The sequence below is a fragment of the Salvelinus fontinalis genome, unplaced genomic scaffold (genome assembly GCF_029448725.1).
Source record: "Salvelinus fontinalis isolate EN_2023a unplaced genomic scaffold, ASM2944872v1 scaffold_1165, whole genome shotgun sequence".
NCBI classification, from domain to species: Eukaryota; Metazoa; Chordata; class Actinopteri; order Salmoniformes; family Salmonidae; genus Salvelinus; species Salvelinus fontinalis.
Window position 1 is genome coordinate 1 of NW_026601374.1, and position 55,131 is coordinate 55,131.

Consider the following 55,131-nt stretch of genomic DNA (forward strand, 5'->3'; position numbering starts at 1 on the left):
CTATAAAATAATATAAAATAATGACATGGAATTTAAAGCAAATCTTGTCTGCTAAATGAACTAGTGTAGCCCACAGCCATTTGGCATAGCCAGATCAAGACCTAACATAAGGACAGCTCAGAGTATGTTATTCTGTTCTTCTGAAATAGTCTACATTTTCTTCATGTCATGCTTCTTTAGACCTGTCTAAAATAAATCATGGATTTATTGTGAATGAAAAAGTCAAGGGGTCTGAATACTTTCTGAATGTACTGTAAATATTGACTACTTTCCTAAAAAAGTATAAAGCAATAAATGTCTGCTCACGGTTTGCTACAGATGGACAGCAAACATTGAGTGGACAGAGGATATTCACTTATTTTCCATTGCTATAATATTTTGACCAGCTCTTGCGATAAGTAAAATTTGGATACATGTAAAGTAAATAAACAAATGCACTTTATACATTTGTGGAACATTCTTATCAGAATTTAGAACGTACTAGGAATATAAACTAAAAGTCCTGGGAAAGTTCCCAGACGGCTAGCTGGGTACTCTCTTTTCAATCTCCATTACAGGCCGACCATAAGGGCCTAAGCATGGCCAGTGTTGGCCAGTGAATGGGGTGTCTATGGGTGCCTCTTGAAGCAAATCCTTTCTATTCGTTTGGCTTGTTGCTGTGAGTCTGCGCCCTGCTTGAGCCGGTGCCAGCGATGAACAGAGTCCAGAGAGAAACAAATGTTCTCATTATTCCCTTTGGAGTGGAGGACTAGACCCCCTCATCCTCCTATTCACCCCCCCCCCCCCCTCCCTGTGTTCCCCCCAGGGTGCCTGGTGAACCATGAAAGGGGCTGAGCCAGCTAGAGGAGAACAATGGCCAGCTCACAGTTCTGGGAACATATCACTCCATATCATTGTGACACATGTGATCCAAACATTAGTTCTATTTTTATTATATCTCACTGAGAGAAGTATTATGAGATGAGAGTAGGGATAGCACAGACCAACACACAGACCAAAACACACACCAACATTTTTTTTTTAAACCAGGCTATACTTTTTTTTAAATAAAAAAAATTAAACCAGACAAATGAGAGGAGGAGAAAGAGGATGAGAGATGATGAGCACTACTGACAAGGGCAGAAGCAATCACAGCCTAAAAGCCCTTTCTATGTGATCAAAGCTAACAAAGCTTCTCCATTAATCAGCCAACTCCTAAATGACACATTCCTCCAATGCCAACCGATGCCAACGCTTCACTGTGTGGTCAGAAGGGCTCTGTTTTGCTGTGCCCATGAGCTTGGTGGCACTGCCAGTTCTGGTCAGGCATGGCTCGCTCTCTATGCCCAGACCTGCAATTAGTGCTCCGACTGAGACAGACTCATGACGACCCAAGAGTGTGTTTCCATGTCAAAAGAGAGAGAGAGAGACATTGCTCAACAGAGAGGCTGAGTCTATAACATTCACTGACAGGGAAAAAGTAGACAAATAGTGTATGAATACTTGAGTGTGTGTGTGTGTGTGTGTGTGTGTGTGTGTGTGTGTGTGTGTGTGTGTGTGTGTGTGTGTGTGTGTGTGTGTGTGTGTGTGTGTGTGTGTGTGTGTGTGTGTGTGTGTGTGTGTGTGTGAGTGAGTGAGTGAGTGAGTGAGTGAGTGAGTGAGTGAGTGAGTGAGTGAGTGAGTGAGTGTGTGAGTGCCTCCTCTTCCCTGCTTCAGGCTCTATTTTTGTCAGGCAGTGGTTATACAGTGCTGTCTAGAGCTGTCCTTGTGTATAATGTGTGTGTGGGTGAGTAGCCACTGGCGGTTAGGACGTGGGAAGATAGGGTACACAAACACACACTGGACACACACTCACTCACTCACATGCTCTGCAAACACAGCACACAGATCTCACAGGACGCACAGGCGCGCGCACAGTGACACGCACACACACTCTCTGGATCCCTCTCTCTCCACGTCAAGAGGATTGCTGTAACGTCAATGCCTCAGTCATAAACAGGTACATTAGATAGTGTCAAGGCAACCTTTACTAGTAGGGAGACTGACACACACCCACACACAATAAAAGGTGATTTACCTCAGTAACACGGCAGTGAGGCTCAGCTAGGTGCATCTCCTCTGTCTGAATAAGGACAGTGAGGTGTGAAACCAGAACTATCCCAGGGCAGCAACATCTATACCCTGAACTTTAGAATAACATACCCACTGGCCAGAAACTGGTCACATCAACGTTGTTTCCACGTCATTTCAACGACAACAAAAATGATCTGATGATGTTCAATAAACGTGGGAGAAATGATTGGATTTTCAAAAAGACATCACCGTAAGGAAATGTCATCTTTTTCTTCACCCAACTTATATTTTTTTTCAGAGAGGAGTCACAGACACAAAGATAACCCTGACCCATCCCCCCTCAGTACCCATTTACCCGCCCAAATCCTACCTCCTGATCCGGAAACCATGTTTCCCATGCCGCCTAGCCCCTCTCCCCACCTCCCCGAAGAAAGCATGGCTCCCACCCCTTGCCATCCCACCTAGCAACCGAGGTTGCTTACCAGTCCCCCTCCCACCCACCCATCCCCTGAGTCTCCCCTTACATTCCTCCCAATCCCCCACAACGACCAGAGACCCCACCCCCCGTACCACCAACTTTTAGTCTAAATCAAATGACATGTTTGTTGACTTGAGAGAGGAGGGGGCGAGAGAGCAAGAGAGAGAGAGAGAGAGAGAGAGAGAGAGAGAGAGAGAGAGAGAGAGAGAGAGAGAGAGAGAGGAGGGGGCGAGAGAGCGAGTTAGAGAGAGAGAGGGGGTTGAGGAAGAGAAGGGGAGATGAAGAACATTAGGGTGTGAGAGACAAAGAGAGAGATTTTTTTTAAAGATGGCATATCTGAGCGAATGAGAGAAGAGTGGGAGCAAGAGAGGGATAGAGCGAGGAACAAAAGAGAACGCAAGTAACTCTGACTGTAACCCTCTGACTGTATCCCTTTTTAGGGAACTGAAAACATTGTAGAAGGAATTCAAAACATCTTCACAGTGTAGCCTATATGGTAACATTTGTAACCCAATATGTATTAACGAACTTTGTGTTTGAGTTGATTCCCTACTTCCTCTCCTCTTTTGTCTGTGGACTTGGTGTAGATAACGAACCATGACCTTATGGCACAAATTACACACACACTTCACCTCCCCCATCTCCGACACACTGTCTAAACATGCCACTTTTACACTTTTATAAAAAAAGGTGATATCTAGAACCTAAAAGGGTTACGCATCTGTCCCCATAGGAGAAACCTTTGAAGAACCCATTTTTGGTTCCATTTGGGTAGAACCATTTGGAACCCTCCGCAGATGGTTCTACATGGAACCAGAAAGGGTTCTACCTGGAACCAAAAAGGGTTCTCCCATGGGGACTTCTGAAGAACCCTTTTGGAACCCTTTTCTCTTAGAGTGTAGCATTGAGTCACATGAATGTACAGTATGTATATGTGTAATGAATGAATATCCTAGGCTGTAGATTGTTGTTTTTCTGGAAATGTCTTTTTGGTTACGTAGCTAAAATGCTGCCGTTTCTCTCTCTCTCCCTCTGCAGTGGAATTGTTTTCTCCCTATTCCTCCTCATCTTCTCCCACTCAAAATACAGCACACACGCATACAATCACACAAGACACACACCACACACACATCCAGACACTTGCTTTAACCTACACACACACACACACGCACACGCACACACATACACACACACCTAAACCCCCCTCTACAGATACACACACACTGTCACTACCTAGAATAACAACAACAGTTGTCTTGTCACACTAGTGTTTTCTCAGCGCTAGGTAGTAGTGGGCGAGCAGGCCACGCATCAACAGTCCTGGGGGCTGAGACTCACAGCAGCTGTTTCCATCTCTCCTTGAAACCATTAACACCTGCAACAGGGGGGTTCATACTGCATGTTCTGCTCTGAGCAACAAGGGATGGTCTGTTGTTAGTAACCAGAGAGACAGATACAAATGAAAGAGAAAGAGTCCAACATTTCTTTCATTATTACTCTCAATGTTCTGCTTAGAACACGCACGCACACACACACACACACACACACACACACACACACACACACACACACACACACACACACACACACACACACCACACACACACCACACACACACACCACACACACACACACACACACACACACACACACACACACACACACACACACACCACCTGGCAGAAAACATGTAGGCCTCTACAGACTAATGGATATATCTGATGAGTGCCACAATTTGACAACCCATCTGTGTTTTTCCCCACATTTTGAGGACTGAATATCTCCGGTTATCTGATCCAATCTCCAATGAGGGTTTTCACATCCTCCTTTATGTCCTCTCTGTCATGATAAAGTGGGATCCATCTCAAATCCCACAGCTTGCATTCAGGGTGTCATATTCCCATGTTCCCCGGGGCTCGTGACCTATGACAAATAATTTCCCAACAGCAGAATCTGTTCCCTTTTTTAGTCTCTAGGTGGATGACGCGTCTTTAAGTTCCCTATATCCTTCTGAGTAATTTAGGGGGTATCTCAATCATCTAAAGTAGATTCCTCTACCGTGTCTCCTCTCCTTCAACTAAACAGATTTTCACCTCTCCACTCTTTTCAGACCAGTGCAGACTGAAGGAGAGGAGACAAGGAGGAAACCACAGACTATTGACATTCCCCCTTACTGGTTTACTGTTACATTAGGTTGATGACCTTGAATAAGGCCTGTGTGTCTATGTACGCTGATGACTCAACAGTATACACGTCGGCTATGACAGTAAAATAAAAAACGGACACCCATAGAGCTCCAGTCAGTTTTACAATGGGTTAACTAGCGATATGCCGGTGATCAATATCTCAAAAACTAAAAGCATCGTTTTTCGGACAAATCACTCGCTCAACCGTAAACATCATCTAGATCTATTGAGCAAGTTTGAGGAGACTAAACTGCTGGATGTAACCCTAGATAGCAAGCTGTCACGGTCAAGTTGAGGAGACTAAACTGCTGGATGTAACCCTAGATAGCAAGCTGTCACGGTCAAGTTGAGGAGACTAAACTGCTGGATGTAACCCTAGATAGCAAGCTGTCACGGTCAAGTTGAGGAGACTAAACTGCTGGATGTAACCCTAGATAGCAAGCTGTCACGGTCAAGTTGAGGAGACTAAACTGCTGGATGTAACCCTAGATAGCAAGCTGTCACGGTCAAGTTGAGGAGACTAAACTGCTGGATGTAACCCTAGATAGCAAGCTGTCACGGTCAAGTTGAGGAGACTAAACTGCTGGATGTAACCCTAGATAGCAAGCTGTCACGGTCAAGTTGAGGAGACTAAACTGCTGGATGTAACCCTAGACAGCAAGCTGTCACGGTCAAGTTGAGGAGACTAAACTGCTGGATGTAACCCTAGATAGCAAGCTGTCACGGTCAAGTTGAGGAGACTAAACTGCTGGATGTAACCCTAGATAGCAAGCTGTCACGGTCAAGTTGAGGAGACTAAACTGCTGGATGTAACCCTAGATAGCAAGCTGTCACGGTCAAGTTGAGGAGACTAAACTGCTGGATGTAACCCTAGACAGCAAGCTGTCACGGTCAAGTTGAGGAGACTAAACTGCTGGATGTAACCCTAGACAGCAAGCTGTCACGGTCAAGTTGAGGAGACTAAACTGCTGGATGTAACCCTAGATAGCAAGCTGTCACGGTCAAGTTGAGGAGACTAAACTGCTAGATGTAACCCTAGATAGCAAGCTGTCACGGTCAAGTTGAGGAGACTAAACTGCTGGATGTAACCCTAGATAGCAAGCTGTCACGGTCAAGTTGAGGAGACTAAACTGCTGGATGTAAACCCTAGATAGCAAGCTGTCACGGTCAAAGCATATATACTGAGTGGTTGCTAAAATAGAAGAGGTCTGTCGGTGAAACGGCGTGGCTCTGCTTTCTTGATTTCTCAGTCGACCAGACAGGTCCTACAGGCCCTAGTTTTGTCGCATCTGGACTCATTTTTATTGATTTATTTTTGTTGAACCTTTATTTAACTAGGCAAGTCAAATAAGAACAAATTCTTATTTACAATGGCAAAAGGCCTGCTGCGGTGACTACTGCCCAGTTATGTGGTCATGTGCGGCGAAGAGGGACATAAGTAAATTGCAGTTGGTCCAGAACAAAGCAGCAGCACGTATCGCACTTAGATGTACACAGAGAGTGAATGTCAGTAACATGCACGTCATGGCTCAGAGTTGAGGAGAGATGGACTGCATCACTATTGGTCTTTGTGTGAGGTGTTGATGTGTTTGTCGGTACCACACTGTCTGTTCAAGCAGTTGTCACACAGTTCGGACATTCATCGGTACAACACAAGACATGCAATGTGAGGTCTTCACAGTCCCCAGGTCCAGAACAGAGGCTGGGAAACACAGTGTTAAATATAGACATGACTACATGGAACTCTCTGCCACCCCAGGTAACTCAAGCTAGCAATAAAAACATATAAAAGAACACCTTACGGAACATCGAGGAGTGTGAAGAGACACAGGCATTTTTATATATTTTGTATTGTATTATGTAGGAACGGCTTATAGGGCAGGAGCCATCTCCTGTTTCTGAAGCGTGAGGCAGAGGCAGGAGATGATGTAGTATTATGTAGTGTTATGTAGTATTATGTAGTGTTATGTAGTATTATCTAGTTTTATGTAGTATTATGTATATTATGTTATCATATTATGCATTTTATTTGCTGTGTTTTGTTTGGACCCAATGATGAGTTATTTATTTAATGTATTTATTGTGACTTGCAGGTCTGACGTGGCCCATGAGCCAGGATTTTCAGACCACAACGTGGAGGATAACTAGGCCATAACTAAAGGCTGAGGATAACTTCCTTCTGAAATGTATGGTATGTGGTCATAAAGGGTTTACTTTTAATTATGATTTATTTTATTTATTAGGATCCCCAATTAAAAAGTCTAAATAAATAAATAAAATACAAGAAATAATAATAATAATAGGCGATCCTAATATATAAATAAATAATAATTAAAAGTAAACCCTTTAAGACCACATACTATACATGTCATAAGACCTTCAGTTATGGCCTAGTTCTCCTCAGCCTTCAGTTATGGCCTAGTTCTCCTCAGCCTTCAGTTATGGCCTAGTTCTCCTCAGCCTTCAGTTATGGCCTAGTTCTCCTCAGCCTTCAGTTATGGCCTAGTTCTCCTCAGCCTTCAGTTATGGCCTAGTTCTCCTCAGCCTTCAGTTATTGTCTAGTTCTCCTCAGCCTTCAGTTATGGCCTAGTTCTCCTCAGCCTTCAGTTATGGCCTATATCTCCTCAGCCTTCAGTTATGGCCTAGTTCTCCTCAGCCTTCAGTTATGGCCTAGTTCTCCTCAGCCTTCAGTTATGGTCTAGTTCTCCTCAGCCTTCAGTTTTGGCCTAGTTCTCCTCAGCCTTCAGTTATGGCCTAGTTCTCCTCAGCCTTCAGTTATTGTCTAGTTCTCCTCAGCCTTCAGTTATGGCCTAGTTCTCCTCAGCCTTCAGTTATGGCCTAGTTCTCCTCAGCCTTCAGTTATGGCCTAGTTCTCCTCAGCCTTCAGCTATGGCCTAGTTCTCCTCAGCCTTCAGTTATGGCCTAGTTCTCCTCAGCCTTCAGTTATGGCCTAGTTCTCCTCAGCCTTCAGTTATGGCCTAGTTCTCCTCAGCCTTCAGTTTTTGCTTAGTTCTCCTCAGCCTTCAGTTATGGCCTAGTTCTCCTCAGCCTTCAGTTTTTGCTTAGTTCTCCTCAGCCTTCAGTTATGGCCTAGTTCTCCTCAGCCTTCAGTTATGGCCTAGTGCTCCTCAGCCTTCAGTTATGGCTTAGTTCTCCTCAGCCTTCAGTTATGGCCTAGTTGGGTTATTGGGTAAGCATTAAAATAAGCCGCCTCAACATTTGCAGCCATAGGTGGTAATATCTCTGTAGGAGCTGATCTGTCATCAGTATTGTGAAAGAATTGTAATGTTAAAGAAAGATTTGAATGGAGAAAGCTGATCCGAGAGCAGCGCTCCCTTTATTTATATCTTATCAGTATCGATCGACACATGCTCCAACGACGCACTTAGCGACCGTTCTCTGAGTGGTGTTTTAGGAAACGCATGTTACATCTTCGGCCGTTGTAGGAAAGATGCATCGTTAAACCACTCGTAAGCCATCACTATCGGGAAACAGGGCCCTTTTCAGTTGTGCTGAAATGTAGGTAAGGTGACAGACATTACTAACACTGATCTGAATAAAAGGCATTGAAAGTCACATCAATTTCTAAGGACGAGAAGCACTCCAAACAGGACGATGGGAAAGTAAATGCTAGTGGTTCGAATGTGAACACGTAGCAGATATAGGTGTTCTCCTGGTTGGACACGAACTGGAAACAGCTGACTGCCATGTTTAACGTTGCATTCTAAACCCCTGTGTTTAAGATGAGAACATTTATTGGCAAATCTAAATGCCTATTGGTTTTAAACACTGACAGTTAGGTTATCGACGTGTCATGTGTTTTATGGTTTTACAGTGTATGTTGCAGAGGTTAGACTCACTTCTCAGTTTAAAGTGTCTATCGTTCACTATGTGTTTTAGTGAGATGGTAATGATGTTCTTATCTTGGAGACCTGTGAAAGGGGTGATAGCGTGGGGATTTCACAGTTGAGCTTGGGTGAAAGGGAAGGTGGTGAGAAACTGATTAAGTTGTTACATATATTTATGGCCATCATTGTGAAGCAAGTTACTGTAGAGAACCTGCCCTTGTTAAAAATCTTAAAAGAGTGTTAACCATTAACACAGACTATGGCTGGTGTGTTTTCATTGGGGTCAAGGGGTTTGGAGTTCAATTCCACACATGGACAACCCCCAAATTCTCTACACTACCATCATTGACCATGCAAGTGTGATCACAGACACAAACACATACAAACACACAGAATTATATGATTGGGTTTTAGGTGTGTTAGAGTTGGGCTGGAACAAAAGCCTGCTCACTGCTGGCCTCCAGGACCAGAGTAGAGGCCTACCTGCACAAAGAGAGAGTAGGTCTCATTGTTGACTGTGTGTGAGTGGTAAAACTCTCCGTCGTACCACAGGACCTTCCCCATAGGTGAATTCTGCTTGGTCACCGCAAACATTCTCCTTGGGTCACAGCACTCTGAAAGCAGCTTCCTGTAACGAGAGAGGGAGTAGGATGACGTTGTATCTCGACACTGATCTAATGTCAGTTTAGGGTGTCATCACTTATGTGTGAGTTTAGGATTTGGGAAGGGTAAGCTGATCCTAGATCTGTGGTAAATGGGAAACCTTTACCCCTGAGCTATAAATAGACAGTCAGAATAAGAAGAGAATTTGTTATTGAGTGACACTCAGACAGTGTATAAATTGAGACGGTCTCTTGATCTGAATTATAGTTACCAGTCTGGGACTCTGGGCCACATGTAATTTGAGCATTCTCTATTGATTAAATAAAAACTCATTGCAGAGTGGGCACTGTCAACTATAATTCAGATCATGAGACAACTGTTTCAATTGATACAGTGTCCAAGTGTCATGCATGCTATTTTAACACAATGACACATTCATACATGCTCCATAAATCCTGTCTGCGTCGACAGTAGGCCTAGTGTGGGGAAGCCTGAGTAGTGTAAATGCATTTGGAATCCATTAGGAGTCGGCGCGGATATGATAAAAAATATAATCTTCAATCCAATTTTGGGCGTCAATTGGCAAATGGAAAAAGGCTGGTTGTTGATGGTTACTTTGTCCTAGATTCAGCACCACCAGTACAGTTGCATTTCTGTCGTTTCCATGGACACACACACAGCTTCGGCTGCGAGACAACCTTTTCAACTCCAAACGTGCTGAACCATAGAGATCCTATTCAATTATTCTAATTCCTTCTTGCACCATCATAAAACGCGTCTCTGTGCCTTTCCGTGCAGGTGCCACGTTCTGCGCATTTCCCTAATCTGCTTTCCTCAGTGCATTAGCCTACGACTCCCGTCATATTCTGGTGAGAATGCGACTAGATACAACAAATGGGCCTACCATACCGTGACTGTTGTGCCCTGGAGATTCAGCTTGATAGTGATAGATTTTCTTTTCACCATTTGCATTCCTCTTTTTCCATTTAATAAACATTATTATTATAATTAGCCTATGTATTGTCTTGCTATGTGCGTAAATAGACTGTAGGAGATGTTAGGCTACTTGGACACAATCATGTAATAATGTTTTGCTATATTGTTGAATATTAATATTGCTATGAATTATTTATGAGGGCCAAATCGCATAGGCCTAATGTTTTGAGATGAGTGAAAACCCACCTGAACAGATCCATGTCCGTCTGGTTCCTCTGCCAGACTTGTCCCTGCCGCAGCACTTCATCAACTATCTCCTTGTCGCTCCGGAGTCTGTACACTGGGAAAATGTAGAGCCAGCATAACACGAGCACACACAGAACGGCCCACACCGACAGCTTGCTCCGGTGGCATCTCACCAACATCGTTACAGCTTGTGGTTCACGAATCACAACCGGCCTACTCAAACAAATCTAGTATGGTGAGAAAAAGGCAAGCTGGCCCTCCCCGTTAGCTATGTATGATAGGTTTTATGGAGATGGCATCCTTTCTCATCCAGAAGGCTCGGAGTCTCAATGGAAATGCGCGTTGCTATTCTTCCTGCTAGTGCAAGCATCGAATTCCTTAGTTTAGCTCCCAAACTGCCGGTTTTGTTATAAATGCTTGGTGATGTTTTGCAGCATGAAGGGATCCGCTATCCATGCGCCATCTCGGCCGGCGGTAAGCTAGTGGGCTTCGCTCTCTGCAGCGGCGGGTTGCTGGAATCCACCACACTCGTCTTGGTGCATCACTGACCCCGCATGCATCACCTAGATGTCCGCCGCTCTCTCCCTATACAACAGCGGTCTTGTGTGAAATCCCTGCCCGGTTCCCTAGAGCCACATCGCCCTTTGTGGTCACTTATTTTGGTACATCCAACCCGAATGGACCATGCTACCCCTTCCTCATCTCCTCTCTCTACTTGTCCTGCTGGATCTTCTTGGAAACCTTGCAAGTGTACTGGGCAAAATCCATTGAATCTCTTTCTTTCTCTCCCCCCCTTTAACTACCATGGGTCTACGTCCCTCCAACCTAGACTCAGGGGTAGACGTAATATAGTAAACGTAAATCCAGGACACTCCAGGATACAGTGGGTTACATTTCTTATGGTGCTTATAGAAAGTCTACACCCCTTGACTTTTTTCAAAAATGTCTGCTTTAAAGTTAAATCTAAAGGGATTCATTTAGATTGTTTTACTACAATGAAAGAAAGTTAAAGCACATTTTAAAAAATTAAGGGAAAAAACGAAGTATCAAAATTGGATAAGTCTCCACCCCTAAGTTACAGTTCTTCTCGATTGCTAACACACTTTTAATGAAACTGGGGTCCACTTGATCTCCATCATAACCTAATGAGCAAAAAAATATTACTTGAAACTCCAGTTTCAACTGTTCTGCCTGCGGTTATGGAACCCCTACCTGTCCCAGACCTGCTGTTTTCAACTCTTAATGATCGGCTATGAAAAGCCAACAGATTTATTCCTGATTATTATTTGACCATGCTTGTCATTTATGAACATTTTGAAAATCTTGGCTTTCTCTAATTTTCTCCTTCTCTCTTTCTTTCTCTCGGAGGACCTGGGCCCTAGGACCATGCGTCGGGACTGCCGCCCGTGGTGACTCCTTGCTGTCCCCACTCTGCCTGGCCTTGCTGCTATTCCAGTTTCAGCTGTTCTGCCTGCGGTTATGGAACCGCCACCTGTCCCAGACCTGTTGTTTTTCAACTCTTAATGATCAGCTATGAAAAGCCAACTGAAAATTATTCATGATTATTATTTGACCATGCTTGTCACTTATGAACATTTTTGAACATCTTGGCATAGTTCTGTTATAATCTCCACCTGGCACAGCCAGAAGAGGACTGGCCACCCCTCATAGCCTGGTTCCTCTCTAGGTTTCTTCCTAGGTTTTGGCCTTTCTAGGGAGTTTTTCCTAGCCACCGTGCTTCTACACCTGCATTACTAGCTGTTAGGGGTTTTAGGCTGGGTTTCTGTACAGCACTTCGAGATATTAGCTGATGTACGAAGGGCTATATAAAATAAAATTGATTGATTGATTGATTGATACTTTGTACAAAACTAAGTCATTTCTCATTGCTTTAAAACACAACACAAATGGTAAGCACGTTTTTGCAAAACAGTGAACACTATTCTCTATGAAAGATGCAAAACTCAATTGAGTAAATCATAACAAACTAAATCAAAACATTTGGTCACAGCTGATACAAATGACTCACGATTGTGAACCTCTTCTGCACAAAACTTCTTTGTACAATTGTTCAATCAGCAATCAAGTCTTATTCATGCATAAGAGAGGTCACTTCTGAGTTGCTGTTTGCAAGAATGGACCAAGGACAAGGACAAAGGAGAGGTAGCGAGGCCCATAGAGGAAAATACACTGCTCAAAAAAATAAAGGGAACACTTAAACAACACAATGTAACTCCAAGTCAATCACACTTCTGTGAAATCAAACTGTCCACTTAGGAAGCAACACTGATTGACAATAAATTTCACATGCTGTTGTGCAAATGGAATAGACAAAAGGTGGAAATTATAGGCAATTAGCAAGACACCCCCAATAAAGGAATGGTTCTGCAGGTGGTGACCACAGACCATTTCTCAGTTCCTATGCTTCCTGGCTGATGTTTTGGTCACTTTTGAATGCTGGCGGATCTTTCACTCTAGTATTAGCGTGAGACGGAGTCTACAACCCACACAAGTGGCTCAGGTAGTGCAGTTCATCCAGGATGGCACATCAATGCGAGCTGTGGCAAAAAGGTTTGCTGTGTCTGTCAGCGTAGTGTCCAGAGCATGGAGGCGCAACCAGGAGACAGGCCAGTACATCAAGAGATGTGGAGGAGGCCGTAGGAGGGCAACAACCCAGCAGCAGGACCGCTACCTCCGCCTTTGTGCAAGGAGGTGCACTGCCAGAGCCCTGCAAAATGACCTCCAGCAGGCCACAAATGTGCATGTGTCAGCATATGGTCTCACAATGGGTCTAAAGATCTCATCTCGGTACCTAATGGCAGTCAGGCTACCTCTGGCGAGCACATGGAGGGCTGTGCGGCGCCACAAAGAAATGCCACCCCACACCATGACTGACCCATCGCCAAACCGGTCATGCTGGAGGATGTTGCAGGCAGCAGAACGTTCTCCACGGCGTCTCCAGACTCTGTCACGTCTGTCACATGTGCTCATGTGCTCAGTGTGAACCTGCTTTCATCTGTGAAGAGCACAGGGCGCCAGTGGCGAATTTGCCAATCTTAGTGTTCTCTGGCAAATGCCAAACGTCCTGCACGGTGTTTGGCTGTAAGCACAACCCCCACCTGTGGACGTCGGACCCTCATACCACCCTCATGGAGTCTGTTTCTGACCGTTTGAGCAGACACATGCACATTTGTGGCCTGCTGGAGGTCATTTTGCAGGGCTCTGGCAGTGCACCTCCTTGCACAAAGGCGGAGGTAGCGGTCCTGCTGCTGGGTTGTTGCCCTCCTACGGCCTCCTCCACATCTCTTGATGTACTGGCCTGTCTCCTGGTTGCGCCTCCATGCTCTGGACACTACGCTGACAGACACAGCAAACCTTTTTGCCACAGCTCGCATTGATGTGCCATCCTGGATGAACTGCACTACCTGAGCCACTTGTGTGGGTTGTAGACTCCGTCTCATGCTACCACTAGAGTGAGAGCACCGCCAGCATTCAAAAGTGACTAAACATCAGCCAGGAAGCATAGGAACTGAGAAGTGGTCTGTGGTCACCACCTGCAGAACCATTCCTTTATTGGGGGTGTCTTGCTAATTGCCTATAATTTCCACCTTTTGTCTATTCCATTTGCACAACAGCATGTGAAATTTATTGTCAATCAGTGTTGCTTCCTAAGTGGACAGTTTGATTTCACAGAAGTGTGATTGACTTGGAGTTACATTGTGTTGTTTAAGTGTTCCCTTTATTTTTTTGAGCAGTGTAGTTCAGCTCTCAGGTCAAAAGGGAAACAGGTCAAATAAAGCCTTTTGTTTCTGGATATTCATGCTCTTGATTGACATTCTTTCTGTATGGGACATCTTTGGTACAATAATCTTAAGAAAAAAATAACACAACCCATGCTGTGCTAATATGTTTACTTGCCTTTATGGTGCATACTATAATTATAGTATCAACAAATGGCACAGACATATAAAAGAGGGTTGACCATGTTAGGTATATTGATAGTTGTAGTTAGTATTTATTGGGCCATCGTGTAATGATTGATTGAAATTACTTTTAATTAACAAGTTTTATGTTTTAATGGAGGTAGTTGATTTAGTCATATTTAATGTTTTGAGAGTCTTAATGCATTTTGCAAATTAAATGTGTCATTTTGGCCAACGTGTTTCAATTTGGGGCTGCGTGTTATTCATTGTTTTAAAAGAGGGAATTCTGTTTGGACAGATGTGTTCAAGCATCCAAGGAAAAACAGTAATACTTGAAGGAAGCACCTTTGGCAGCCATTACAGCTGTGAATCATTTGGAATAAGATTCTACCAACTTTGCATAACTCTTAGGGCAACATCTTTTTGGAAAAACATTGCTCAAGCTACATTTGGAAGGGAATATTTGATTGACAGCAATATTCAGACCCTGTCTCTGAGTTTCAAGTCAATACTGAATCTAGACCACTCAGGAACACTTCATTTCTTTAAATTTAGCTAGGCAAGTCAGTTTAGAATAAATTCTTCTTTACAATGATGGCCTAGCAGGGAACAGTGTTTTTTTAAACCTTATTAGCTATTAAAGTTTTACCTCATTAGCTCAGGGATTCGATCCAGCAACCTTTCGGTTATTGGTCCAACGCTCTAACCACTAGGCTACCTGCGGCCACTTAACACCTCTTGGGAAGCCATTCTGGTGTGTCTTTGGCAAAAACATTTAAGATTTTTTTTTAAATATAACAAATAATTAAGGAGCAACAATAAAAAAACTGTCAATATGCGGGGGCATCGGTTAGTCGAGGTAATTGAGTTAATAGAGGTAGAGGTAAAGTGACTATGCATGGATAATAAACAGAGAGTAGCAGCAGCGTAAAAAATGGGGAGTGGGGTAGGGACAATGCAAATAGTCCGGGTAGCCATTTGATTAACAATTACACACATTTTTATGCAAAATATACACCAGAATGGTGCTAAGTGTTCCTGAGTGGTCTAATCTCAGTCATGACTTAAATCTGCTTAAGAAATCTGAGACAAGGTTTAAATAATCGCTGTCCATCAACGATCCCCAACCAAATTTACTGAGCCTGAGAAATGTTTTTTTAAATTATGGATATATGTTGCCCTAAGAGTTGTGCAAAGTTGGTAGAATCTTAATGAAAATGATTCACAGCTGTAATGGCTGTCAAAGGTGCTTCCACAAATATTAACTCAGGGGGGTGGAAACTTATCCAATTATGATATTTCAGTTGTTTTATTTAGTCTTAATTTGGAAATGTTCTAGAAGGTTGTCTAATTTAATCCCTTTTTAGATTTAATTTTAAGGCAGCAAAATGTGAAAACAAATATGATATGTTATGAATTGCAATTCATACAATATGTTACGGCTTTGCTAAATGTATGATATGTTACAAATTCCAATTTCCAATTTGTTGTGGCTAATTGGATAAGTCTCCACCCCCCTGAGTTAATACTTGTGGAAGCATCTTTGACAGCCATTACAGCTGTGAATTATTTTAATTAAGATTCTACCAACTTTGCACACCTTTTAGAGCAACATATATTAATGAATCAAATGGCCACCGGACTATTTACATTGCCCCCCCCCCCCCCCCCCCCCCCCGCCCCCTCCATTTGTTTTGTACAATGCTGCTACTTGCTGTTTATTATCTATGCATAATCACTTCACCCCTACCTAAATTACCTAAAAAGTAGTAATAGTTGCAAAGTTGCTAATGATCTAAAATGCAAGCTTTGGGTAGCTAGACGTTCGCGTTATATGCCAACCTATCAACCCCGACCAACCACCCTACTCTTGTTCTTGCCTTAAGTAACCTTCTGTCTTATGTAACCATACCAAACATAGCATATCATACCCATTTGAGTGTACCGGATGTAAATTTACTATGTTACGTCTAGTCTATGAGACCAGGCTGATCCCTCCTCTTCCCTCTCCCCTTGCAACCCACCCTATCTCCGGAACAAAGTGCTTCTTGTGCTGCTGAGAATGCGCTTCGCTCCCTGCTGTGAACTGGTGCCATTAGCACAGTCTTGTGCTGCCCCCTGTGGAATATTCTATTTAATGACAGCAGGTTGGCTTGCCTCATCTTTTTCTTTGATTGATTGGGATACTAATGGTGATGATGCCTTCTGCCACACCCCTCTTGGTACAAACAAAGGCCGATTTTTCTGATTGCCTGGACAATCTAACTAACTGAAGTGTCCAATTTACAGTAGTTATTACAGTGAAAAAAGACCATCCTATTGTTGGAGGAGAGTGCACAACAACAAAACTTTTATCACAGTAAATAATGTACTTGCATTCAGTAATCTTGCTCTGATTTGTCATCTTGAGGGTCCCAGAAGATACAATGTAGCTTAGTTTTGCTTGAGAAAATCATTTTTTATATTCAAATGTAGGATCTGTGTCCTACAGTTTGAACCCCTGTTGTGTCTGGCCCCACAGGTTAGCGTCTTTTCTGTAGGGAAGCTAATTATCCATCATTTATGACATTCCTGGGAGTGTGAAAACTCAACATTTGTATTACCATATAATTTTTGTAAGTTGTCTATACTTATGTCCTTGAAAATGTATCAATTGACCAATTCGGCACATTTGGCTAGACTTGATACAAAATTCTGTGCAATAATGCAATGCTTCCTTGGATAAGTCTGAAGCGTTGCACATACACTGCTGCAATCTGGTGGCCAAAATCTAAATTGCGCCTAAACTCCTATGTGATTTAATGGCCTTTCTCTTGCATTTCAAAGATGATGAAAAAAATAATAATATAGAAATCGCATGTTTTTTGTTTGTATTATCTTTGACCAGATCTAGTGTGTTATATCTCCTACATTGATTTCACATTTTCACAAACTTCAAAGTGTTTCCTTTCAAATGGTATCAAGAATATGAATATCCTTGCTACAGGTCCTGAGGTACAGGCAGGTAGATTTGGGTTGTCATTTTAGGCAAACATTTAAAAAAAGGGTCAGTTCCTTTAAGGCCTACATATGGTGAAATCACATTTTTAACCAAAGAAAAGCTAGACAATTTTTCTCTTTCAGACAAAGTACAATTTCATAGTCTGGACTGAAGTAACATGATTAGGTAGAGTAAATATTGATTGAACATGATCTCATGCATTTGCATCCAGTGTTTAAAGACATGAGCTTTTAATCACTCTAATCTGATGTTGCCAAATGCATGACATTATGTTGAATGTACATCGTGACAGCATTCTAAATCAAATCAAATCAAATCAAATCAAATTTTATTAGTCACATACACATGGTTAGCAGATGTTAATGCGAGTGTAGCGAAATGCTTGTGCTTCTAGTTCCGACAATGCAGTAATAACCAACAAGTAATCTAACCTGTGTTCTGTGTACTGCTATCATGTTGAATGGATGTTTTCTCTTCCTAATGATACCATTGCAGACTATGATTTTGTTTGACCCTGTCCATTTCTTTTGATCCATGAAATCTGAAATGCAGGAGGCCAATGTTCTCTGTCAACTCACAGAATATACCAACCCACACCAACATCATAATAACCACTAACCCATGAATACCTTGGCATTTGCTAGACCTAACCAAAGATGGTGGATAAATGAAGATAATTCACTCAGGCCTTTTACCATTGAAAAAATAAATCTGTTCTGGTCTACTTAAAGGACCCCCTGCCATACTAGATTTGTTTGAATAGGTCACTATTTCGACATCATTTCCTGTCCTAGAGAGGAAATTCACGTTTAGAATGATGAAGGCTACTTATACATATTCACGAATTGGGTGTTGGAATTTCCACGTGGAGATGATAAACATCAACAAATAGGGCACTGACAGCTCTCAGTGTAGCTACCGACTGGGCACATTGAACCAACGTGGAATAGACGCTGAATTTGTCGGTGCCCAGAGGGTACCTAGAATGCTGACCTCAGTGAAGTTAGCTAGTTATCTTGCTAACCTTATCTAGCTAATGTTATCTGTTGCCTCTATGAAATATTTTTTACAAAACTTTATTTAAAAAAAATTCTGGTTCTGGAGCTGGATACGTCATAAGCATTGATTTAGGCCAAACTTTGCCACAGATGGACACCACTGGCCTATCTTTGACTTCGCCATCTATTGTTATCTCAAGTTTTGGCATCTTTAATAAATTGTGGCCGCGAATCCGCCATAGAAATAGTTAGAAAGAATAAGATGAAGCTCTACATTGTAATGGACCTTTGGAAGGTAGGCTGCTGACAGGCTTCAGCTGCAGTACAGCAAAGCCAAGTCAGCCCGTGCTTATGTTCAAATCAAATCAAATGTTATTTGTCACATGAGCCGAATACAACAGGTGTAGACCTTACAGTGAAATGCTTACTTACAAACCCTAACCAACAATGTAGTAAATAAATAAATAAATAAATAAACACCTACAAAAAATAATAAGAAATAAAAGTAACAAAAAATTAAAGAGCAGCAGTAAAATAACAATAGCGAGGCTATATACAGGAGTTAACGGTACAGAGTCAATGTGCGGGGCACCGGTGTCGAGGTAATTGAGGTAATATGTACATGTAGGTAGCGTTATTAAAGGGACTATGCATAGATAATAACAGAGAGTAGAAGGAGTGTAAAAGAGGAGGGGGAGGGGGGGGGGGCAATGCAAATAGTCTGGGTAGGCATTTGATTAGATGTTCAGGAGTCTCATGGCTTGGGGGTAGAAGCTGTTTAGAAGCCTCTTGGACCTAGAGTTACCGGTACCGCTAGAGGTGCGGTAGCAGAGAGAACAGACTATGGCTAGGGTGGCTGGAGTCTTTGACAATTTTTAGGGCCTTCTTCTGACACCGCCTGGTAAATCAAATAAAATGTTATTTGTCACTTGCGCCGAATACAACAGGTGTAGACCTTACAGTGAAATGCTTACTTACTGGATGGCAGGATGGCAGGATTTTCCCAGGGGAAGTGAAATGATAGGCTACCATGACTTTGCTCATGATCATGCACGCCGCAAATGACTTAAATTTTATTTTGCAGGTGACTTTTATTATCTGGATAGACACATTATGGTTCTAACTAACGTTACACCAATCAAAGCAGTTGAGCGTGTGGTGAAGCAAAACTTTAGTGGTCAAAACCACTAATCTTGGGGCGACGGGGGGAGCGGGTTTGAGAAATGCTATCATATCACTGAAGCGGTCTAAGGCACTGCATCGCAGCCAGGTTCGATCCCAGGCTGTGTCACAACCAGGCGTTACCGGGAGTCCCATAGCCATCTGATTCAATGAATGATGGAGCTGAGTTTGCCTTATTTCCCAAAATTTCCTTTAAGGTGCTCCAAAGCTTTTTACTGTCATTCTTTGTCATTTATCTTTGTTTCATAGTGTAGTTTCTTCTTCTTTTAATGCATTTTAGTCACATGATTTCTCAATTTGCAGAACGTTTGCCAATCGGTTGTGCAGCCAGACTTATTTGCCATTCCTTTTGCCTCATCCCTCTCATCAATCCACGGGAATTGAACAGTTTTTACAGTCGTTTTACAATATATACAACCCTAAATGAATAGAGTACATGTGGATGACAGGCAGATACAGTGACTCATTGGTGTAATAATGGAAGTCTAATGACACCTTGTGACCAAGCCATATAATACACATTTGAGCCCACAAATGTCTGTTGTTTTTGCAGTGTCCACAGGGCTGAGACACTGAGGAGTGTTCGGAGGAGAGAAATTCCTATGTGTGTGTGTGTGTGTGTGTGTGTGTGTGTGTGTGTGTGTGTGTGTGTGTGTGTGTGTGTGTGTGTGTGTGTGTGTGTGGTGTGAAATACTTTAATTGATGAGGATGGCAAGAATACTGCGGATGTTTAATGCTTGAACAAAATTGTAAAAACACACTCAGCTATAAACCTGTCAAAGTTTCATGCGCAGCACCTTAAGAATACCAATACATTATAAGCTCTTTATGTCAGAGGTAGGACCACATGAGCTGATAAGGAAATAATCCAGGCCCAACTCTAGTAATAACCTAAAACTATGGCCCAGAGTTTTTCCTGGTCAAGTCACATGGTAGGAAAAACTTCTAGCCCTCATAGATTGCATCCCAATAATCTCTGGTTTCTCCTGAAGTGTGCACTCATTCACTACTCATTCACTGCTCCCCCACCCTCCGCAGAAAATACCGTTTTTCTTACAGTATTTTCAACCTAACTTCCATTTTCAGTGAAAGGCATCTTTCTATGCCAGCTACATTATTAGGTTACTACTCCCCACAAATATAAGAGCATTGGTGTAGGAATGGCCTTGAGGGAGTTTCTTATAAAAGTATTTTCCTGTCAAATCCATGAAGGGTAGTCAAGAAGTGCACACTTTGGGAGAAAGGAGTGGTTATTGGGAAGCAACCATAGGCTGAGTATGGAGAAGGCATGAATTTCATCACATAGAGAAACTACTGTCTATTTAATTATGCATTCCATCATCAGCCCATTGTTGTAGCCTGGATTTCCAATGTTAAGCATGGTGACAGAGCCAGATCTGTGTAGAAGACCACCAGTTCGGTGAGGGGATTTGACTGAACTGAACTATGGGATTTGACAGCCGGGTTAACCTGGTTAGCCTGCTTGCTGCGGGGATATGGGCAGAGAGATATATTTAGTGAGGGGAGGTACTAAGGCATACGGGGGTATGTGCCATCTCTGTAACCCCCCCCCCCCCCCCCTACATCAGCTGTTCACTAAAGACAGAGCTGTTGTTGTCATTGTTACAACCTGTGAAACTCACTGTCAAAAGGCAGACTGTGGCATTAACAGGTCACATCACGTCTTATATAAAGGTTGTTGTGTTCTTAGATGATTCCCATGCCAGAGACTGCTTTGGTGCCCTTTTGGAATCTCGATATGTAAAATAAAATAATAAAAAAATGAACAGAACAGGTAATGGCTGCGGTGATGGCCTGTCCTCGCAACTCCTCCTGTGTGTGTGTTTGTTTGTCTCCCTTCCTTCACCTCTGTATCCTTTTGACTCCACTTTCGATCGTTTGATCAGATTTACAAGCGTAAGCACATTAAGGAGGCACCTACGGGGTAACATATTGAGTCGTCAGTACCTATCAGAAATCATAACGACAGCAGAAGTGCATATTGAGAAAGTCTCAGATAGCTGTGTGTGTGTGTGTGTGTGTGTGTGTGTGTGTGTGTGTGTGTGTGTGTGTGTGTGTGTGTGTGTGTGTGTGTGTGTGTGTGTGTGTGTGTGTGTGTGTGTGTGTGTGTGTGTGTGTGTGTGTGTGTGTCAGGTTGCTGCAGAAATAGCCAGCCCACCTGCTGGGGATCACTGAGGGAGTGATGACAGAACATTTGCCTCCACCCCCCTCGGACATTATTGTCCCTCCTGTACCCCTGTTTCTGTCCCTCCTTACCCATGTTCCATCCGAGAATGGGGTATCAGCTCGGTGACCAATGAGAACCCTGTGGATCCCATCCAGTATATGTACTGAGCCCTGGGCACACACAACAGTACAGGCCTATTAACACTACAGTGTACAGCTACGTTATACACATTGTGGGGATTGATTCAGAGTGGCATTGTGGCGACTGATATGTTTTCATGTGTCTGACTGTGTTTTATTTCCTCTAATCCCTTGAAACTTTATGACATGCCAACAAATCAAATCAAATTTTATTTGTCACATACACATTTTATTTGTCACATACACAATTGACTATCTAATAATAAATATGGTCTTATAAAATGTATAATAAATTCCTTATAGATACTATAAGAGTATAGTGTGTTTACTAGCGTTTGAACTCCAAAAAGACAGACCATAAGCACATCTAATATGGTACCCCATTCCCTATTCATAAAACGGGCAGTATGATTGGCTAAAACAGCATTCCAGCCGGTACGACATAAAAATACTTCTTTACTGTTGTATCTGAAGTATCGCTACGCTGTTCTTGATATACCATGGCTTCCCATTATGCCAAACAACAGCCCTTAGGCAAGGTATTGGCTATACACCACACCTCTCGGCCCTTATTGCGTAGATATTGCCTAGTGCACTACTTTTGACCAATGCCCTGGTCAAAAGCAGTGCACTATAAATAGGCTGCCATTTTGAACACAAGCCATGTACAGTATAGGCCAGGGGAAGCATGTGGAATGTCTGGAGGAGAAGTTGAACAGTTATGTGGCATATTACTGGTGACAGGAGGGACATGCCTGCCCCCGTTGTCATAACTACATGTTTTATTATCTGCAGAGGGAGGCCGGGGGGAGACAAGATCACAAGAACCTCTAGCCACCGGCTCCAGAACATTGGGCCTAGCAATACTTCAGATAGACCAATTATTAAAGTTGAGGACGACTTTACTATCCTATTGGAACTATGAATGTCAGTCTTTTGCTGCATATTATAAACTGGGTGGTTCGAGCCCTGAATGCTGATTGGCTGACAGCTGTGATATATCAGACCGTATACCACAGGTATGACAAAACATTTGTTTTTACTGCTCTAATTACATTGGTAACCAGATTATAAAATCAATAAGGCACCTCAGGGTTTGTAGTATATGGCCAATATACCATGGCTAAGGGCTGTGTCCAGGCACTCCATGTTGCGTCATGCATAAGAACAGCACTTAGCCGTGGTATATTGGCAATATATCACACCCCATTGTGCCTTATTGCTTAAATATCACATCTCACTTTTGCATATATCACAACAACAGGCTCTGACAAGTGGCTGAAATAGCCATGGAAAACATTCACGAGCCTTCTGATTTGTTGTCCCTGATTAACCTCTATAAAACCCGTCACATCAAATACAAAATGCTTCAACTACTGTACATTGTCACAGCAGCCTATTATGATACCTACAGGTAAGTGCCAAAATAAAACAAACACTTGAGTAAATGAGGGTTCTGGCAGGTCTTTTATGGTGTGGAGTGCATTTTCCTGGCATGGAAAATAATTTTATACAATTAATACATAGCTATTCTGAGTGATCACCTTCAACCTATGGTACGGCATATCTATCCTGATGGGCGTGGTCTTTTCCAGGAAGACAATGCCCTAATCTACAGGGCATGAGTGTTCACTGGATGGTTTAATGAGCATGAAAACCATGTAAACCACATGGCCGTCTCAGTCATCAGATCTCAACCCAATTGAACACTTATGGGACATTCTGGAGCGGTGCCTGAACCAGCGGTTTCCACAACCATCAACAAAACACCAAAGGATGGAATTTCTTGTTCCAGACACTTGTAGAATCTATGCCAAGGTGCATTGAAGCTGTTCTGGCTCGTGGTGGCCCAACACCCTATTAAGACACTTTATGTTGGTGTTTCCATTATTTCGGTAGTTACCTGTATTTTAGTAATGATAATCAAAATCACAACAACCAATATACACATGTATTATTTTCATTTCAAGACACGTTGATCACTTTCATAGGCTTTAATGAGAATATAAACCACACAAGTGAAACAGAGTATGTATCCACCAAACCAACAAAATAACCCACACAACATTACCCTGTTCATTTTCAGCGTTCCATAGGAACAATGGCTTTTTGCAAAAGGCAGCGAGAGGAATTCACAGAAGTTTTCCTGCAATGCCATTAAGGCGTAGGTCATGATTTATTATTACATTTTGACCTGCATTGTCACAATGTCACAGGAGGTTATATTTCATCCCTGGTGTCCAGCCAGCCCATTCTTGTAGGACTCTGGTGCTAGGCTATATCTGCTGTCCACCCGCTGCCCAGCCCTGCCCAGCCCCACATAAAAGAGAAAATCAGCCCCATTGTTTCAGATCCCTCTGTTGTTTGAGCGAGACAGAGAGAGAACGCTGTACCCGACCCGACTGTGGTCCACACTATTCCAGGTAATACTCATTTGGGTTGGGGATTCTGTGATTCAGAATCAAACTTAAGTGTTAATTAAGTAAATTACTTAAGAATGTATTTAGTTTACTTAATAATTACTTAGGTGAATGGTGGCGTTTTGTTGCTGTTGTCAGTGATTTGAAATGGTCTGAGGGTTTCAGGCTGATCAGGTAATTCAACAAAGGGAAGGTGCCCTAATTGAATTGCCTTGATCAGATTTCAGATTCAGATTTCATTTCTCTCTCCAACCAAGGTTTTCATAATGGCTGATGAGTAAGTATTGTTATCTGGGACAATAGGTCGGCTTGACTGTTAATTAATTATGCATATAGCTCCTCTTCAAGTACATTTTTTAATAATACCGCTTTAATGATTATGTATAGCTCAATCTCAGTGTGTTATCTGTTTAAAAAGACATAATATTATCTGTTCTAAATATACTTAGCATAAGCCTTGTTATAACGAAGTGGACCTATTGTCTTGAGATGACAAGCCATTTGAGTCTGACAGCAGCATGATGTAGCCTAAGTAATAATGTATGTAATGTAAGTATATAATAACTGCTTTTGGGAGTATGATACGTGTGTCCTACCTATTACTTGAGATGATAAGGAATTTGAGTCTTACAGTAGCAGCATGTTGTAGGCCCTAGTTATAATGTATGTATGTTAGAATAACTGCTTCTGAGGGTACGATACGTCCGTTCTACCTGATTGTGGATCTCTTGCAATTTACATTCCTTTGCAAATGACACATAATGACCCTGTTAAGCTGCCAGTTAGCCATACACTGAGCTAAAACTAAGGGGATGCTACAATGCTATCTGCGGCAGAATGGCTTTTTCCTGTAGTGTCCTTGCCCTAATCCATGGGTAAAATTATGATGGGGCTTGGGGACTGCGTCCGTCCGTCCGTCCGTCCGTCCGTCCGTCCGTCCGTCTCTGTCTGTCTGTCTGTCTGTCTGTCTGTCTGTCTCCTATTACAATGTAATGTACCTCCAGCAGGTTACAAATAGTTTTTCTTTTTACTAATGCTATTTTTTTAACTTATGTGTCTCCCTTGTCTTTTTGTGCCCATAAACCTGTTCAAATTTAAGTGAGGTAAGTATTTTAATGTTTATAAATTCACCATCATCACGATCATCATCATCATGACCATCGTCATCATCATCGTATTAGATTTAGGACAGGAAAATTCTTCATTCTATTTTGACTTGTCTGTTATGCCAAGCATTTCTTTCACGTCTAGTTGAATCTTACATGCAATTTTGAACAAAGTCAAATCAATCAAGAGACACGTTTTTCAGACTACCTCTCATAGAAGTGTGTATACCTTGATAATTTTGAACAATGTCCTGACATGTCCCCTCTGTCCCTGTAGGAGCAAGACAAACCCAGGCCAATGAATCCCAAGTTAATTGAAAAGGTGAGCTAGAGCCAGAACTAGAGACAGCCCTGGTTCAACAGTGTTAATCCCTATTTAGAGAGGGAACACGTTGTCCCAAGGTTGCCACTTCAGTCTTATCGGTTATTGTCAGCTATCAAGGGCCCAAATAGCTGAATGTTTTTTGAGTGACCACATTCCCACTAAACTGTAACTGGCTCCCTGTATGGATGAACTTATGCTATAAAGAGTGTAAAACGTTTGCTCAATGGAGAATCTCTATTGAAAGAGTTTTTCATTCTGGGACAAGTTGTGTCCAGGAACAGGCCAATTTGTAGTTAAATGCTTTAGGTCAGGGGTGTCAAACTCATTCCACGGAGGGCCTTGTGTCTGCAGGTTTTTGGTCTTTCCTTTCAATAAAGCCCTAGACAACCAGGTGTGGGGAGTTCCTAACTAATTAGTGATGTTAATTCATCAATCAAGTACAAGGGTGGAGCGAAAACCCGCAGACACTCGGCCCTCCGTGGAATGAGTTTGACACCTGTGCTTTAGGTCCATAGTAGATTTGTTATGAGTGGCAGTTGTGTTACCACCTAAACCCTTTTGGGCGAACACAAAAATGTCCCAATAAAAGAACAGGTCACCGATCTTGACAAAATCGATTTTCACTTTCAAGTAGACAGTACTGGGCACACATTTGCAATAACATTGTGTCCTTTTCCCAACAGCCGAAGTCGAAGATTACGGCTTCGCGTAAACTCTCCCTGAAGGTAAATTACCATGCATTATGTTAACAATTAACATAGATTATAACTAAGTCCTTCATTATTACGGATACAACTGTAGTGACACCGTGTAGCATGGAGGACGACTAGCTACTGCATGGTGGTATCAGACTGGGTCCTCCACCCCTGGCCTACCCCTGGAATGACGGATCTTTATCTCGTCCAATCAGATCATGCTGCTCACCAGGGCGATGGAGCAGCTGGAACAGGAGACGCAGGACAGGGATGAGGAGAAACTGAGCTACCTGGGAGAGCGACTGCCCCCCCTGCAGTTCTCTGGACTGTCATTGACTGAGCTACAGGTGAGAGACAAAAGAGTCAGCCAATTGAGAGAGCAATATGACTGGGGCAAACTAGTGGGCCAACCACAAAGCTAAACAATGAGACTGTAACTGAACAACACTCAAGTAAATATTCCAGCATGGTTATTCTGTCACATATACAGTACCAGTCAAAAGTTTGAAGGGTTTTTCTTTCTTTTTACTAATTTCTACATTGTAGAATAATAGTGAAGACCTAAAAACTATGAAATAACACACATGGAATCATGTAGTAACCAAAAAAGTTTTAAACAAATCAAAATATATTTTAGATTCTTCAAAGTAAGCACCCCTTGCATTGATGATAGCTTTGCACACTCTTGGCATTCTCTCAACTAGCTTCATCTGGAATGCTTTTCTAACAGTCTCATATGCTGAGCATTTGTTGTATGCGTTTCCTTCACTCTGCGGTACAACTCATCCCAAACCATCTCAATTTGGTTGAGGTCATCTGATGCAGCACTCCATCACTCCCCTTCTTGGTCAAATAGCCCTTACACAGCCTGGAGTTGTGTTGGGTCATTGTCCTGTTGAAAAACCGATGATAGTCCCACTAAGTGAAAACCAGATGGGATGGCGAATCGCTGCAGAATACTGAGGTTGCCATGCTGGTTAAGTGTGCCTTGAATTCTAAATAAATCACAGACAGTGTCACCAGCAAAGCACCCCCACACCATCACACCTCCTCCTCCATGCTTCACGGTGGGAACCATACATATGGAGATCATCCATTCACCTACTCTGCGTCTCACAAAGACACGGCGGTTGGAACCAAAAATCTCAATTTTGGACTCATCAGACAAAAGGACAGATTTCCACCAATCCATTCCAGTCCATTGCTTGTGTTTATTGGGCCAAGCAAGTCTCTTCATATTATTGGTGTCCTTTAGTAGTGGTTTCTTTGCAGCAATTCAATCATGAAGGCCTGATTCACGCAGTCTCCTCGGAAAACAGTTGATGTTGAGATGTGTCTGTTACTTGAACTCTGTGAAGCATTTATTTGGGCTGCAATTTCTGAGGCTGGTAACTCTAACTTATTCTCTGCAGCAGAGGTAACTCTGGGTCTTTCTTTCCTGTGGCGGTCCTCATGAGAGCCAGTTTCATCATAGCACTTGATGGTTTTTGGACTGCAATTGAAGAAACTTTTAAAGTTCTTGACAATTTGACTGACCTTCATGTCTTAAAGTAATGATAGACTGTCATTTCTCTTTGCTTATTTGAGCTGTTCTTACCATAATATGTACTTGGTCTTTTGCCAAATAGGGGTATCTTCTGTATACCACCCCTACCTTTTCACAACACCACAACTGATGGCTCAAACGCATTAAGAAGGTAAGAAATTCCACAAATTAAATTAAAAAAGGCACACCTGTTAATTGAAATCCATTCCAAGTAACTACCTCATGAAGCTGGTTGAGAGAATGCCTAGAGTGTGCAAAGCTGTCATCAAGGCAAAGGGTGGCTACTGAAGTAAAATATCATTAGATTTGTTTAACACTTTTTTGGTTACTACATGATTCCATATGTGTTATTTCATACTTTTGATGTCTTCACTACTATTCAACAATGAAGAAAATAGTAAAAATAAAAAAAAAACTTGAATGTGTAGGTGTGTCCAAACTTTTGACTGGTACTGCATCTCAATGAGATTGATTCTTCACTCTTAGACAAAGGGGTTCCAAAAGAGTTATTTGGCTGTCCCCATAGAAGAAACCTTTGTGGTTTCCAGGTAGAACCCTTTTTGGTTCCAAGTAGAACCCTTTTTGGGTTCCATGTAGGGCACTCTGTGGAAAGGGTTTTACATGGAATCTAAAAGGGTTCTACCTGGAACCAAAAAGGGTTCTTCAAAGGATTCTCTCCTATGAGGACAGCCGAAGAACCCTTTTAGGTTCTAGATATCACCTTTTTTGTGTATGATATTTAATCTTAGTGTGTTTATCTATTTAATTCAGGACCTATGCAAGCAGCTCCATGGAAAGATAGATGTGGTAGATGAGGAGAGATACGACTGTGAGGCCAAAGTGACCAAGCACAACAAAGATGTAAGTCTTCGGCCCTTTGGGTGAGATGTTATCCTCAGGTCCTGCCTCTTGTGGTGGCAACAAATGGGTGTTAGTCTCAGTGTTGCAGCTGAGTCAGGGCCAAATCAACAGTCAGTGCCAGTTCCTGGGGTTGGCCCTGGCCGGGATTCGAACCCAGGTCCAGCAAGTATCAAACCAACATTTCTTGAAGAGGTTGCTACGTGTTGGCTTAAGGTTGCTATAATATTTAATCGTAGATTTCGAACATGTTCTGCAAACATGTTCTAGTCATCCATAATTCCCTACTCATCTCCTATGGAATGCAAAAGCAACGTGGCAAACATTCACGGCACAGTCTGGGGACACATCCTTCATTCAGTGACAACATGGCATACAACATGGCATACAAACACACCCTCTTGACGGACATATGACACTGCACTGATACAAATCTCTTTTACACAGATTGCTGTGTGCTCTCACATGTGAGTCTCTGTGTGTGTGTGTGTGTGTGTGTCGGAATGTGTGTTTGTGTATGTCTGTTTGCGTGTGCATTTGTGTGTCGGTGTGTGTCAGTGTTTGTCTGTCTGTCTGTCTGTGTCTGTGCGCTCTACAAGGAGCGGAGAGAGAAACCGGATTTCCACAAAAGTATAAAGGGAAGAAGTGGAGCCTGACAATAAACAATGACTTGCTGATCTCCCAAGGCCCCTCAGTTCATTTCACCCATGGAATTACCCAAGAGGAGGGGAAGAATGAGTGATTTACTCTGCCATGAACGAACACACTGGGGCAGACTGGAGTGTTTGTGTGTGTGTGTGTGTGTGTGTGTATATGTGTGTGTGATGTCATCAATCTTTGTTTCCTTATTAGAGTGTTCTCTGCTTCTCCAGTTCCGAGGCCAGGGGAGAGGGAGGAGTACTATGTAGCACTATGCACATCAATAGAGGCTAGTGGGAGGAGCTATAGGAGGACGGGCTCATTGTAATGGCTGGAATGGAATGGAGTCAAATGTGTGGTTTCCATATGTTTGAAACAGTGCCATTTATTCTATTCCAGCCATTGCAATGAGCCCGTCCTCCTATAGTTCCTCCCACCTGCCTGCACTGATACAAATCTCTTCCCCTGTCTAAAGAGCTCCATTTCTGGTCATGGGATTTACACATATTGAGCAATCCTTTCCACCTCTCTTTACTCTACATGTCTCAAACACTAACACGGCATCGGCATATTTTTTGAACATAGATCTAAAAAGCTCAATGTCAAAATAGGGGCATCAAAGAAAAATCAAACAGTATACTCTAACTTCACCATGAAATGATCTTACTGTACCAATCACCAACGAGCCAGTTATGAAGTAAAGCTGCAGTGACGTGTATTCATGGATGTCAAGGGATGCCAGGATACCCCCCCAAAGAATCGACCAAGAAAAGAAAAAGAAAACATAGATAACAATTCATCTTTCGTCTATCTGTTTCATCATTTTCCTTCAATTCACAACAGGCTGAATGTATCTCACCGGCGAAAGCATCCAAGCGAGCGAAACAGCGCCCCTCTGTCTCTGTATGTGTAGCCCATCTGTCTGGTCAAAAAGAGTATGACATTGTTGCTGCCTGTAGCATTAAATGCAAGGGAAACCAGTGAGCATTTGGCCTCCCTTGATAAAAAAAAGTATCAAATAACAGCCAATCATCACACAAACACACACACACACGCGCGCGCACGCATACAGACACACACACACACCACACAGACACACAGACACACAGACACACACACACACACACACACACACACACACACACACACACACTCACACACACACACACACACACACACACACACACACACACACACACACACACACACACACACACACACACACACACACACACACACAGAGAGAGAGAGAGAAAGATTGACAGCCAAACCATATTTAGCTTACGTTGATTGGAATAATTTGTTTTTGGTTATCTGTCTTCTTATTGTCTCAGCCTTTAGGCCTATTTATCCACGTGCCGGTCCTGTAAAGCTGCACTATTTTAAAGAATTATACACAGAAATGCCCAACTTTAGAAAAACTCCCCAAAAGTGTTGCGTGGGTAGAGGTTAAAGTGCATGTAGGAGACCTCCACGGGATTAGGCAGACATGTTGGATTGTTAATTGGATTCCAAACGAGGTTGCGAATCACTTTCACCTCTAGTGACTAGTTTCCGCCGAGATGTCTGGAAACATGCTCCTGGGGAAGAGATGGACCTTTAGCTCACTCCCCTAAATGAGTTTGGAATTCACCGCTACTAATCCTTTTGACCTAACACTCGAGGGGTTAACTGCTTCCTGTTCTGACTCGAGCTGAATCACTGTGCTGGTGTTAAAATGTATTTTTCACTGGCCTCCGGGCATTGATAGAGAGTTTGGCCAAGTGCTTGGCAACTAAGGTATGCACTAATGCTACAAATGCCAGTTTATAATACAATATACAGTATGTCATTAAGCAGCTGCTTTTATCTAATGAGACTTAGTCATGCATGCATACATTTTACTTACGCGTGGTCCTGGGAAACGAACCTACTATCCTGGCATTCATTTGACAAAAACACTAATTTGATGCAAATTTGACACAATATGGTGTAAACGGTATTCACAAAACAGAAAGGTGAGTAAACAGCATGATTTCCCCTCCACTGTCCTACATCCCTTGTCTATTGTAATGTCATTTTATTCCAAGGGGAAGACCATAGATATTTTCTGTGGAGGAGGCTTTATATACTGTATATACTGATTTGACAACATCCGGTGAAATGGCAGAGCACGAAATTCAAAATAAATTATTGTAAATATTTAACTTTCATAAGTGCAATACAGCAAATTAAAGCTTAACTTGTTAATCTAGCCACCGTGTCAGATTTCTAAAAGGCTTTATACGGCGAAAGCAAACCATGCGATTATCTGAGGACAGCACCCCATCAAACAAACACATGACAATCATATTTCAACCCGCCAGGTGCGCACAAAACTCAGAAATAACGATATAATTCATGCCTTACCTTTGGAGAGCTTCTTTTGATGGCACTCCAACATGTCCCATAAACATTACAAATGGTCCTTTTGTTCGATTAATTCCGTCGTTATATCCCCAAAATGTCAATTTATTTGGCACGTTTGATTCAGAATAACATTGGTTCCAACTCGCCCAGCATGACTACAAAATATCTAATAAGTTACCTGTAAACTTTGTCCAAACATTTCAAACAATTTTCCTAATCCAACTTTAAGTAATTTAAAACTTAAATAATCAATAAAATTTAAGCTGGGATAAACTGTGTTCAATAGAGGATAAAATGAAAGTGGAGCGATCTTCAGGTCACGCGCCCCAAACAAAAGAGTACACTTGGCTATCCACCAAGAAAGTGTGATGACGTTGCCCTCTTTGGGTACAGCAAGCCCCATCCCCCTCTCCCTGTCTCCTACACCCAGGCTGCTGTGGTCAGAGAGAGGTCGTAAATTCCTGGAGGAGATTATCTCCTCATGGCCACAGTATAGAGACAGAGTGAATTTTCATAGAGAACAAAGACATTTCTTCCACCTGACAGAACTTGAGGTCCGAACATTTATGTTCTGGAGAAGGTATAAAAGATCGGTGAAGAATCCAGCTACGAACTGGTCCGTTTGGTACAATTTTGTGAAATTCATGGGAGACAATACGTCCACATTACCATAACGCTGTTTATATAATAGCCTCAGATATAACTGTTGTATAAGATGAATGAGTGAGGATGATACTGTTTGTGAAATTGTGTAATGTGATTTTGGATTGTTTAATGAAGGAAACTCCAATTCCCTTTGGAGTTGAACTAAATCAGAGGACCGCCCATGAGCACAGTTATGGTCGAGCATCCTGGGACAGGCCCTTTTCTGCTCACCCGAATAAAAACCCCACTTTGAGAATTTCTCAAGAGACCATGTTGCTCTCAATTACGAGAGGACAAAGGTTGCAGGCCAGACTGTTGAATCTTTTAACCATCTCACGTGGTTAAACTCTTAGACTATCGATATCGACAGAATAATAACAAGTCTTTGATATTAATTACTAGTCTGCAGCTAGGAATTCGGTATCATAGAACGCGAAGACCGACAACCGCCGAAACATCTATCCATAACGACATGAATGAATGTCACTCTGAACTATCCATTCTAACCACGACAGAGAGGGCGGACAAACTCTCCAACAGAAACAAACTTTTCAACAGAGACCCCGACGACACACTGAGCGTAAATATATATATTGATTGCAATTGTTCCCGAATGAGTGAGCGTCCATGTGCAAAGGATTAGCATTTCAATTGTTATAATTATCAACTGTGTGTTGTCTTATCTCAGTCGACCCCCACTTCCCTTTTGTACACCAAGACGCGATGCCGGTTTATCCCACTAGGGAAACTTCGTTAACATTTCCTTGTAACTATCTACTGTTTGTTTATGCATTTCTGTGAATTACTTAGTTAGTAAATAAATGATTTAAGACAATTGATGTATGGATGACTCATAGTGAAGACTGGGTTCGTGCAGATAACCAACAATTTACAACGTTTGGAATGAGACTAACGTGAGGTAAAGAAGAATTCATTAATCAGAAGACTATTGATCAGATATGAAAATATCTGAAAAGTTATATTAGAAAAATTATAACTTTGTAATCTAAATATTTTCCTTGGTGCCCCGACTTCCTAGTTAATTACAGTTACATGATTAATCAGTTTAATCGCGCAATAATAATTACAGAGAGTCATTTGATAATGATTCATCTTCAGTTTAATAATGCCAAAGACACAACAAAAGGAAAGGGCTACTTCTTCACTACTCAAAGGAAAAACATCAACCAATTTCTAAAGACTGTTTCTAAAGACTGACATCTGGTGGAAGCCATAGGAGCTGCAAGCATATTTCTATTAAAACGGGCTTGCCATAGGAAACCAATGGAAAACAGATTGACCTAAAAAAAAAATCCCTGGATGGATTGTGCTCGGGGTTTCGCCTGCCAAATCAGTTCTGTTATATTCACAGACATTATTCAAACAGTTTTAGAAACTTCAGAGTGTTTTCTATCCAAAATCTACTAATAATATGCATATCCTAGCTTCTGGGCCTGAGTAGCAGGCAGTTTACTTTGGGCACACTTTTCATCCGGACGTGAAAATACCGCCCCCTATCCCAGAGAGGTTAGCTGAATCACTGTGCCTGTGTTAAAATGTCTTTCTCACTTCTCACTGGCCTCTGGGCGTTGACGGAGAGTTTGGCCAAGTCTCAACGTCAGCAGTGAAGAGGCAACTCCGTGATGCTGGCCATCTAGGCAGAGTTCCTCTGTCCAGTGTCTGTGTTCTTTTGCCCATCTTAATATTTTCATTTTATTGGCCAGTCTGAGATATGGCTTTTTCTTTGCAACTCTGCCTAGAAGGCCAGCATCCCAGAGTCGCCTCTTCACTGTTGACGTTGAGACTGGTGTTTTGAGGGTACTATTTAAGGAAGCTGCCAGTTGAGGACTTGTGAGGTGTCTGTTTCTCAAACTAGACACTCTAATTTACTTGTCCTCTTGCTCAGTTGTACACCGGGGCCTCCCTCTCCTCTTTCTATTCTGATTAGATCTAGTTTGCGCTGTTTTGTGAAGAGAGTAGTACACAAGGTTGTACGAGATTTTCAGTTTCTTGGCAATTTCTCGCATGGAATAGCCTTCATTTCGCAGAACAAGAATCAACTGACGAGTTTGAGAAGAATGTTCTTTGTTCTGGCCATTTTGAGCCTGTAATTGAACCCACAAATGCTGATGCTCCAGATACTCAACGAGTCTAAAGAAGGCCAGTTTTATTGCTTCTTTAATCAGAACAACAGATGATGATCAATTAGTCTTTTAAAATGATAAACTTGGATTAGCTAACACAACGTGCCATTGGAACACAGGAGTGATGGTTGCTGATAATAGGCCTCTGTACGCCTACGTAGATATTCCATAAAAAATCTGCCGTTTCCATCTACAATAGTCATTTACAACATTAACAATGTCTTTTGTGTATTTCTGATCAATTTGATGTTATTTTAATGGACAAAAAAAATTGCCTTCCTTTCAAAAACAAGGACATTTCTAAGTAACCTCAAACTTTTGAACTGTAGTGTAAGGTGAGTGCTACAAACGCTAATTTGATACAAACAGAAATTTTACACAATATGGTTCAAACGGTATTCGCAAAATAGAAAGGTGCATAAACAGCGTAATTTACTGTCTCGTGTTGCCAAACAAAGTGAATAATTTGTTATTTTATTTTCTATGGGAAGACTATAGAGGGGACTAGAGATTTTCCGTGTCAGCCTATAGTCTGGAGCCTTCCTTAGAGGTTGTTAGGGGCTCCGGTCGGTGTCTCAGCTAGCTTGCCTTTGATGTAAAATTAATCGTAGCGACAGGGGAAGAGGCAGGGGCAACGGGCCCTATTCAGAGAAATCAGGGGTGGACGAGAGGGGGATCACAGCTTTCTGTTTGGAGTCTACGTCTGTGAGGGAGAAGATGAAACTGTGGCATAACAAGGCTTTTCAGTAAGCGGTTGTTTCTGGGGTGTTTCATCAGCCACTGCTCTGGCAGGGTAAGACAGGGCCAGGCCCCAGAGGACCACCAGTCCGCTTTGGTCTATCCTGGTCCCCCCCCTATTCTCATAGAGCAGAACAAGGAGCCATGCTGAAGAAGAAGCCTTAGGGACACCAGTGGTGATTTCAGAGCATGATGTGTGGACTATTTGAGTACGCAAGCAAGAGAGAGCATTCATTATTAACGATGGTAAACACTAGAAACTGGGTCTAATGATTTTGTGTTGACCTCCCTTTATTAATGACTGATCCTGTATAATGAGTATAGGGGAAGTACAAAAGCACTCTGTTCAGTATTTATCAGTTTATTCTGCTAACTTGGATCAAAGCTGATTGCTAGACCCATTGGCAAGCAAGGGCTATAAAAATAGCAAATCTGTACATTTACTAGTTTAGTAAGTATTTCTATTCCATGTGTTTAAATGTATTGACTGAAATGAGTCAGAATATCTTAGCCATGCATGCTCTCTCCGGATACATTTCTTGGAACAAGAAAGAAAATCATACTTGCAAAAACAAGTTTTGACCCAAAAGAGCCCTAATTGTCAGTCTGGATGGAGACAAGCGGAACGTTTATTCGGCACAGAGCGGTTTGAAACAGGCAGAGGCTACCTGGAGTTGTTGGGGGGGATCAATCAATCAATTACTGGACTTTATCCCTAACCCCTAACCACAGACCCAATACGTGATGTCCAATTTGTGTCTTCATCCAAGAAATGCACAATCCACACTTTCTCCCCCAGCTCTCCTGATAGCTAGATTTAATCTCGGCCGTGTCACTCTTGGCAGTGCCCCCGGCCCTCCTCCTTATCGATCGGACAGGGGCGAATAGGGTGGGGTGGGGTGGAGGAGGGGTGATTGGTATCGAGCTGGACGTGGGAGCCACCGGGGTCAATGAGATGCACCCAATAAAGATTTCACACGGCATTAATACGGTCGCACCCTACCATACAACTCCTCCTTGAGCACAACATTAGAATAATGGCCTCTCAATGGAAGGTTGATGCACATGGTCCTCTGTATCCATCCACTCTATTTTCTATGAATAAAACAGTCATGTAGTAAAATTAACAATTGGAGGAAACCAGTAAACAGCAGTCATCTCTGGAGGTGGCAAAGGTATAGTTGGGAGTATTTGGAGTTGATTCTACTGGTTTTATTGGAGTATTTGGAGTTGATTCTGTTGGTTTTATTGGAGCATTTGGAGTTGATTCTATTGATTTTATTGGAGTATTTGGAGTTGATTCTGTTGGTTTATTGGAGTATTTGGAGTTGATTCTATTGATTTTATTGGAGTATTTGGAGTTGATTCTATTGGACTATTTGGAGTTGATTCTATTGGTTTTATTGGAGTATTTGGAGTTGATTCTATTGGTTTTATTGGAGTATTTAGAGTTGATTCTATTGATTTTATTGGAGTATTTGGAGTTGATTATATTGGTTTTATTGGAGTATTTGGAGTTGATTCTATTGGTTTTATTGGAGTATTTGGAGTTGATTCTGTTGGTTTTATTTGGGCTGTGAAACGGTGTGCCTTGTAGTTCTAAAGGTGCTTGCTGTGAATCAGACCTAAGCCATGCTACTGTGGAGACGCTCTACAGAGCAAACTCTGCCCCGGGTCTCCCCGTGGCCATCGCATGAACAACCTGTCTGCATGTTTTTGTCAATGAGCTAGTTGGATTTTAAGCCATAGAATAATACAGCAACCTCAGACGTTTACAATCTCCCCACACATCGATAAATGTTGCATGGGACCGGCAATGCTCAGAAAACGATGGTGGAAAAATGCAAGAGTACGTTATAATACTTTTATTGCATCAAATGATTGTTTTATGCAACAGAATAGATGATTCTCATAACTATTGTGTGTGTTCTACTGAGGATGGGCCTCTGGGAGATAACACTGACAGGAGATTTACGATGTCTTTTGGGTGATAAAACCTAAAGAGATCGCATTCCAGAGCATGAGTTAATGTTTCTGTTCTATACCGTACCAGGGAGACATGGCTCCAGTATGGAGTTGGGGGGCCAGACACTGGTCTCTACACAATTAAACTGTTGACACAGCAGATACTGTCTGCTGTGAATTATAGGTATCTTTCATTCAAATCTTAACCTTGTGACCCATTCTATACATCTGCTGTTCGTCATGTAGGTTGAAAGGGGTGTACCTTGGCTATAAAATACCTTTGTACTTTTGTCTCAGGGCTCTCAACAAATCATCTGAGATTGGTCGACCACCCCTCGTTATCGTAGAGCACTCAATCCATTCACTGTATATATGTCCGTTGTGTTGACTTGCTCCCTTATTAATAAGTGATTCAAGATTTAGTTTAAGTATAACTCTGACTTGTGTGATAAGTTTGTCTCTCCTCATTTGATAGTAAAGAAATTAACCACCACAACACCCAACTAGAACATTGGGACAACAGTCATGTGTCAGAGTTGGGTTTCACAACAGATCTCCCTTTCATGTCCACATTGTAAATGTTTTTCATGACCGCTCTCTGGTCATTTCAATTGACTAATGTCTTTGCCTGATGCTTTGATATAAATCACAGAGACCATTTATAGAGTAGAACCACTTGACTATGCTGTTAAATGAAGCATTTTGTGAGTGATTAATCTTTACCGGTCTTAAATTGCTTTATGTAGGAGTCAATCTTTATTGCTCTGTATTAGCATAAAGTCTCAAATCTCTTCCAAAGCCCACCTTTCCCGCTCCATCTATATGCTAGACATTGTTCAAAATGTTGAAGGGTGAAGAACAAGCAAATCATTTGTTCAACTACTGATAATTTTGCTGCGATGTTTGAAGCCTCTGGGCAGACAATGGTTATGTGGAGTTAAGGTTGAGTGAGTCAAGCACACCATCATTGCAGAGCAATGGGCAAATGCACACTAAACAACACTACAGTCATGATTTTCTCTCCTCATAAGGACCCTCTGACCTCATTCCTGCCTGAGGAAATATAGTGATGCAATCCACGTTCCAAACCAGTGAGTCATCCTGGGATCTTACTGAACAAAAAGGTCTAAATTCCAGTAAAACTAATTACGTCTAATGGTATCCACGTCAAGCAAACGTTAATAGCACTGGGAGTGTTCATTTACCCCCCCCCAAAACCCAAGTATTCGATATAGTGAACTCTCCTTTCAACTAACTCTTCAGCGCTTGCCTCACATGAAGCATGCGCTGAGTATTTATTATTTTGAAGAATTCCTGAAATTGAATTACAAATGTTACATTTTAAACTGGTTTCACACTGTAATTTGAGCCCAAAACACAGTTTAACATTGTGTCCTTGATAATATCCATTCTGTATAAATGTGTATAAAGGAAAGTTGCATGTAGTTCATAAAGAATCTATAAATAAGTCATAAGTGTCAGAAAACATAGGGGTTTTCTCAATAACATCCTGTACTGTGAGTGACATATTCACATTTTTGAAAACTGCTGATTGATCAGAGAAATCCAAATCCAAATCCACAACCATGACAGCTCAGATGTCCTCCTGGGAATTGCCAGGAGAATCTTCATTGTGTATGACAGAAACGATTTGGTGAGATGAGATCCAATTTCCATTTGCTTCTGGAGAAAGATAATATCCAATAGGCCTATACAATGTTGATGCTATTTTTCATGCAGTGGCCTAAAAAGCAGCATTTGTAAAATGTTTTCATTCATTTATGTAAAAGAGAACAGAAGGCAATATCACTTTTTCAACTAAAGTGCTTGAAGCAAAACTAATCCTTTGAACAAAATTGCTGCTGCAAGTATGAAATCAGACTACTTTCAAAACAAACTGGATTAGCTTGGGGAGCCAACACAAGTCTTCAGGTAACATTACTCATCACTGAATCACCTTCGATATGAACTTTGAGACTTGTGTTGGCTCCCCAAGATAGTTCCTAGAGTTTAGCTCAACAGGCTAACAGTTTCATTAAACTGATAAGCAAACACACTCAAATCTAATGCTGATTGCTCCCAAAGGTCATTGAAGGTCGTAGGATATACAGTATATGGAGTGGATAGTAGCTGGTAGCTATTGTTTGTGACATACTGAAATCTACAAATTTGGCCTATGAGGTAAAACGTAATAATTCAACTTCAAGAAACTCACCGTCTACCCTATCCTTCTGTCCATCCCACACTGTCTGACCCTAGCAGTTCCCTGAATCTTCAGGAAGGTAACTGGTGTCAGCGGTGGGACTCACCTCTCTCAGCCTGCACGTAATAAGGGAGTTCAGGTCACCACGGCCATATATCTCATCCAGCACCAAAAGAAGACTGCACTGGTCACATTTCCATTTTCACAAGCACATCGTAAAACCGTTTTTGGCTCCTCTTTCACTGGTCGGGCACAAGAGCCATTTTTCACTTTGCGAGGCTGGTGCGGCGGCCATATGGAATGGGGGCCCTGGCTGCACTCTTGTTGGCTCTCCATGGTGTGCCTAATCTCTCAGAGTTTCAAGGTCAGCCAAGATGTATGAATTCCCCCCGTCCCTTTGTTGCTTTATGAAACTTTACAAACACATATTTTTAACCTAGTGGGTTCTCTAAAGAGCGAAACAAACCACATCTTTAGCTTAATTTCCTCAGTATATTATCAGACGTTATACCTAGTTGAAGCTGGAATCATGATTGGTGAAAGGTCCATTTGTGAAGTCACAACAAGAAATAAGTTACTGCAAACAACAAACAGTCTGTTTCCCCTCTCAGACATCATCGTCTGTGTGATATAACAGCAGCACATCTGTTTCCCCTCTCAGACATCATTGCCCGTGTGATATAACAGCAGCACATCTGTTTACCCTCTCAGACATCATCGTCTGTGTGATTTAACAGCAGCACATCTGTTTCCCCTCTCAGACATCATCGCCTGTGTCATTTAACAGCAGCACATCTGTTTCCCCTCTCAGACATCATTGCCCGTGTGATATAACAGCAGCACATCTGTTTCCCCTCTCAGACATCATTGCCCGTGTGATATAACAGCAGCACATCTGTTTCCCTCTCAGACATCATTGCCCGTGTGATTTAACAGCAGCACATCTGTTTCCCCTCTCAGACATCATTGCCCGTGTGATTTAACAGCAGCACATCTGTTTCCCTCTCAGACATCATTGCCCGTGTGATATAACAGCAGCACATCTGTTTCCCTCTCAGACATCATTGCCCGTGTGATATAACAGCAGCACACCTGTTTCCCCTCTCAGACATCATCGCCCGTGTGATATAACAGCAGCACATCTGTTTCCCCTCTCAGACATCATTGCCCGTGTGATATAACAGCAGCACATCTGTTTCCCCTCTCAGACATCATTGCCCGTGTGATATAACAGCAGCACATCTGTTTCCCTCTCAGACATCATTGCCCGTGTGATATAACAGCAGCACATCTGTTTCCCTCTCAGACATCATTGCCCGTGTGATATAACAGCAGCACATCTGTTTCCCTCTCAGACATCATTGCTCGTGTGATTTAACAGCAGCACATCTGTTTCCCCTCTCAGACATCATCGCCCGTGTGATTTAACAGCAGCACATCTGTTTCCCTCTCAGACATCATTGCCCGTGTGATATAAGAGCTCTGATAGGTTGGAGGACGTCCTCAGGAAGTTGACATAATTTCTGTGTAAATCTATGGAAAGGGGTGAGAACCATGAGCCTCCTAGTATAGTTTAATCTAAAAAGGATAACTTCTTTTATTGTTTCACAATTTTTATTTTTAGGAAAATTCCCTGAGGATGGTCTTCCGCTTCCTCCTCTGAGGAGCCTCCACTGAGCTTACGTTCTGACGAGTAGCCTAATACTTTAATGGGGGATATTTTCCAGCACACTACAGTATATACACTTTATATACTGTGCATCTACAAACTAACATCATCCCACCTGGAATGTCACAAACTAACAGTATTTTAGACGGAGACATAAAAGGGGAAACATGTAGATTTAAAGGGGAAATCTGCAATTGGCACATCCATGTTTGGGCTTTTAAATGAATGATATTGATTCACGTCATGGGGGGATCATGTAGCCACTGCAAAGCCCATTTACTCTCCCCGCTTCGTAGAACACCCTATCCATCTGGTTGACTTATGTAGAGACTGGGGTGCAAAACGCTCCTTTGTGCCTCATCCAATTTACTGAAATGCCACATTGCTGCATCCAAATGGATGGAGCGTACAGCGCTTTTTGTTTGTCTCTGATGCACTTTTTGCACATCTACTGAAAACATTTGCTTGAGGCGATTCCAATGACTCTGCATAATAAAAACAGTCATTTTCAAACTGCTGTGTTAAAAGAGAGCGGAACCTAAGTGAGAAGCTGATTTATACAATCCCATTTGGATCCTACATCATTGCCAGCCACCTCCCTTTAGGCTTTACAAGTCTAACATCAAAATTACTAATCAGAGCAACACAAACACTGCGGCGTGATAACGCTGACAACAATGCAACACTAATCACACTTCACATCTCCCTAGAGAACATTAGTTGCATAACCTCATTGTTTATCCGATGCAGGACACATCTAGAGTACTTTGAAAGGACCCCACTGTCACATGGCAGACCATGCAGCAAAGTCACATAATCGGATTTTGAACGTAACCTTAACCCTAACATTAACCACATTGCTAACCTTATGCCTAACCTAACCCTAATCCTAAATTAAGGCCAAAAAGCTTATTTTTATTTTCATGAATTTTTTACGATCTATAATTTTTTTGCGACTGGCCCATCTAGCGGAAACCGCTCAGCTCTGCCTCCAGGACATTATTCACCCCAATAAACGTAAATCTGCATTAAAATAAGGCCTTATTGACTAGATATATAGGCTATAGCACGTTCCCAGTGCTCAAAACACACTGTAATGGGGAAACTCACCTCATCCACCACCAATTAGATGGGCAATGCCACGGCAGCCATCTGTTTAATATCTCATTCAAAAGATAGCACCATACGAAGGGTAATGACCTCATCACTGCCCTGGGATATTGGAGTCTCCTTAAATCACTGGGTAGAATGCCCCCTACTGCCACTTCCAGCATACTGTATATATATTTTTTCCTTTATTTAACTAGGCAAGTCAGTTAAGAACAAATTCTTATTTACAATGACGGCCTAGGGACAGTGGGTTAACTGCCTTGTTCAGGGGCAGAACAACAGATTTTTACCTTGTCAGCTCGGGGATTCAATGTAGCAACCTTTCAGTTACTGGCCCAATGCGCTAACAACTAGGCTACCTGCCACCCCATATGGAAATGTACAGGAAATGTAAACAAACAGTATCTTCATGCTCTCCATTTTTTTTTATATAAAATTAATTCCATTCCCCACGCCCAAAACCCCCCTAATGCACCAACAACCAAGAGAATGAACTAAAGAGAAAAAAGGAAAAGACAGAAGAAAACAGCAAACAACAATGAAAAAAATACAAATATTTAAAACAAAGGACATCAAGGCCAACTGAAATCATAACAGCAATACCTACTTTATATGTTTGTGTGCATGTCTGCCACTATTACATGTATGTGTGTGTCTGTATATGTGTGTATTGAATGAGAGTGTGTGTATAGGGATGTGTACAAACACCTGCACGGCATCAGCCTCAGGCAAACCGGCATTAGTTGTAAAAACACTGCCACTTAGTGTCATTCAAATGTACTTTTATTATGTTTTATTTTGACTTTTTTCCCCCTTTATCTTTTGACCATCATTCTCTCTCCCGCACAGCAACTCCACTCCCACTTGTCTCCAATTCCACATACCAACCCTCAGCTTCCCTCAGCCCATCCCATATATCTCTGCTGGCCACCCACTTCGTGTTTCTACACAACACATATCTTTCAACTATGCTATGTTGTGTAACGTACAATTTGAATCTATCTAATCGAATAGAATCCACAGATTGCGAGTTGAAGATAAATACTTTTACTAAGAGTATTAGTATATTAGTAATTGACTGACCCGGTCTAGAATCAATTTTAGATCAATGCTATGTATTTTCAGCCATTCCTGAACCTGAGACCAGAAACAGGCTACCTGAGGGCAATACCAAAATAAATGGTCTATTGATTCTGTATCCTCACAACAAAATCTGCAGAGCTTCGATGATTTTATGCCCCAAATATTCAACATGTTGTTGGTGGCAAGAATTCTATATAATAATTTTAGCTGAAAAGCACGAAGTCTTGAATCTTGCGTTGTTTTATATATCAACTCATACACCCTGTACCATGGAATCGGTACATCAGAAATCTCTTCCCAACTATTTTGCAATCTGTATGGCACAGTTGTCAACATCCTGGTCCTCAAATGAAACTGGTATACTTTCCTATTTATGCTATTTTTATTCCTCTGCCAGTTTTGATCCTTTATATTGTTCATACTGTTGATCGTATCTGGTCAGGTAGAGGAGGGTTCCTGACTCCTGCACAGCAACTCTAGTCTGGTTCCTTTCAAGGGTTGTTCACGCCTACACTGTCACCTCTGCTTGGTCCTTAGGGTCTATGCCTGCCTGGTTTGCTGATGTCATTTATTGGCCTATACATTTCATTTGATTTATTTGTTCTTTCAAATGATAGCCTATTAGTGAAGTTGTGGTGTGTGAAGAATTAAAACGTTTCTCGGTTCACATAAGAGTGCTGTGTAAATACTTTGAATAAATATTACTGTAGGGCATGTTACCATTTTCAGGCAAACACACTCCAATGTTGTTGCTGCTGTGTTGACATCATCCACCCACTAGCTCCTCCTCCAATCAGAGAGCTCATCGGAGGATGTTGATCGTTGCATCAGCATCATTTCTCGCATCCTCACGGCGTAGGCACTACGCAGGGAGAGTGGGAGAGAGGGAGCGAGAGAGAGAGAGAGCGAGAGAAGCCATTACGGAGATTCCACACAGAGAATCGTCAGACGGCAGAGAAAACATCCCAGTTTTGCAGGTAGGTCGACGGAAAACCTCGCCAAAACCACTCGAGGAGAGAATCTGAGCAGGAAAGGCTGATCACGAAAATCCAAACGTGATAGATATAAAACCAGGTATGGAGAGCCTGCTAGATAACCCAATGAAAGCCGTGCTGTATCTGAAGGAACTCACCACCATCGTGCAGAACCAGCAGAGCCTGATCCAGACGCAGCGCCAGCGCATCGACGAGCTCGAGCGGAAGGTGGAGGACCTGATTGGGGAAAACCGCCATCTCCGGGACCCCCATCAGTCCTATCACCACCCCCACCACCACCACCCGTCTCCCCGCAGTACAAGCCCTCAGCCACCCGTCCACCTGCACCAGCATCCAGGGGGAAACAAAGTCGGGGTTCATCCTAGCCAGCAACCGCAGCAGGTCGCCTCTCTGTCGGCACAGCCTCCGCAGCATCCTCCCCCTCCGACGCCTCCAGTTCACCATCCGCAGCAACTGCAACTGGTGCCCACCTCCCCGCCATCACCAAAAGCGGGCCAGAGCAGCCCCGACTCAGCGGAGGAGGACAAGAAAAGCCCGGCGTGCTGCAAGTCCCTGGTCCCGCAAACACCTACGACTCTGTGCCGCTCCGTTGGACTTGCCAGGAAAGCAGAGTGAGTAGCCTTATGCTACATTATTGCCTATATATTTTACCCACATCTAGCTAGAATTCCATTAAGGCGAATTTCTTAGCTAGTCTACCTGTCACTCGAGTGTTTGGCTAGCTAGCCCACGTTACAAACATAGCCCAACAAATATAACACGACCCAGTAAAGTTACTATTTTACTGGATAAATTCACGATAAATTGCATGATATGTTATATTGACAAACAGTGGGGTCCTAACAAAGATGAGCAAAAATGTCTGTATAAAATACATAATTCAAATAATGAGCTATATATATCGTATGCTCCAAAAAATGGGGAAATTACATTATTTTATATTAGTGAATACATTTGCTCGGATAAAAAACATTTTGTTTAGCAAGTAATATTTATTTTCTCAAAAAGGTAGTTGGTCAAAGTTATTCACATCCCTGTTTTCAATACCTCACTAGTTTGCTGTAGGCTACCTGCACCAAAATGCCAGTATTTTTCCTTCATACCTTGCTCTCCATCTTCTTTTTAAATTGGGAGACAATTCGTTTTCAGCACTTTTATTTCCATGACTGATCAAAAGTCGTTTTCTCACGACTCTCTTGTATCTATGCAGCAGCAATATGTTTGGAACATGGAATCACAATACATAATCATGAGAATGGTGAGAATCCTAAGTATCCTGGTAAATCACATCTTGATGTCCCTGGCAGCTCCCAGCCCTATATTGTTGCAGGAACATGTGTTTTTGTTGTTGAGTGAAATGGAGGCGTTTGATGCACAGGAATGATAATAATGGTAAGTTAATAAAAACATAAAAACGTATAGTTAATGATAAAACAGATGCATTTCCCTTTGATAAGGAGATCGCATAGTAGCATGCAGCCTAACGTGTTACTTCTATTATACAGCCTTGGCATAAATCATAATCATATTGCAGGACATGCCATGACCCTTTTCTGACACAACTGCTTTATTCCTGCTACACAATACATGTTAGGCTTCCATGTATACAACGCTCAAATAATACTTCTATACTCCATTCTTTTACTTTTAGATGTGTGTGTATTGTTGTGAATTGTTAGATACTACTGCACTGTTGGAGCTAGTAACACAAGCATTTTGCTACACCTGCAATAACATCTGCTAAATATGTGTATGTGACCAATACAATTTGATTTGATTTGATTTTAATAGCCAAACATGCTCAAAAGTAAATAGACCAGTAAATTAGACCCTGTTTAAATTTGACAGTATGGGTAGACTATATTATTGTTATGCGATAGGAACACGACAACATAGCTTATTTAAATTCAGAGCCTATACCAAGGCAGGAGATAGAAGCAATCGTCTATTGCTGAACAAAAATTAAACAATTAGTATTTTCCATAGAAGTGTGCTTTAAATTGTTTAAATTGACAATCAGTTGCAGAATGAGCTGCCAGTGTTTGGCACTTCCTATATGTGGCATACATTTTTAGTTTGAAAAAGTCACCGAAAAAGGTAAAAACATTAGGCTCACACTTCTACAGAAATGTGATCGAATTTGCCATTGCTCTTTCTTTTAGAAACTGTCATGGCCCAGTTCCAACATCTCCAAGTCAAAGGCTACAGCAAATGGGCGTATTTGTCACCGTAAAAAAAATGAATGGATGGCGTTTTCCAGGCTGGGTTGTAACGCTCGTTCACAAGAACACAAATATAGTATGACTTTGATTTATCAATGAAAATGTTGTGTATATGTTGTGTGCAACACTTTGATAAATTGCAATAATTAGTTGCGCACGCAAATCCTTTAATCTCCACGTACGCCAGGATGTTGTGAGAAATGTACACGGTTGATAAATGAGGCCCTTGGAGTCTGTTAAACAGTATTGGCACTTGGATTGGAACCGGTGCTTTGGTCAGGTGACATGAAAATGTAACTCTTTGGTGTTGAACCACCATTGAAAAGCTGTGGTTTGAATTGAAGAGGGCAGTCCATTATCACAGATGAAGGCTATCAAGGATCTGGAAGGATCCTGTATCGATGTACTGTCTAAGATCTCTCCCAATATGTTCTCCAACTCTTAAAACATTTTAGAAAGGTATTGAAAACAGGGGTGTCAATCACTTTTACCCCTTCCTTTTTGAAAAAAAAAGTTCAACAAAATCTCTTTCTCTGAGCAATTGTAATAGTATAAAATAATATAATCTCACCATTTTATAGAGCTTACGAAAGAGTTCAGCATTCAAATTATTTATTTAGTCGTTTTTGTTCATCTTTATCAAGGGTGTCAATAATTTCGGACCCCACACCAACATAAAGTGTCTTACTGGGGCGTTGGGCCTCCATGAGCCGCCAAAACAGCTCCAATGCTCCTTGTCATAGATCCTACAACTGTCTGGAACTCTATTGGAGGGATGCAACATCATTCTTCCACAAGAAATGTCATCATTTGGTGTTTTGTTGATGGTGGAGGAAAACGTAGTCTTAGGCGCTGCTCTGTAATCTCCCTTAAAAGTGTTCAATTGGGTGGAGACCTGGTGACTGTCACACAAACACACACACACACACACACACACACACACACACACACACACACACACACACACACACACACACACACACACACACACACACACACACACACACACACACACACACACACACACACACACACACACACACACACACACACACACACACACACACACACACACACACATACACTAAATCTTTAAACCTACCAACCCCCTATACTCCTATGAGTCCCCTGTTTCAAAGTCACTGAGATCTCTTCTTCTAGCCATGGTAGCCAAAATAATGGGCAGCTGGGCATTTTTATACATGACCCTGAGCATGATGGGATGTTTTAATTGCTTAATTAACTGAGCAACAACACCTGTGTGGAAGCACCTGCTTTCAATATATTTTATACCTCTCATTTACTGAATTGTTTCCTTTATGTTGGAAGTTACCTGTAGCTCGGCCTGTATTATTATCAAAATGCTCCAATCAGTCAGAAATCTTTTCAGCTGGTTAAATTGAGATGACAAACCAGCACACATGAGCTGACTGGATGAACATCAAGCAAGCTATGCAATCCCCAATCCCCAATGGCATCATTTTTACGCCATTCATGAGCTAGTGATTAATTATCTGAAAGGTTTCTCCTTGTAGCTTCAGTTTTCAGTTGATAATACAGTGTCTTCGTAAAGTATTCAGACCTCTTGACTTTTTCCACATTTTGTTACATGACAGCCTTATTCTAAAATGTATTAAATCATTTTTTCCCTCACCATAACGACAATGCAAAAACAGGTCTTTAGAATTGTTTTCAAATTTATATATTTATAAAAAACTAGAAATTTCACATTTCCATAAGTATTCAGACCTTTTACGCAGTACTTTGTTGAAGCACCTTTGGCAGCGATTACAGCCTCGAGTCTACTTGGGTATGATGCTACAAGATTGGCACACCTGTATTTGGGGAGTTTCTCCCATTCTTCACTGCAGATCCTCTCCAGTTCTGTCAGGTTGGATAGGGAGCATCTCTGCACAGCTATTTTCAGGTCTCTCCAGAGATGTTCAATTTGATTCAAGTCCGGGCTCTGGTTGGGCCTATCAAGGACATTCAGAGACTCCCGAAGCCACTCCTGTGTTGTCTTGGCTGTGTGTTTAGGATTGTTGTCCTGTTGGAAGGTGTACGTTCGGTCAGAGGTTCTGAGCGCTCTGGAGCAGGTTTTCATCAAGGATCTCTCTGTACTTTGCTCCGTTCATATTTACCTCGATTCTGACTAGTCTCCCAGTCCCTGCCATTGAAAAACATCCCCACAGCGTGATGCAGCTACCACCATGTTTCACCGTAGGGATGGTGGCAGGTTTCCTCCAGACGTGAAGCTTTGCATTCAGGCCAAATATTTCAATCTTGGTTTCCTCAGACCAGAGAATCTTGTTTCTCATGATGGTCTGAGAGTCTTTAGGTGCCTTTTGGCAAACTCCAAGCGGGCTGTCATGTGCCTTTTATTGAGGAGTGGCTTCCGTCTGGCCACTCTACCATGAAGACCTGATTGGTGCTGCAGAGATGGTTGTCCTTCTGGAATGTTCTCCCTTCTCCACAGAAGAACTCTAGAGCTCTATCAGAGTGACCATCGGGTTCTTGGGCACCTCCCTGACCAAGGCCCTTCTCCCCCGATTGCTCAGTTTAGCCGGGCTGACAGCTCTAGGAAGAGTCTTGGTTCCAAACTTCTTCCATTTAAGAATAATGGAGGCCACTGTGTTCTTGGGGACCTTCAATGCTACAGAAATGTTTTGGTACCCTTTCCCAGATTTGTGCCTCGACACAATCCTGTCTCGGAGCTCTACGGACAATTCTTTCGACCTCATGGCTTGGTTTTTGCTGTGGCAGGCGTGTGCCTTTCCAAATCATGTCCAATCAATTGAATTCACCACAGGTGGATGGAAATAGGATGCACCTGAGCTCAATTTCAAGCCTCATAGCAAAAGGTCTGAATACTTGTGTAAATAAGGTATTTCTGTTTTTTATTGTTAATACATTTGCAAAAATTTCAAAAATCCTGTTGTCATTTTGTCATTATAGGGTATTGTGTGTAGATGATGAGGGAAAATGTGAATTCAGCACATTTTTGAATATGGCAGTAACGTAACAAAATGTGGAAAAAGTCAAAGGGTCCTCAATGAAAACCCCAATGAAGGTAAGGTAGTTGCCACATTAAAAAAGGTGTTTTGTGTTACAATATTACAATACACTTTGTAGCCTATTTTGGAAGTAATTTTGTTTTGAAAGGGACATCTAGGTATGCTATTTTTCTCCATGTTGATAGTTGGTTGCAAAATATTTGAGTATCGTCATATGACTGATGATACAGTATGTGATTGGTTGGTTTGAAACTCCTGGCAAACAGGCCCATGCACAGATAGAGTTGCTGGCAAATGACATTCATTTGATACCAATCAATTAATTCATACTTTTCTCTTCCAACTTAATTGACATATTTCTCAAATAAGCGATGGAATTGCATTTTAACACAATCAACTCTTATTGCCCTAGAAATGTCTAAAGCTATTTTTTTAGAAGTGGGGTGAGGCTATAATCCACCACACGTCAATAAACGCCCACTTACTGAGGGTGTCTCAGGGGGAGTTGAGATGTGCAAAACACCCATTTCCAATTCACACCTGCGTATAATACACACGTATACATGTGTGAAATAGGACAAATACAAACATCCACCCACACATACCCTCACGAGGCAAGTACACTCTGATTAGGTTTGGCCCCATTTTTAAAGAGGCGGCAGGTAGCCTAGTGGTTAGAGCGTTGGGCCAGTAACCAGCAGGTAGCCTAGTGGTTAGAGCGTTGGGCCAGTAACCAGCAGGTAGCCTAGTGGTTAGAGCGTTGGGCCAGTAACCAGCAGGTAGCCTAGTGGTTAGAGCGTTGGGCCAGTAACCAGCAGGTAGCCTAGTGGTTAGAGCGTTGGGCCAGTAACCAGCAGGTAGCCTAGTGGTTAGAGCGTTGGGCCAGTAACCAGCAGGTAGCCTAGTGGTTAGAGCGTTGGGCCAGTAATCAGCAGGTAGCCTAGTGGTTAAAGCGTTGGGCCAGTAACCAGCAGGTAGCCTAGTGGTTAGAGCGTTGGGCCAGTAACCGAAAGGTGGGTTGAATCCCTGACCTGACAAAGTAAATATCTGTCGTTCTGCCCCTGATCAAGGCAGGTAACCCACTGTTCCTAGTCTGTCATTGTAAATAAGAATTTGTTCTTAACTCACTTGCCTAGTTAAATAAATGTTAAATAAAAAAAGTGTTCCACTTAAGAGGGCAAACTGACTAACAGTTTAGGACACTGATATCTCCCTTGCTAGGAAACAAGGACCCCAATCCTCAGGTGGGAGAAGGAATACAGGGACAGAGATGAATGGAAGTCTATAAATCAGCTAAATCACAGGTCTACAGAGAAAACAACTGAAGACACAAGCACTCCCTGTGAGCTAGCTTGTCACGATCGTGTGGAGGAGAGACGGACCAAAACGCAGCATGTGGAAAATACATCTTCTTTTTATTTTGAAGAAGGCAAAACGAAACAAAACACTTACAAACTATCAAAACAACAAACGACCGTGAAGCTATAAACGTAGTGCGCACACACACACACACACACACACACACACACACACACACACACACACACACACACACACACACACACACACACACACACACACACACACACACACACACACACACACACACACACACACACACACACACACACACACACACACACACACACACACACACACACACACTACAAACGTTCAACATAGACAATTCCCCACAACAAACTAAAGCCTATGGCTACCTTAAATATGGCTCCCAATCAGAGACAACAGAAACCAGCTGTCTCTAATTGGGAACCCATTCAGGCAACCATAGACTTTCCTAGACAACTACACACAACATAGACACAGCTAGACAACTATACTAAACATAAACCCAACTACTCTAAATAAAACCCCTAAACCTTACAATCACCCTGGACACTACAAAACCCACATAAATACCCATGTCACACCCTGACCTAACTAAAATAATAAAGAAAACAAAGAATACTCAGGCCAGGGCGTGACATAGCTAGGTGAACAACATCCCTTGATCATGTTTAGAATCCACACTTAATGCATCATTAGGCTACAAACTAAAAAAACGGACTCAAACAGGACTTGTCCAATAAAAAGCACTTGTTTTCCATTGCAAAACGATTTGCTACATTGTGCCCTAATGAATATGACACTGCTGGCGTTCGTCCACGGTGATTGTATGGGCTAGCTGGAAGATAGTCTTACGTGTAGTCACCCGCATTGAGTCTCAATATGTTGTTTTTGCTTGTCTGTAGAACAGATATACTCAAATACTACTTGAGAAGGTCCGGTCACACAAATGTTCAAGGTGGCAATGGTCCGGATTGACATTTTAATTTATTGCAGTAACAAACCCCCATTTTGTGACCCATAAGACCCCAAGCTGTTCACACTCGTCTTTTGGCGGAGAGAAAATGTTGTAAAGCAAATTTCCTGCAATTCTACACATTTTGCCATGGGACAGAGAGAATATTTTGCTGTTTTAAAGCTCCAACACATTTTGCCCTGTCTTATGTGTGTTCATATGATACCTGAGTGATTCAACAAAATAAATGGGGGCTCCCTGGGGGCCGAGGTCCCTGGTCACGTAATCTGACCTTGATAACTACAAGATTTAAATAGCTGGTTAGCCTAACTTACCTAGCTAGCTAACATGGGCTAGTTGATCAACTGGACATGTGAAAGGTTCTAAATAGTTTTCTAAGGTCATTGAATGTGATAACAGAGGAAAACTGCCAATCAAACTGCACCTTCTTTGTTCTACTATCAGGCTCTTAACTCTTAACAGCAGAAAGTTCCTTTCAGAAAGTCCGTATTGACCCCGTTCTGGATCCTGATGCGGACCGCGGACACCCTATTGAGTATTGCTAGTGTAGAATCTAGATCTTCTCAATGGCTTTAGTAGTATATTTTTCTATGGTAGGATAACGATCAAATACAGGATGGATTGCTTAGTGGTGTATCCATCTGGGCTTTTAGTGGCTAGTCTCATCCATCAGGACCTCTCTGTTTTTTACCTCTGACTGAGTCGGGCACTTCAATGGGGCTGTTGGTTTCTATGGTTACTATGATTTGAATTGATACTCCAGTAAACAGAAAACAAACAGGCTAACTTAACAGTCTGACTGTGTGGGCTTCTCTTTCCTGCCCAGTTGCGGCTGTCACCTATAGGAAGCCTCTCTCCTCAATAGCCCCAAGTAGCTTCCTTTCCTCATCACGTCTCCTACTGAGTATTCACAATCACCTATCCAATGGTACTCTGTTTTGAGATGCACCTGCACTCTGTCTGCACTAACTAGATATTCATTTAAGTGCAAGTGTTTGAGTGGGTGTGCGTGTTAAAATTACCCCTATACACATCTTTAGCTGTTTACTGGTGTTTCCTAGTAATGGGAGCTGTCCATGGTACTGATACCCATTTTAGTGTCTGCTATCCAGACCCAGAACACACACACACACACACCACACACACACACACACACACACACACACACACACACACACACACACACACACACACACACACACACACACACACACACACACACACACACACACACACACACCATTTCAACCATTTCAATGAGAATGAGAATCCCTCAATGTGCTTTCTGGGTCAAGGTTATACAGCTGTAGGTTGATGCCTGTTTGATAGAGCAGGAAAATAATCCTGCAGCAACAGGAAATGTAAATTATTATGTAGATTATAATATAGGGGTTGATACATTTTTTTCGTAAGGGAAAATCCTTTTTAAACCTCAAATACACTACACGTTTAACATTTCCTGCATTGCAACAGGTTGATCAAATGAAGATCTGTACACTTATGTAGCGGAGGTAGTTTGGTGAACTTCGCTCGCGCAATGCGTTACCTTGCCTGACACCTGAGCTAGAAGCTAGGAATGTCACTGTCAACGTACTGTATAGGCTAATTGAGCATAGAGTCTATTGTAGTGTGATCTTTAGGGGCATTTATGTGTCGGTCCGTCGGGTGTTGCCAGCCGTGGCCTCTTGACATGTTCAGAAGATGATGAGAGAGAGAGAGAGACAGAGAGAGGTAGAGAGAGAGAGAGATGAGAGAGAGAGAGATGTAGAGAGAGAGAGAGAGAGAGAGAGAGAGAGAGAGAGAGAGAGAGAGATGTAGAGAGATGTAAAGAGAGAGAGAGAGATGTAGAGAGAGAGAGAGAGAGAGAGATGTAGAGAGATGTAAAGAGAGAGAGAGATGTAGAGAGAGAGCAAACGTTAATGTTACCCTTAATAACAAAGTAGTGATCCATGAAAGTCAGCCGACGTCGCGCAGCATTACATCACTCACTTAGCGCATTGATCCTGACAAGACAAGATGGCGTACTGTGCCGCTGGCCCCCAGGAGCTGTGAATAAATCTCTATTAGCCGTGGGCATGGGGGAGGACAGTGACGTGTGGCAAATTGCTTATCATGTCAGGGGCAGAGCTCTGGTGTGTTTATGCGTGAGTGAGTGCGTGTGGGCAAATTGTGTACATTTCACTGTGTGTGTGTTTGTCTATTAATAAGCAGCACGACGATGACATCGCTTAACATAGCATAGAAGCAACTTCAGGGGTGTTTTCACAAGGAAGCAAACAGAACCAAACAGAACCAAACGAATGAATCTACCTGAATTTGTCAAATTTTCTGTTGCAAAATGTTTTCCGTCTGGAGTAAATGCTTTTCCGTTGCAAAACCTTTTGGAATAATGACTACACCCCAGATGAGGCTGGAATCACTCTCTGTAGATGTAACACACTGCTGTATTGTAGACCACAGTTGCAATTGAGGGGAAAAACATTTTCCTGTTAAAGAGAATGTTTTTGAAGCAACATGGGTTAGTTGATTTGATGGTTCAGAGGAATATTTTTGCATAGCGCAGATGCTTCAAGTTGCTCCCAAAAGTTTGTGAACCCCTATTCAACAGAATTTACTCTTCACTTTCTTGTTCCTCAGCTTTGTGACAAACAAACACGGTCACGGCGAGTGTCTGGAAGACCCAACCATAGTTAACAAGGACTAAAAGAAGCAGACTGTGATAGAGTGGGAGTAGATTCCGGTTGTCACGCTTCAAGAGCCTTGAGGGAAATAAAACTCTCTCCATCTTCTCGTCTCTTGAAGGAAGTTCCCAGCTCTAGGAGGCATCTGAGAGGCTCATTTTGCAGACTGCAATAGTAAAGGCCTGGAGTGTTCTTCTCTCAACATGGTGCTCACTTGTCTGGAAAGTTTCTGAGTGGGTGCATATGATGATCTGAAGAAAAGGCTGCCTGACTGACAGATTCTTCAGGAAAATGCTGTTCTCTATCTCTCGCGTTCTCTCTTTCTCTGTCCCTCTGTCTCGCTCCGTCTCTCTCTTTTCATCTCTCTCTCCATTTCTCTCTTTTTGTCTCCCTCTCCTCATCTCCTCCCTCATCCACTCTTGTCACAATCACACCCTGCCTTTCCTATCTCCTCTCTCTCTCTTTGTGTCTTTCTCTATCTCGCTCTATTTTTCCTATTTTGCCTCTCATTATTTACCATTCCCTCCTGTTCTTGCTCTCCTCATCCACTTGCCTCATCCACTTCAACCCTCTCTCTCTCT

The 55,131-nt window shown here is 42.2% G+C and overlaps 2 protein-coding genes across 3 annotated transcripts; one reads left to right on the forward strand and one right to left on the reverse strand.

Annotated features, from left to right (window-relative positions):
* Positions 1-8,026: 8,026 nt before the first annotated feature.
* On the reverse strand, positions 8,027-11,204 carry LOC129848762 (alpha-N-acetylneuraminide alpha-2,8-sialyltransferase-like). Its single transcript, XM_055915863.1, has 2 exons — positions 10,350-11,204; positions 8,027-9,192 (listed from the first exon to the last, which is right to left on the reverse strand). Exons 1-2 carry the CDS (start codon positions 10,526-10,528, stop codon positions 9,012-9,014), a joined length of 360 nt encoding a protein of 119 aa, XP_055771838.1. The 5' UTR covers positions 10,529-11,204; the 3' UTR covers positions 8,027-9,011.
* A 12,882-nt stretch (positions 11,205-24,086) lies between these two features.
* LOC129848763 (troponin I, slow skeletal muscle-like) lies at positions 24,087-28,812 on the forward strand. Of its 2 annotated transcripts, XM_055915865.1 has the most exons (5): positions 24,087-24,204; positions 25,585-25,629; positions 26,316-26,357; positions 26,543-26,674; positions 28,645-28,812. In XM_055915865.1, exons 2-5 carry the CDS (start codon positions 25,606-25,608, stop codon positions 28,756-28,758), a joined length of 312 nt encoding a protein of 103 aa, XP_055771840.1. In that variant the 5' UTR covers positions 24,087-24,204; positions 25,585-25,605; the 3' UTR covers positions 28,759-28,812. The 2 variants fall into 2 exon arrangements, with proteins under 2 accessions (XP_055771840.1, XP_055771839.1); XM_055915864.1 differs by lacking the exon at positions 24,087-24,204 and having other exon boundaries at positions 24,252-25,629.
* Positions 28,813-55,131: the final 26,319 nt, after the last annotated feature.

Excerpts from the sequence above, each read along its gene's own strand:
- LOC129848762 (XM_055915863.1), bottom strand. The coding sequence starts at position 10,528 with ATGTTGGTGAGATGCCACCGGAGCAAGCTGTCGGTGTGGGCCGTTCTG. Across the intron at positions 9,193-10,349 it reads ACGGACATGGATCTGTTCAG|GAAGCTGCTTTCAGAGTGCT; the intron begins GTGGGTTTTCAC and ends CTCTCGTTACAG.
- LOC129848763 (XM_055915865.1), top strand. The coding sequence starts at position 25,606 with ATGAATCCCAAGTTAATTGAAAAG. Across the intron at positions 25,630-26,315 it reads ATCCCAAGTTAATTGAAAAG|CCGAAGTCGAAGATTACGGC; the intron begins GTGAGCTAGAGC and ends TTTTCCCAACAG. Across the intron at positions 26,675-28,644 it reads TGTCATTGACTGAGCTACAG|GACCTATGCAAGCAGCTCCA; the intron begins GTGAGAGACAAA and ends TATTTAATTCAG.